At 37.7% G+C, this 72089-nt stretch overlaps 1 long non-coding RNA gene across 3 annotated transcripts; it reads left to right on the forward strand.

Moving 5' to 3' along the window:
• Positions 1 to 3360: 3360 nt before the first annotated feature.
• On the forward strand, positions 3361 to 33925 carry LOC140700214 (uncharacterized). 3 transcript variants are annotated; one of them, XR_012078539.1, is made up of 4 exons: positions 3361 to 3490; positions 12093 to 12192; positions 32906 to 32966; positions 33877 to 33925. It is a non-coding gene; the product is annotated as an uncharacterized lncRNA (long non-coding RNA). The 3 variants fall into 3 exon arrangements; XR_012078540.1 differs by lacking the exon at positions 3361 to 3490 and adding an exon at positions 3589 to 3645; XR_012078541.1 differs by lacking the exon at positions 32906 to 32966.
• Positions 33926 to 72089: the final 38164 nt, after the last annotated feature.

Here is a 72089-nt window from a genome sequence, read left to right on the forward strand (position 1 = left end):
ATTGGAAGGTTGAATGCAGGTAGACCATGAGAGCCAAGATTACAATGCCTTGAGAGAACAAACTCAGATAAACATCATCCTTTTACAGACTGGGTTTTCAGTCTGTGTGTGCTCAGGTTATAACAACCACTGTGACAGGTTCCTGTGCTGTTCCTGTGATTACACTGAATCATAACAGCTGACCTCCTCAACTCAGAACAAATTCCATTTAGAAGGAAGCATAGGAGAAATCCTGCCTTTTTTTTTAATATAGAAATTCTTAAAAGGCAAATCTTTCATTGTGCATCTTCTATTTACCAGTTGCTTTATATATATATGCATTACTCAAATTTCCCATAAGAACACAAAAGAGAGATATTATCTCCATCCTTACAGATGAGGCAACAGAGGCCAGATGAGCTGAGTTGCTGAAGTTCTCATGATCAGAGAGAGGCAGAGCCAGGATTTAAATCCAGGCATGTCTGGCTCTGAAGTTCTGTTCTTTCCCCTACACCTGGCCTTGCCACGTGCATTGTGCTAGTCTTCTTGGAAGTCAAGCATGCCCAATTCACTGCACCTCACCTTCTTATGTAATAACCTGGACGGTAGGGAGAGCCATCTGCTTCAAGAGCAACATATTTGAGTCCATAAGGCAAATAAGTTGGCAGAAAACAGAAGGATTGTGACATTGCCATTTGGCATTCCTGACTTACTCTGCATTTAAAAAACAGAAATATGTAGTCCAACATGTTGATTTCACAAGCCTATCATTATCATTCATTCCGAAATAAACCTAGTCAGGGACATCATGTACAAAATAAAGAATCCTTGTTTTGGGGGATGATGTCAGGCGGAAGGAGTTTTGTTTTTTTTTTTTTTTAAAACCTCCTACCTCCTAAAGCACTAGCTTACAAATGACTTCATAAACTGTATTTCAATACTGAGGTCAATGGAGGAGGAGAACAAGTAAGGGAGAAAACTTGGGATTAAATTTGACAAAACATGATCATAAGATTATTTAGAAGATAGTGCTTCCAAAACAAGGCTGGTCATCCAAATTCACCTGAGGAGCTTTTAATATATATGTAGAAACCTGAGCCCAACTACAGGCAGAGCTCCCAGGAGTAAGGCCCAAGCGTCTGTCTGTTAACAATCCGTGGTTATTCTGATGATCAGTTTCAGTTTAGAGCTACTGCTTAAGAATTTGTAAGCTGATATATGGGGAGCCTATTTGTATATTTTAATTTGTATGTATAATCTTGAAAAACTGAGCTCATAATTTTTCTTTAGTATGATTTCTAAGTGCTCAAAACAATCTTGATAGTCAGTAGACTTTCTAGTCAACAGCCATTTAGAAATCCCTTCACTAGTAGTAAGTCAATTAGTAGAGAAAAAGTAAAACAGATGTCAATCAGTTTATCTCAATATGATTATATTTTAGAGGGAAACAAAAGATTATCCTAAAGAAGTAGTAAGTGGCCAAAGAATGAGCCAGATAGTTGTAATAAAAGAAAAAAAATTAAAGACAAATATAAGAGGACTTCCAGTTGGTTCTCAGGTGCTTTCCCAGAAGCCCCAAAGAATCCAAAAAACCTCCAGGAAGCGCCTGCTGATTATCTCAGCTGCCTGGAGCACTGAAGCGGGAGCTCACCTAGAAGCTCCTGTGACTTTTATATCAGGTATATGCCCATGCTTCTAGTAAGAGTCTCTCTTTTCCTTAGAGAAGGAAACCATAATTCACACAGAAATACAGAACATATGGAGATTATTCTGGGAGATGTAGTCCCCAGATTCTCCTCTGTTATATAGATATGGCAAGGAAGGAGCAGCAACAGAGAATCTAGCATAATCTTTAAATGTTTAGAATAAGGAAAGGTCTGAAAATAAATAAGCTGAACATTTGTATTGGTTGGGGTTCATTCAGGGAAACAAATCACTCTAGGTATTTCAACAGAAAGAATTTAATATAGGGAATTTGTTAATCAACTGCTAGAGGACTGAAAAAGGAAAAAAAAAGAGAACATTGGAAGGAATCATTACAAAGAGCTGCTACCACCCTTAGGGGTGGAGAGATCAAAAGATGAGGTTGAGATTATTAGACTCTAGAAGCTTCCTGGAAAGAGCTTATAACATGAGGATTCAATTCCAAGGGAGGGTGCCGTCCTGTTGGTATCTCAGGGGCTTGGAGAAAGGACTCACAGAATGGGGCACTAATCGCTGAGTAGAAGAGGCTGCCCATCTGGCACTGGTACTTCAGAAGATTGAGAGAAGTCGTGTTGTGACTCAGGCGCATCAGGAGTAGGCACTGTCTAGCTGGCGCTGTGAAGGGGCATAATGAGGCTGGTGGTGGGAGCGCCCCAGTCTGCTGCAAGCTGTAAGCTTTCATTTTTCTCCTTTCAGGATAATAGACAAATAGGGTGCCCTGACAGGATAAATCAACAAGCATGAATAAACAAGTCCATCTCCTCTTCTCCTCCATTCAGTCTCCCAGCTAGTTCCTCCTATTAAGGGAAACTAACAGTAGACTCTCTAACAGAGAGAATTGTCTGTTGTTTGCAGAACTGTCATCACAAAGCAGAGGATAGAATTTGGAACCTAATACCTGCACAGTGGGAAAAATTTGGAAAACAGCAACAAAATAAGCTAAAAAAAGTATAGGGTAGAATAATAGAGGGAATTGAAGAAATATATAAAATAGAACATGAACATTTGCTGGAGACAGCCAACAAAAACAAATTTTGATTCTTTGGGAAAACTCATAAAATTTTGACAAATTTGAGTCAGAAAAAAGGAGGAAAATAGAAACAATATTAGAAATGAAAAATGTAAGTCAGTACAGATAGTAAAGATGCAGCAAAAGTAACATATTTAATGAAAATTTGAACAACTTTATATTAATATGTTTGGAAACCTCTAACAGGCACATCACAGAAAAACTATAATTACTAAAGTTGATGCATAAAGATACAGAAACTTGAATTCTCCTTAAGGATCAATGAAATGGAAACAGTAGTTAAAAATATTCTCACACACAAAAAGGATTAAAAACTCTAGGTTCAGATCCTTAAAAAAAAAAAAAGGTAATTCCTGTTGTTTGCTTGTTTAGTTTTTGCACCCTTGACTTTAAACATTTCATACATACCTGTTTTATATTCTGTACCTAATAATTCCAGTATCTATAGTTCTTAAAGGAGGAGGAGTCAATAACTTTTTTTCTTTTTTCTTTTTCTTGTTGATGTTTTCTCTTTGTAGCTTGCCTTCTTGTGTACTTGGTGTTCTGTGATTTTGAACTTTCTTTGTTTTTAGTATGTGTGACATCCATATGAGGGTACCTTTCTTCCAGAGAGGGTTTGCTTTTATTTTTACAAACAGACAGGAGACACCCCTGACTTGGGATCATTTTAGCCTTAAGAGTTTAGGCTCAGCAGTAGAGTACCAGACTTCACCACCTGTGTGCTAGCCTGCGGCTCAGTATCCCAGTAGCCATGGTGCTAGGGGATCCGTGCTTCAGGTAAGTGCCCCACCCACATCCACCTCCCAGCTGTTCCAATGTGAGCTCCCCTCTAGTTCTGCCCTAGCTAACCCTTTTTTTTGGGGGGGGGAGCGGGAGGAGTCACAAAACTCTCCCTTCAATTTGAAAATCAACAATCCTTGACAGTGTCTTAGGTAAAGTTTAATTGTGAACATGGGAGCAGAGGAAGGGCTTTTGGGATGTAAGGGAAGCTTCAAAGCTACAGGAAAGTTTTATTTCTGAAGCTGAATTGTGGGTACAAGAGGCTTATTTTATTTATATAATGTATTAATATTCTTTTAAATTTTTAATATTTAAATTTAAATTTTTTTATTGTAGTACAGTCAGTTTACAATCTTGTATCAATTTCTGGTGAAGAGCATAATGTTTCAGTTATACATACATGTATTTGTTTTCATATTTTTTATTATAAGCTACTACAAAATATTGAATATAGTTCCCTGTGCTATATAGAAGAAATTTATTTATGTATTTTTATATATAGTAGTTAGTAGTTAGAATCTGTAAACTTCAAACTCTCAATTTATTCCTTCCCACCTCCCTTCTCCTCTGGTAACCAGAAGTGTGTTTTCTATGTCTGTAATTCTGTTTCTGTTTTGTAAATAAGTTCATTTCTGTCTTTCCACATATGAGTGATATCATATGGTATTTTTCTTTCTTTTTCTGGCTTACTTCACTTAGAATGACGATCTCCAGGTCCATCCATGTTGCTGTAAATGACATTATTTTATTCTTTTTAATGTATTTTACATATTTATTGTATAAATATACCACAACTTCTTTATCCAGTCATCTGTTGATGAATGTTTAAGTTGTTTCCATGTCTTGGCTGTTGTAAATAGTGCTGCTATGAACATTGGGGTGCATGTATCTTTTCGAATTAAGAGTTCTCTCCAGATAAATGCCTAGGCATGGGATTGCTGGATCATATGGTAAGTCTGTCGTTAGTTTTCTGAGGAATCTCTATACTGTTTCCATTTGGCTGCACCAAACTACATTCCCGCCAACAGTGTAGGAGGGCTCCCTTTTCTCCACACCATCTCCAGCATTTTATCATTTGTGGACTTTTTAATGATGGCCATTGTTAGTATTATTACTTAAAAATAATTATAGATGATACTCTTTTGTATGTATCATGTATTTTATGAGAAGCTAAAAAAACCCAAAAAGCCTAACAGTGGTTTCACTAAAATCTGTCTACGACATTGAGAGAACACTAACACATCAGCAGCAACATTGTGCACGACACTGCACCGACTAAAGATGGTGTCCCTGGCACAGAGCTAAGTGCTGTAGAAAACAGTACTGGCCCAACAGGAGACATGCTGGATTGAGCTGGGTAGAAAGGAGGAAAATGTGAAGGACGTATGGTAGACTTGCAGGTCTGTTCATTCGGTACCTATAAGATGACTCCTGGGAACTTCAGTATGAATTTGAGAGGAACTTGCAGTGAAGTTCTCACAGATATAGTGGGAACAGATCAGAGAAATACGGTACACAGTGAGTCTACACACTATTGTGGCCCTGTGTTCATGGATTATGCAAATTGTACATAATAATAGCCTTGATTCTCCTTCTGGTCTTGGGAGCAACCTTAAAATTTTTGCTTCTGTCTACTACCAGCCTCCACTGGTCTTTTCTTTTGTGTTTCAATTCTCTATACTCCTCTTTGGTTGCCCAGTAACATACCATGGAGAAGCAATTTGCAAAGTGGAGCCATGGTGCTTAGAAACATTCATTCCACTCTTAGGGAGAACACTTTGCTCTCAGGGTGTGGTTTTCTTTTTTCATCATAGGCTTAGGAACATTAAAATAGCAGCATAGCAAAGATATCTGTTAAAATTCTTATCTATGGGTCAGGATATTAAAATGCCATGTAATTGGAGCTTCTGTTTAGAAATATTAATAACTATTGCATTGAAAACCAACCTAGTAATAAATGAGAAAACAGCAAGCCAGGAGGGTTTGTATAATTTCACTCAATTCTATGTTCTACTCAATTTCCCAGGCAAAAAATAAATTATGTTTGAAAATCAGTCACGCAATATTTCTGGCCACTTTTCATGAAAGAGGATTATCTGTTACAATTCTCTGAGGCTTTAACCCCATGTGACATAGTAACAATTTAGGACAGAGCTGTAAGCCAGGCTTACATAGGCAAGAGGCAGCCAGGCATGATTTGAGGGGTTCCGAGGGCTGCCCACCACAAAGTATTAACTCTCCCTGCTGTCTTCCTGTTGTTTCTGAAAGGTGGATTCATGCTCTCGTCTTCTGAAGTTGAAAGCTTTTTTGTCTTTGTCGTTTGCTTATCAATAATGTGTCTTTTTTATTATCCATGAGGAATATCCAGTTTACAAACCAGAAAGAGTATTTTCTGATGTCTATCACTTGCTGCTCTCACCTGGCAGACAAACTAATTATGAATGACTTGGCTACACGGGAGGGTAGTGATGGCAGCAGTGGTGGTTGTTACTGTTGCTTCAATTGAAGTAAAACTTGCACAAAGTGAAGCAGTGTTCAGTGTTCAACTCAATAAATTTTTATACAGGTGTATGGTCAAGTAGCCAGCACCCTGAAGCTCATTCCTTTCCCTTTCCAGTCAATACACAGCTCTGTCTCCCCTCCCACACACACCAAAGGTAAACACTATTCTGACTTTTAATCACCACAGCCTGGTTTTTGCCTATTTTAGGACTTTTTATAAGTAGAATCGTTCAGTATGGACTCTTTGGTGTCTGTTTTTTTCAGCTTCACATTATACGTGTGAGATTCATTCATACTGTTGCACATATCAGTGGTTTGTTCTTTTTCATTGCCGTATACTCTTCTACAGATATACTACAATTTAACCATTCTACTGATGGTAGACATTTGGGTTGTTTCTAGTTTTTGATTATTTTAAATATGAACATTTTTGTACATATTATCTTGGTGGACATGTGTATGTCCTAACAGCTTACACCAGCACTTAGCTGAGGTAGGAAGGACCATGTCCATAAATATATTTCTGTATCTTAACACTGCTGTGAAGGTAATACTGAGAGTGGGCATATCGAGGGCAGGGAGCTAGGTGCATGGGAAGATAAGATACCAAAGCTGAATAGACATGAAGTCTAGAAACGGTGGTACTGAGGACTGACATGTGTGTATCTTGGATTATATCCCGATTCTGGGGTAGAAAATTAGAATCTGCTATGCCTAAGCAGATGAAATCTGAGAGACAGACCATTAAAGTGTGTAACCTACACAGGATTTGTCTGCAAGGATTTTTTTGGGTTTTGTTTTTTTGAACAGTGCTCATTTGAATAAATTCCCCTTTTGCACGTCTAGCATTCTATTCTTACCATCTTCCTTTTGTTCATTTTAGAGACACAAAGTCGAGGTTAATCTGTGTGTGTGTGTGTGTGTGTATGTCTGCCTTTCACACACACACACACACACACTCACACACTGACATATTTCAAAGCAAGGGCTGACTTAATTAGCCAGAATAGAAGCAAGGATAAATAAAGGGATTTCTGAGAAAACAAATTTCAGTTTGTTTGTGGGCATGCATGCCAAAGCAAAAAAGTTTTGAAGGCAGCTAAGGCTTTGGGCAAATTCTAATAACACTGAAGGGTGAGGAAATAGGCAAGGAAGCAAACAATGTGATTCTGGCATCCTGCTGGTGATTCAGAAAATTCTGATTCAAAAACAAGGATTATTTTCAAAGGCCTTTTGACAGAGCTGCCAGCTCCTCAGCTGTCAGCCACTCTCCAGAGACCCTAATGAGCTCTTCCTTGTCAGGGCTTTCTGTCTAAACAAGAAATCGCTAGTCTCTCTATCTGCCACCCTGCAGCGAAGGCACCTACCTTTGCTTTGCATAGTATAAATTATTATTTAATGTAAACACTTGTTCAGGTTGATCAGTAGGTTGTTTCTGTCAACCTACATCAATGTGGTCTTTAATGCGTCAGCGACTCAACAGCAGAGTGTATGTGTAAACAGGTGGTCAGAAAGAGCTTTTCTGTTGAGACACTAATAGGTATTTCTTCTAAAGAAGTTGCTATAACTATCTTCAGGATTTAAGATTCCTGAAGCTCTTTTAGATGGTCAGAATACTTTACCTTATTTTCCTCAGTAACAGCAAATCATAATAAGGGGCAATAAAGCTGACATCCCAGAGAAAGAATGCTTTAAATATATTTAATCAGTCTCATTGCTTCTTCTCTGCACTATCCAAGAAAGATCCTGGCCAAATTCTATATATAGAGCTTTAAATATAAAATTTCAGTTTTGGAATCAGAAACTCTTTTTTAAATGGACCTTTGTTATTAGATAACACAAAGAGCATCATTTTCTAAAATAAGCTTTTTGGCTAATTTCTTCATATTCTTTGAGGAAAAAAAAAATTCACTGTCTTTTCTTCTCTCCTCCACATTAAATGGTGTTTTCCCATCTTCAGTTTTCACATTCTTCCTCAGTAGAGCCTGGGGGTCAAGAGCATGCACCTTGGATTAATTCATACCTGGGTTTCAGTTCTGGCCGAATTCTTCTTGGTTCTCTTTTCTGACATTCATTCCTTGTCTGTCATCTGATGTGTCATCAGTGTGTTTGGAATTAACTCCTACTCTACTCTGTTGTGACGTTTCCTTTTCTTTGATTAAAGTCTCTTCAGACATCCCAATTTTCTTAGTAAATTTGCCTCACATTTGAGAAAAAGAGAAACTACCCATTTCATTAAAAAAGATGAAAAAACTATTTCAACCTCCTCCAAAATGCTCAAACTATATTTTTTAAAGTTTGTTTCTACAGTCAAATGAAACAATTAAAAAGAAAAACAGAAAACAAAAGAGAAGGAGAAAGAAAGAAAGAATAAAAGCATTCAGTGTCTACATTTTACAACCTTGAGTCTGACCTCTGGTATGCTCTTACTAATCCAACCTTCCTATAGATAATAATTATAACTCTGGACAAAACTTGTAAAATAATTTTTACTGCACTGGAGAATGAAGAAAGTTGAGTAAATTCTGGGCAGAAATTGATCCTTGAATAAAAGGAATGGCATGTGTGAGTGTCCCATTTTTACAAGTGGAACCAGTCTTTCTGGCCTGAAAGTTGAGAGGACAGAGAATAAGGAAATCACAGCTGCTGGGAAAGTGAAGGGAGGGCGAATCCAGGAGAGAAGAGAACCAGAGATGAGAGATTCTAAATTCTGTGTATAAATGCTGCCCAAACCTTAGACTGACTCCTGAACTATACATTTGTGGGACAGCCTTAAAACCGTCCAATTGAGGATAAAAGAATAAAACTGATACTTCGCCAACTCAAAAGACAGAATTTTCAGGGGGAGGGTATAACTCAGTGGTAGAGTGCCTGCCTAGCATGAATGAGGTTCAATCCCTAGTACCTCCATTAAAAAAAAAGAAGAAGAAAATAAACCCAATTACTGCCCCATTAAAAAAAAAAAAGACAGAATTTTCAGTTTGAGAGTAGCAAAATCAATTGCTTAGTAAAATAACAACAACAAAAATCTTATTTTATCTAATCAAATCTTATTAAATCTGTAAAAAACTTACTAAATCTGATTTTTGCTAAAATAAGAATAACAAAAATCATTGTTGGATTATTTGCTACATTCAGGACATAATTAAACATTATTTGATGTACACAGATTTGGGAAATATGGGTCAGTAGCAAGAGAAAAGATAATCAATCAAGACTAACCTAAAGAATAACCAGATGTTGGAATTAGCAGACTAAGGAATTTAAAGCATCTATTACAATTCAATGCAATAAAATAGAGGCAAATATACACATAAGAAATGAAAAATAGTAAACTCTGAGAAGAAATTAAAACTGTATCCAAGAACCGTATGTAAATTATATAACTAAAAACTTCAAATCTAAAATTAAAATGTACTGCATATGCTAGCAGAAGAATAGAAATGATAGAGAAATAAATTAGTCAACTTTAATATTGAGCAATATAAGGTATTCAATCTGAGGAACAAAACAAAACAAAACAGAGTTCCAGGGACCTGAGGAACAATGTAAAAAGATGTAGTATATATATATATATATAGAGCTGGAGTTCTAAAGGGAGAAGAAGAAATGGGGTGATAAATATCTTTTAAGAAATAATGGCCAAATATTTTTACCAATTTGGCGAAAGACAAAGTTTCTGATGTAAGAAACTCAGTAAATCTAAAAAGGTCAAATGGAAAGAAAACCACACTTATGTGACATCACAGTCAATCCACTACAAAAATCAAAGTTGAGAAGAATGTCTTGAGAGCAGCTAAAGAAAAATGACACATTATATACAGTGGAATAATGATCAATGTTAACTAATTTCTCAACAAAAACTATGAAGGCCAGAAGACAGTGTAATAGCACACTGACAGTGCTGAAAGAGGGAAACATCAACCCAGAATTCTGTCTTCAGGAAAAAAAAAAAAATCTAAATATCCTTCATGAAATAGAACAAAATAAAAACCTTTTCACCTAAAAGAAAAATAAAAAGTAAAGGGAATCAAATTACCAAGTGGGCCTGTGCTACAAAAAAAGGCTAAAGGAAATGCTTCAGAATTAGGGGAAATGATAGCAGATAGAAACTTGGATCTTCAGGAAGCAATTAAAAGCATTAGAAAAAGTCTGGATAAACATAAAGACTATGCCATTCTTAATTTCTTTGAAATATATAACTGTTAAAGGGAAAAGTTACAATATTGTTTATGAGGTATTTACTGTATGAGGAGGCAATGAATATGACAATCGTAATGTAAGGGACAGGAAAAAGGGGTGAATGGCCCTATATAGTCTGCATTTTATGTGGAGTAGCACAATATTAACTCTAAGAAGACTGTGGAAAGTTAGAGGTGTATATTGTAATTCCAAAGAAGTCACTAAAAAATCACTGAAAAATAACACCAAGAAGCATAGGTGAAAGCCAATAAACACATCCAAATTCTCATCAAATTTGGATTGTAAAATACTTGAAAAATACTTGATACAATATAATTTAACTATGTTTTCCCATTCTGAATCTGCACATTAGCTTAGGGGGAAAAAAAAATGCATTTGAAGAAGGCTTAAGATGAGTGCTGTTTATTTTGATTTAAGACCAAACAGAGTATTCTTGATGAAGACTTCTGTGATCGAGTCAAAAAAAGCATTTGTGGTTCAAAATTTCGGTTTTAACTTCTAAAACTAAAACCATCTGCTCTGTCCCATGAAAATCTTTTTGACCTTGTTTCCCTTGTCCCATATTTAGTGCGCCCCTGGGAGAGGGTTTCCATCTCCCTTTATTCCCATTCACACACTAGGAGCAAATCTAGAAGCTCGTGGGAAGGAAGTGTATGGATATCACTGGGAAAATAAACAAACAGGCCTGAAATTCCTGGAACACCCATGTATTTTTTCTAAGAATAGATGAAATAATAAATTATGACCATTATTTTAAACCAGATATGACAATCAAGGTCACAGAGATCACATCTGTAAGGTATCTACCTATCTCATTTAGAAATGGTGAAAATATGCAAATTCCTTTTTTGTTCAGAATATTTTTGATATACCTGTACTTTGTATACTCATATTCATATTTACAGTTGGTCCTCTGTATCCATGAGTTCTGCATCTGCATATTCAACCAAACTCAGATCAAAAATATTATTTAAAAAATTCCAGATGATTCCAAAAAGGAAAACTTGAATTTTGTGCACTGGCAACTATTTACATAACATTACATTGTATTTACAACTATTTCATAGCATTTACATTAGATGTTATAAGTAGTCTAGAGTCATCTTCTGTTATCTGTGGGGAATTGGTTCCAGGAGCCCCTGTGGATATCAAAATCCACAGATGTTAAAGTCCCTTTTATAAAATGGTGTAGTACATACCTGTGGATGGGAAACCTGTAGATATGGAGGACTGACTGTGTGTGGGAGGATGTACCTAGATTATATATGCAAATACTACACTGTTTTATAAAAGGGACTTGAGCATCCTTGAATTTTGCTATCTTCAGGGGGTCCTGGAACCAATCCCTTGTGGATATCAAGGGATAACTCTATATACATAAAGGAGAAATATGCCCATTCCTGTCCAAAATAAAGCAAAAGAATGTTACAATATGATTTCACCATGGGTGACTGTCAGAGTTGGATTTTGTTATGAAGGGTTGGAGGTTGTAAGTAAATTTGCATCTGGATTTACAATCTACCCAGAACATTTTTCCACTCTTATGGACTAAGAGGGGAAGAAAGATCAGAAATGCCTTCCCTCTTACGGAGTACTTCCTTGATGTTTCCTGGGGAGAATTAATTACAGTCTTGGCATAACCCCTCTATCAGCTTCTCCCTGCTCCTTCTCTTCCTATCCGTAAATGAGAAATTCCAGCTTGAGGGCTCAGAAAAATTGAAACAGCTACAGTGCAAATAATATCTAAAAGCTATTTGTGTATTATATTAACCAGGGAATAAGTGCACATGAAACCTTTTTAACTGTTTTGTTTTGGAGATTCTTAAAAGTGGTTTTAGTTCTAACTGTATTCAGCATTGTTTTTCTTGTATTCTTCTCCTCTCATGCTTAAAAGAATCAAGGACCATTTCAACTCAGAGAGAGAAATTTCATCCCCAACACTTTCATGACTTGTTGTCTCTGCCAGAAACTTAATTCTCAACATGAAAGATACAGTAAGTAAAGCTGTAAGTTAAGATCTATAGGAGAATGACGGTTCTCAAGTTTTATTACACGAGATGAAATTGCCATTTGACCCTGTCCCTACCTGCTGTAATCTTGACTAGTTACTCTGCTTCTTCAAGCCTTGGTTTTCCAACCTTTAAAATAGAGTACTGATGGTATCCATGCCGTAGTTACCTGCACATATTACATCAAATGAATAATTAAAAGTACTCAACACAATGTCTACCACATCGTAAGCAGTCTATAAATGTTCAATATTATCATCATATTTCTGTACATTTGACTTTTTTCATCTCAGGTAATTTCCTTTCAGGATTTTTTGCAAAAACAAAACAACAACAACAACAACAAAAACCCAAAGTCACTGTTAGCTCATCCCACCAAGCATCCATTAATAATGCAGATAGACAGGTTCACATTTTGCAGCCAGAGGCCCAAATTACCCATAGCCTTGTCCAAAAGACAGGATAAAAGTCAGCAGGTTGAATTTTTTCCAAACTTCAGCTTGTAGCCTAGAGCATCTTGGATCCTCAGCTGCTTCATCAGAAATCCAAGTTTAGCTGATTTAAAAGAAAAATTATAAGCTACTCTCATTCAACAGTAACGTCAAAAATGTATTCTGAAGTGGATTTTTGTGCTACTCTTGATTTATGAATGTATAAGAAATAACAGAAAATGTAAAAATATTCATAGTATGATTTCACATTTCTTAATCCTCACAAAGGTGTACACTATGTGTATATATTTCTTGACAACAAATCACTTATATATCATAGTGAGATGAATATGATAGAATTTCCAAAATACGATTAATTTGAAACATGTATATTTGTAAAACTTAAAGTCCATTTGCCACCATGAACAGAGAGATGACCCACTAAATTCCAAATGATTCCTCTGTGATACTGCCTCCAAATGTCTCTTTCTTCCACTTTGATTGAAAGTCATCATTTTATCATTTTTCTTCTGCATCCTGTCCTGATATCCTTTCATCTTGCAGTAAAATTTCACTTCCTTCCCCACCATCAATCATCAGAAGACATTTTTGGTTATCTGCTCAGCTTATAACAATCCCTTCTTTCTCTGGGAATTGACTTTCCATTTACTTAGATAATTTACTCAGGAGTCTAATTTGCATGTGTAAACCTGTTCTCCTGATGAAGGTCAATTGGAACTTGAGTGGACACTTGATTTAAGCTGAACCAATGAGATCATCCCAGAGATTCAGAACTGGGAACAAGAATCAGTCTCTGAGGGGTGGATAAATAATAATATATTGACATGTTAAAACATTTAAACTCAGGGGCAGGAGGAAACCCAAGAGAGCAGAGCTGCAGAGAAAGCCAGTTAGTGGAGAAGAACAGTGAAGCTGAAATAGCAGCAGAGAAAGGGTACTGGCTTGAGTTCCTCACAACCTTTTAGGACATAGTTCCAGTTTCCTTGATAACCAGTTGTACCTCTGCTTTAACCATGATATATTCATTTACTCATTCAATAACTCGGTCACTACACGTTTTTTGAGTGTCCACCAGACACTGTGCTAAAAACATTTTTGCATACTTTATCTCACTGACTTTTAATTAGAAGTCCAAACCACAAACAGCCAACCAAATAACAAAACAACAGCCGACATTTAATATACTTTGACAACATCTCAGGAAAAATTGGAGACTTGATTGTGGCTATCATGCAGACTTCCAAGTGAAATCCCAATTGTTTTATGACAACTTTCAGCTAGGTAAGCTGAAAAAAAGTTTCTATTTATAAAACTTAGTGCGACCTTCCAAGATTGCAATGGCAAGCAGATGATAATCTCTGGTCATTACTATGACCTACTTAAAGTTTCAAATAATCACCTGAGAATTTTGATGTGAGGAAGAAAAGTCACAAGGTAGCAGAAATATGATTTTTCATTTCCACTTGTGAAATGCAGCGACTAAGGATGTAAGGCTATTGGCACCTAATGCCTGACGGCGAAAGAAAAATGGATCTCCTGATCTACTGTTTCTAACTTACTATGTCTGTAGAGCATAATGCTGCAAGTCTATGGATATCAGTCTCTAGGGAAAACATATTTTTAGATTATTCTAAATGTAAGATGTGGAGAAATTATAATTTGTTCTATGAGTAGCCAACTTTACAAGAGAAAAGAATGTACTTATTTAGCTAGTAGGTGTAAGTCATTTGTCAGGGTAATGCTGATTCTTTTTCCACTGAGGAAGCAGAATTGTTTGTGTTCAATCAAGGCATTAAACTCATTGAATTCCTATAGTAAATACCAGCTAGCATGATGTGGCTTTTTGCTGGAGGGAAGGCATAGGTAGTTTTGAGACAGGAGGGAAGGGGGCAGGGCACAGCCTTTCAAGGAATGACAGCAATTAACACCAAAATGGCAGAAGATTCAACTCCCAGTTGCCCTTGAGGATTAAGATGGCGGGAGGTTTGACTTCTAGTAGACCTTGTTCTTCATTATATGCTCATTGTTAACATATTAGCATGATAAATAACATTTCCACAGGCCCCATGACAGTCCCAAGGCTAACCACAAAAGGTCAAAGAGTGGGTGGTGGCCCAATTCCTGGGAATCCCAGCCCCTTCTCCAGGGTAGCTGGAATAGTCCCCCCACTTGTAGGCGTGAAGCTACTGAGCCCACAAAAACTGGCAACACCACGCCTCCTGGCCACCTCTCTCGCTCCCTCCTCTTTGGAGGCGGCCCACACTCTGTCTGTGGAGTGTGTACCTACTTTTACTTTAACCTGAGCACTCAACCCCCACACCTCAGGGCCTTTCTCTTGCTTTTGAAACAGCCTACACTCTATATAGTATGTATCTCTCTAAATAAATCTACCTTTACTCAACTGTGGCTCACTCTTGAATTCTTTCCGGGGTGAAGCCAAGGACCCACACCTGGCGGGGCATGTCCCAGGGGCTCCACCGAGACCTTGGACATGGCCGTCCTCATGCCCCACATCACCTACACTTCCTGAGTCCATGTTATTACCACCCATTTAGAGTTTTTTAATCCATTACATGTCTAGTTGAGTCAAAACTGCTCAAATCTGACTTTCTCAAAGGGGTTTGTCCACACTGTTGAATTTCATATCCCCTCTCCATCCCATCTAGAATAAAATTCTAATTCCTTCCCGTACCTGAAAGACTATATCTGACTTTGGTCTAGGGCTTCTCTCTGGTCTTACTTTTCCCCACACTTCCCCTTGGCCTCAAATAGGTGCTCAAACTGAATTAGAGAAAAATAGTTGTATTAGTTTGTTAGAGCTGCCATAACAAAGTACCACAGACTAAGAGGCTTAAACAACAGAAAATTTCTCACAGTTCTGGAGGCTAAAAATCTGAGATGGAGGTTTTGGCAGGGTTTTCTCTGAGGCCTCTCCTTGGCTTATAGACAGCCATCTCCTCTGTCTTCACATGGTCTTCCCTCTGTGCATGTCTGTATCCTACCTAATCTTCTCTTCTTACAAGGACACCAGTCTTGTTGGACTCAGCCCACCCATATGACTTCATCTTACCTAATTACCTCTTTACAGACCTTATCTCCAAATACAGTCACATTCTGAGCTCCTGGGGAATTGGACTTTAACATACAAATTTGGGGAGTATATAATTCAGCCCATAACAGTAATGTTCTTTAGCCATTGAGGAATCTGCTGTGGGAAGTTTGGACAGGCCATATTAGTCATGAGGAACTTGGGAAGAGGTGTCAAGTGCAGTGACTCAGAGAAGCTTTGGGTGTGACAGAATCTTGAGCACTTGTGCTCTTGGCTGCAGAGACGTGAATGGGAGGTTTCATGATTATTTTTTCCAGAAGATGGTCTTTAGGGAGTCAACGTGGGAGGGGAACCTAGCAGAGGAGAACAGTGTGTAAGATCAGCAGGCTGCCAGGGCAGCCCCACATCTCTTTAGAAAGTTGGAACGAACTGAAGGGGTCTCAGAAGGGAGCTGCTTCTAATGTTCTAAGAGGAAAGTGAGTCTTATGAAAAATGGCAGTGTAGTAAAATCCTTTCACTTCCATTTATCATAAACTATCCAATGAAACGGTTATGCAAATAGCAAGCAACATGATGGATTAGGATAATATTATTAAGGAATTTAGAAACTTTTTTAGGTGGTTCTTGGGAAATGTTTTTGAATAAATAAATGCTGCATTGTCTAGCTCAGGCAAAGACTCACAGGATTTATCATACTATTGAAAGGAAAATAAAAGATGGAGAATTTAACGTTCTGAGAGATTTAATGAGGCTGCCCAAGTGCACCAATAGAAACTCATTTTTAAGTTAACTATTTCCTCATATGACAAAACAATAAACAAAGATTAACAAAAACAATGAATTTTTAAAACAAAACAACAGCAAGATAATGAATTCTCCCAGGGCAGTGACTAAAGTGTCCTTTCTCAAAGAGAAGAAAACTGTAAGTACTTACTGCTTAAAGCTGGAATCATGCTTTATTTACATTGCTATTGGAGAATTTTTAAAAGTTCATTAGGATTGATGGCAGCAGCAGATCGAAGACACTTCCTGTATTTTTCGAATGGCTGATCCAAACATGTGAAGGCAAGCGCTAGAAATGGACTTTCAGATTTCTGTGGACACCTAAGTGTGTTATGATTCCACTGTGGAGCTGTCTTCCTTTGGTGGGTTATTACTCTTTGTCCTAGAACAAACATGTTTAGATGAAGACATATTTGATGAAAGACATCCCAAATATCCAACCCATTTTAAAGGGGTTAGACGCTTTCTTCTTAGCAGTTCTCTCTTAGTCAGCTGGGAGTGTAGCTTATGACACGGGCTTCATGAAGCAGGTGTCTGAGATTGTGAAGCTGGGACTATTACAGGAGAACTTTTAGAATTTTCCCTGAAAACAGTCAATAGCAAACTCTGGCTCCCAGGCTCCTTTAAGGAGAAAGCTGAACGACTATGATCTCTCAGCTGTGCAACAGTGACGTGTGTTATGTTTGGCTGGGAGCGGTGCCTTTACTTTTAGTATGAGAACTTGAAGTAAATTCAAATTCTCCATTGTCTAAAATGTTGAGATACAAATATTTCTGAGAGGAAAATGGCTTCTTAAAAATATTCATAATAATTAGGCATGCCCTGGGATTCGTTTGCAGAACAATTCAGAAACTTAAGACTTGTGCATTCATTCCTGTGGGAATTTGATTACTTTTAGATGGTTTTTTAGATTTAAACATAGGGAGATGATTTTAAAAATTACTTTTCTGACTAACTTATGCTGAGCTATAACCAGAGATAACACAGGTTATTATAATATTCTTTTATTAAGGCATTTATTCAAATCTACTGTTGAACCCTCCTACTGATGCATTTGATGGGCTGATGAGTTATGATGCAAGCCATTAGGGAAATTAAAGTCTTCTAGACACAATGTTCTGAGAAATTATTTACTTACAATCAAGGCAACATGAGATCTATTTTTCTAATATTGGACAAATGTCATCAATAATGGTACTTTTCAAGCAATATATGTCTTGGAATAGAAAAATACACCTTCTGATTTTTAATTTTAATAACAAGTTTATGCTTAATTCCAGTCTCTGGGTTATTCATTACCATGCATCCTAGGCAAGCAATTGAAAACTGATCAATAACACATTTTCCAACCGGCCCATGAATGACCTTTGGCAAGTCATTCATCTTCTCTGCTACTCAGTGTCCTTATCTTTCTGATAAGAGATTAGATAAGGTTCCAAAATAGACTTTGTTTTGGTTGGTCTGGGAATAGCCCAAGTGTCCCTAGGCTTTCAAAACCCCTCAGGTGATTCCATCAGCAGTGAAGACTGAGAACCACCCTACTAGATAATGTTAAACTTCTAACTCTACTAGTTTATGATTCAACAATGTATGTTTGTTGTAATGGTGGATCATCAACTTTTTATTACTGGAGATAAAATTTGCACTTTTGCCATGGTGAGAGTATGGAAGTGAGGGTTGGCATTTCTCCCTGCTTTCAGTCTGAGAATCCCTGAAGGCTGGCATATGATGTTGGTAGAGGTACTGAAGGAATGGAGCAGGGCTAGGAGAGCTGAACTCAGAGGATGCTATGAATTCCAGGGACTTTGGGGAGCCTGAAGTGAAAATCACTGAAAGAGAGTTGCAGGATCAGTAGTGAATGGTAAACGTTGGACTTTTCAGATATGATGACACTTACCTGAGAGACTCTGCAAATCCTAGGATCTTCCAGAAAAGAAGTAAACTAAAATATCTGAATATATATCTTGACATTCTTGAATTACAAAATCACACAAACCTCTAAAAATAAAAGAAAAATACAAGGGAGTAAGAAAAGAAAGTAAAAGTGCCCTGTCTCTGCCAAACTCAACCTGCTGCTTCCAGAAGGAGCCACTGCTTACACTGTGAAGTGAATCCTAGCAGATGTTTCCTCTGCATAACAATTCTATAAAATATTCATGAAATCTATCCACTGATTTGTTTTTACAAGTAAGATTAGAATCATCTTTCCCTTTGCCCCACCTGTCCCCCTCATCGGATATACTGAAAGGGTATATAATATCTGTCAAACCATGTTGTAGTTCATTCCTTTAAAGGCTGTTTAGGATTTTTGTTGAAAGGATGTACCATAACTTAATGAACCAGTTCTCTCATGGTGGACATTTAAATCATATCTGGTTCTTTGCACCTATGAAAGAGTAGTGAATATTCTTATTCATATATATATGATCAACTGGGCAACTATTTTTGTAGAGTAAATCCAGGGATCTAAAATTCTTGGGAGAAATGGATTTAGAGTGTAGATAAATGTCCAAATTGTCATTCCAAAGTGTGGTATTACTGAATAAGGCCATCAGGACTGTATGGGGTTTCTGTTTTGTCACAACTATACCAACCTGGAGAGTTATTAATATTTTGGATCTTCACCATTTTGATAGGAGAATTGTTATTTTGCAGCTTTAATTTGCATTTCTTTAATTATCAGTATAATGTTTTCTAAATAAGGAAATTTATAAAGAGACTCCCACTCACCTACCAACAAAAAAATATTACATAAGTTTTCTAGTTAGATGGTAATAAAAGAAAACAACTCAAAGGATATATTGGAAGAATTTTAGTCAAAATGCAGGCATTAATTTGCATTTTCTAATCAGAAATGCATTTATTTCTCTCTTTGTCCTCTGTGGCTCTCCAGTTTGAATATTCAGCAGGAGAAGAAGGCTGACTGAATGCTTAGATTTAACAACAATAGTTAAACATACTCCTTTTCTTATGATTCTGCTCCAGCTTTCTAAGGTGAAACATTTCAAACAAAGTAAATCTTAATTTTGGATTCAGATGGCTCACTGCCGAAATCATTATGAACACAGTGGAAATGGGAAACTTTTCAGAATATCTTACCTCTGTAGACAAATTGGCACTTTCAAAGAACATTAGCACAATGTGGGGCCCAGGCATCATTTCCATCACCTCTTTCCCAGCCTTGTCAAAGCCAAGGTGAATGGCTGCCCCATACTGACCATGGCCCTCAACATGAACTTCCTGGGCTGGCTGGCAGGCAGGCACCATATTTTCCAAAATGATCTGTCCTGGAACATTTGCTCTCTCACCAGGCTCTCCTTTTCCCTGTCCTCCCTTCTTTTATCCTTCCAGCCTCTCACTATTCTTCTAGCACAAGTGCCCCTTGCTGCAGGAAGCAACCGTCTTCAACCAGTGCAGTCACACATCTGTCCCATGGGACGTCCATAAAGGAGAACACCCCACCCCCTACTGCAGCCTCACTCCCTCTCTTTCTCCCTCCTCCATCTCAGCCGCAGGCCCTGTGCTAGCAGGCTCTTTCCCTTTGTCCTACATTAGTTTATCAAAAATCTGGTCCCTTTAGTCAGCCGTAAATGTCCAAGAGCATACACTTGGAACAGGCCGCTGCTCTTGATGCCAAGCAGAGCGGTATGCATGATGAATTATGAAACCCTTTTCCGGATAAGTTTAGCATCTCTGGTTCTGCCAGGGCACTGGACCAATGAATGGGAACATGTGTGACAAATCAGAAAATCCTTCTTGGGAAATGCTTGGGAGGAGAAATCTGCAATCTGCTACTGTGACAAACTAAAGGCCTGATGAAGGTCCTTCGGGGATGACCTGAAAACAATCCACTTCTTATTTATGTCTTAAATTTATAGATTGCTTAAGATTTAGCTAATACAGTCAGGTTTGGTTTTTAAAACACCCACAACAGACTCTGTCTCCATGTTTGGTTTTATGTATTACCTCTGTGCGTGAGTTAAATATTCACTGATGCCTGTAAGCACAAATACTAGTTTGATGAGAAGGATTGATGCTTTCATCTGTTTTAGACAGCACATACCATGTGACCTTTTGCATGCTCTCCACCTCTAGGGACAGGCTATGCAGGACTCAGTGTTAAGCTGTTAGAAGGGTTTCCATTCTGCCCACGTGCACACACACTCTGGGTCTTGGTTTTGTACAGACGTGACAAGCTCAGCCACCACCAGATTTTCTTTCCTCTGTTCTTTTTTCTTGTGATCACAAGACGGAGAACCCGGGTTTGCTGAGCCAGGTGTTTTGAGCATGAAACATATACTTGTACACAGGAGCACTCCTCAATGTCTCAACACTCATTATTCAACTTGGGTTTTCCCTTCATGCACCAGAGCCAGGTTTCTCTTTTCTCCCTTCTACCAGAAAGGAGGGAAGAGCTTTCTTTCTCTCTCTTTCTCTCTCTCTTTTTTTTTTTTAAATAAATTCCCTTTTTATTGCAACTATGTTTTTTAATGGAATGTTTGTTGGCATCATCTGTAGATTACTTGACACACACATCTCACACAGAGATGGTTGAAGTCCATCAGTCACCCCTCTCCATGACTACCCTCTATCACCTTGATAATGGGATAAAAACCCTAAATAGATTGAAAACTTTTTCTTGGCACTGTCTTGATGCACCATTCAGTGAGAGAATAATTTTACAGCATTTGGTTTCATTCATGGTAGCTATTTCAATTTAGTACATACTGGGTGGATTTAACCTGGCATCCTGTATTTAATTTGGTGACTCTAGCTGATACCCCCTTCCTTGCCTATTACCATGTTATGATACTTGTTTGTGTCCTTTAACATAGAAGAAGACGAAAAGTTGAACAGGGAGCATTACAAAGCCTGAGAAAACTGTAAACTTTGTGAAGCAAACAACTCTGTTGATTCTGTTCCCTGTTGTATCCTCAGAGCCTCCCACCCTGGAGGTGCTTCACAACTGTTTCCCAGATGAACCAAAACATGGTAAATACTGAGCAGACTCTTTCCCATGTATGTCTCCATTTTACCTTGGATCAAGTCAAACTTTTTTTTGGTAAAGGGCCAGATAGTAAATAGGAAATGTTTTAGGCTTTGTGGGCTGTTTGGTCTCTTGTTATGGTTGTTCAACTTTACCAGCGTGATAGCAGCTATAGACAGTACGCAAACAAATGAGCATGGCTGTGTTGTAACAGAACTTTACATTGTCCCTCTATATCCATGTGTTCCACATCTGTGGATTCAACCAACCTCGGCTCAACAATATTAAAAAAAATCCAGAAAATTCTAAAAGCAAACTTCGAATTTGACACACACCAGCAACTACTTACATAGCATTTACATTGTGTTTACAATTATTTACATAGAAATTACATTGTATTAAGTATTGTAAGTAATCTAGAGATGACTTAACCTATTTGGGAGGATGTGCATAGATTATGTGCAAATATCTCAATGAGAGCACTTCTGTTCATTCCTTGATTCCAGAAATAATATTTCCTCAGAGGAAAGGGTCAGTGAATGAGATGTAGTCTCTCTGTTCTCTGAACATTACTCAGGGTCCCTGGGGTTCCAAATAATTCATGTCTAGACACCAATAACTGGAGCCTCCTGAGATATTTGGAATCAGAAGGAGGTGAACAGTGAGCCTGTAGGTTCTGATTAGTATTTAAATCCGAGGGAATCAAATGGAAGCTTCTCTCTGCATAATTTGCCCTGGGCATACCCATTGGTCAAACAATATTCAGCCTTAATTTTGAGAGCAGTGGGGAGGGAGTCTCGGTGCCTGTGGAAGGGGATCCCACAGGCAAGGGTGTGAGAAGCCCCGTATGTTGTGGGGTGGGGTGGGGGGCAAGGCTGGCTGCTACTGGGATCTCAGGGATTCATGGGTACAACCTGTCCCACCAGAAAGGAGACAGAATTTCTATGAGCACGGCTGCTAAACAATCTTGTACAGATAAAATAAACCACAAAGGCAGAGGCAGAATATAAAGAAAATACTTTTCATGGTGAGAAAGGAATTTATTTGAGATCTCCAGTCATTCCTGCTTTTTTGTTATTATTTTTCCTTTTCAAGCAATAATTTTCCTCTACTTTCTTTAATTCTTTACCTGTTTAGGCATGGAGTATTTTCCTGTTTTATAAATGTCTTTCTTTTTTCACACTGGGGAAGGATGTGGTTTTTCATATATAAACGTTTTTCATAGCCATGTGTTTTTCTCCAGTCTGTATTCATGCTCCTCTCTCTATGAACTACCTCTTTCTTCCTCAACTGCTGTTCCCCTAATGATTTAGCCCAGGTCCTGCTTCCTCCACCACATCTTTCAGGACTGTGACTGTGTCTGTCACCACATCCATGGAATTATAGGGTAATTATCTCTTTGTGTGAGTTCTTTGTATTCCTCTCCTTTTGTTACACCATGCTTTCCACGTGGGTAGCCTTCACACGAATAAGATTTGAAACAAGGCTCATAGAGGTTAAATGTGGCCAAAGCTAGAGAGGTAGAATGTGGCAGATGGAGGATTCTGGCCTGAATGCTCTCCTGTTCCCCAAACCACTGCCTCTTCAGATTAACCTACTTTAAAAGTCCAGGAATGCTGGCCATCTGTGGCAGACAGTTGAGTAAGAACAATATTCCGTCCTTTCTACTGAGTTTTTCATCTTTCTCGCTATTTTCACTCTTCTAGCCAAGGCAACCATCTGGTTCCTTAAAGAGAATCCCCAGGTGGAGCTGATGGAACATATTCCCAGGATGCTTCTTGTTCCCTGCTGGCTTCTTTGCATGGGCCCCTTTCATGGGAAGGATCTCTTCTGCTTGTGCCTGCCCCAACTACCCCATCTCCCAAAGCTAACCCCCCTCATTGGATCTCCCTGTCCACAAACCCCCAGAAACTGGAGATTCTCTCTTCAGCATCCCTGTGTTGTATTGCACAGAGATGTTACTGTAACACGGCAATGTAATATTAACTGAACTGCTTAAATATATATTATATAAACGAACACACACACAGATCCAGTGATAATATAACAGTGTATCACTGAAATGGTCTTAAGGTTTGACTGATATTAACAAAGAGAGTTGGGTCTCTTCCTATATTCAAGGGCAGTCACATAAATAGCCCATGTTGATTTGTGATTTGCTGGTTTTCCTAACATCCTAACATTGTTTGGGAGAATAGAATCATGGTTTATTTTACACACACACACACACACACACTGATGCCATTCAGCCTAGGGGACAGCTTCACTGAGTTCGAAGTGCTTGAGAAAGAAGCAGGCTGACACTGATAACAGCTAGAATCTAGACCAACACTGTCCAATAGAACTTTTTGCAGTGATGGAAATGTGGCTATAAGGTTCTTGAAATGTAGTTAGTGTGATGGAAGAACTGCTATTTTTTAATGTCTTTTAACTTATTAAAATTAATTTAAACGTGAATAGGCACATATGGTTAGTGGATGCTGTGTTGGACAAAGGAGATTTACAGCCTCTGCTCTCATTATTTTAACATAGGGGTTTATACCACTCTTACTCTTGGATGTTTGAATGATAACAGACAGAAGACATAAACTTAATTTTATGTTGTTAGAATACCTCTCCGTAAGTTTCCCACTTGAGAACAACCTTGGCAACAATTCTCGGGGGACCTTAAAAGCTGGATAAGCTTTATGAGAGGGGAAAATGGCTAAGTTGTTGGAAAAAAATTAAAGAAACCTTTAAGTATAATCCATATAGCCCAAATATTTTTTCACAAACTCTCCAGAGTTGTGCTGTGTGTGTGAGGAGAAAGAATTTATCTTTATGTGGAAGCTCACCGGAGGCTCAGAGGAGGGTGGATCCAGGAACAGAGTCCTGAGTCCCAGCGGGGGCTGTAGCACCTGACGCTGGGTAACTCACTTAATCTCGTCAGACTCTGGTACCTCATCTGTACCTTAGGAATGACAGCAACACCTATCCACATTACCCTCAATTTCTGGGATTATGAGCTAAAATAGAAGCAATGACTTTGTGAAATACTATGTGGATGATAGTTGTTGAAATTTTAATTAAGACTATCACCATTCTGCAATCCTTCCAAAGTAATTCAGTGTGGGCATTAGCACCTGAATTGTAAAGTCATTCTGGAAAAGGGAGAAATTATACTACTAAGCATGGTAGGGTTTGCTTTCACATTACCCCACAGACATGTCTGTGTGTGTGTTAGTGGACTCCATAGTTACACAAGGCAATCTTGTTCTGGAAACGAAATCTTAACATATATGCCTCTCTTTTCTGTCCAAGTTTCTTCAATTGTAAGATTTCCCTCCTCTGTTTTCATAGTAAAAGGGCACTTCAGAAAAAGCATGATAAGCTCTTTACTTCATTTCTCATGACTCACCCACTACCCTGTTTTATAATCTTCTGTCCCTGGGGCAAAGTCTCCAACACAAGTGGCATCTCTGATCTGGGAGACTTAAAGATTGAGGAAGATGGAGAATATTACCACATTTAGTCAAAATGTCTTATCCCCTGTAAGCTTTACTGTTCTCACTTATGGGGACAGTAATAATTTCAGATACTTAACTATTGCTTTTTATTATTTTTTTCTGCTGCTGTGTAAATGCGTCTGTCAAGTCATCCCCAAATGACAACAAATTATTCCAAAGGTAGGGGATATGCACCCTCTTTCTTATTTTACATACTTGGGGAATGTCTAAGTGAATTTTCAGTTTCTTTCATTCCACTTCAAAACACTTTTATTAAAAAAACAATTTTTTTATTATGGTCACCTATTAAAGTTTTTAAAATGTGAATTTTTCACTCATAGCTACTATATTTGATTAATATTTTCAAATTTCTAGGCTGATATCTAAATACTCTTTTGACAAATAAATGGAATAGTTTTCAAAACAGTCTATTTTGGTGTATATACTTTAAGGCCTATGGAACAACTGACATACGGCTTAGTATGTTTGTAAGCATTTAATAATGAAAGTGCTGCTTCGTTCTACACAGTGAATCAGAGAAAGCCTTGGCAACTCGATTTCTGCCATTTTGAGATTATATATTTCATAGTTTACATTCTAGCCAAGCCCGGAATCTAAGTATTTTATGAGCTTATCTATAAATATATTTTAAAAATATTATGCCATTCTGTAACATGTGCCATAAATACTTGTAACTTAAAGCCTTTCACTGTAAGTTCTCTGAAATTTAACACCATAGATGAATATTCCAATAGGAGTTAATACAGATGAAGCCATCTTTGCAATATGTGAATCATGAGGACATGTTTTACTCTTTTAGGATGCATGTCGGTTGATCTAAGTTATAACATGCATGTAAGACTCTGAGAACACAAAATTGAATGGGATTTCTCCTTTGCTTTCCTGCATATCAGATATTATGCAGCTATGACAATATGCATATTTGTAAAAATTTGTTGAAAACTCCTGAAGCCAGTAAGCAAAACTATATAGCCCATTCTCTGGATTGATCAAAGGCAACATGTAAGGATACCAGTACCATACAACGAGGTTTTAATGCTTAGCTACTTTATGACGAGAGAAGAGTGAAAAGTAGCAAATTTTCTTTGGCAAATCTAGTTCCTTCTATATATATACTTAGCTATGTATATACACAGCATCATACACTTGCTCCTTGGAATTGTGTAAAATCAGGGAATAGCATATTGATTCCACTGAGTAATAAGAGTTAAAGTTAGGTAATAGAAACCTTTGGAAAATCTTGAGTTCCAACTCCAGACAAGACTGAGTACCGACTTTTTCTTAATTGTAAAGTGCATGTGTTACCCCTCCTTCAATTCAGAGAAATCAAAGATGGGAACTGGGGATGTTTGCTTGGCTAAGCACAGACCCAGGTGGCATTTAGTAGATTATGGTTGCAATGTCCTAAATGGTACTTTAGTGCTTGAATGAGTCAGTGTGACTGAAAATATCTCACACCCAGGGACTGGATGGGTCAGGCTAAGTAAACATTAGCAATATCAGATGATTACCAAAAAATATCCAAACTCTCAAGAAACTCATCAACAATCTGGGCCAAGAAATCTCAGTGGGACTGGCTCACAGGTTGTGTGGTTGGTGAGGAAGTGAGTGAGCATCAGTCCTAAACACTGAGGGAAATACTCCTCTTACTTTCTTCAGGGCACACAGTAGACATGTACCCTTCTGTAACACCAGTGCCTTTCCTGGGGTCATCTAGAGTTTAACTCAGGAAAGGTCATCCATTTGTGTCTCTTGCTTATTTGGAGGCTGGGGTGATAGTCATTTACAGGTTTTTGTTTTATGATGGATTTTGATTGACATATTTCTTCATTTGCCTATTATCTGAGATGATAGCTCAAAAAAATGTTAACTCTTATATCCAGTCTTGATGACTCAACATTCTAAATGTTAGGAATGTAACTTGAGAACACTGGAATATACAATTAAGTTAAAGAAACTTGACTTTTTTTTTTTAAAATCAAGATGAGATTGCCAGATGAGATAAGTGCAAAAATGCAAATATTGTCCTGCTGAGTGAGAGGTTTTAGTACAGGCATGCCCAGTTTGACCAAAGCCCTCATTCTAGAAATCTTTCATAAAACAAGCCTGTCTGTCATTACGTGAATTCCATAACATCTGTTCCGTGGAACAGCAGAGTGGTGCCTGAGGTCTAGCTATACCAGGGTAAATTTCACTTTGATTAAAATGCAAATAGCATGGAAAGCTCAGGGTTTAGAGAGGTCCCATCAGACAATTAAAACTACCTTTCTTTTCAAATAGATTGCTAAATGAAATGTCTTGTCAGGAATGGGTATAATTTACCTGGCACTTCTAGGACTTAGTGTATTTCTGGATAATTTCTTAACTATCGGTGAAAATTTGAATATTACATTTTCTTTCAGAAATTGAGCTATTAGGACATATATTCAAGTATAAGACACTAGATAGAATATTCTTAAACTATTTTAAAATATATTCTGCAAGCAGGATTTAAATGCTTCTATAGTTTTTCCTTTTGAACAGATTTGTGTGTTTAAATTATATTTTTCCAAAACAAGTTGAATTGCTCATTTTTAAGAATTAGATAAGTACAGATTTTTTAAAATCGTCTTTAAAAAAAGCGCTAGGTAAAATTAAAAAACAGTCTTTTGGCAGACAATCTAAAACTTCACTGCAAACAGCATGGTTTGATTAAACTCTTTTTCATCGGCTCTGTGTTTGTGTGTGTGTGTGTGTGTGTGTGTGTGTGTGTGTGTGTACTTGAATATCAATGATCTTAGTTTTTTTAAAAAACAGGTTTTCCCTTCTTAATGCTTTATTTCAATGGCAACCCCCCCCCAAAAAAAAAACCAATGACTTTAGAGAGATTAGCACTGCAGAGTGAAAGGTTTGACACAAGGAGATAAAAGCCAGGAAAGAAAAGGAAGAGAGGAGCGGACCCAGGTGCGCGTTGGAGAGTTGCACTTGTCACTAGGGAAGAGGCACACGTGACGTGTTCTGTATTTCATGTGCAACTGGCCAAAGACGTTATTTTTAAATGGTATGTAGTTCCTTGGGAATGATTTGCTTTCCATTCTTATGTTCAAATTAGGTTTTTGTTTTTTGTTTTTTGTTTTTCTCAAAGCAGGGAATATCTCATCCCTTTCAGGGAAGGCATGGAGGTTGGAGGCATGAGGACACTAAACAGCCAAATTATGTCGTAGGCACAGATTCCATTCTTCAGCGGTAACCTAGCTAGCTTCCTGTGGAAAGTATGTCCCTAGCATCGGGACCTGGCCTGTCATTCTGTTCTGACTGAAAAGCATGTCCAATTAAGAGAGGTTTAGACACAGGGAGTGATGGCAGCTTATGAATGCAGAAGTTCTGACTTGAGGGCAATCATTTATTTACATCATGGATGGACTTTTCTCTTTAAAGCACAGTTTTGAGGTTCTCTTCCCAGGAAACTTATCCAAGTGTATACTTGAAAGGCTAACTGTCAGGATTCCTGGCTTGGTTTCCCAGAACTGTTTTTCACCTTATGCAAAATCACAGATGGGTGTCAACGTTTCTGTGAATGAGACAGTCTATTGTGTGAAATAATGAGCTTCTAGCTTTCATGCTCCAACACAATTCCAGGATCAAGTCATTTCGTTTTTCAATAACAAAGGCGATAGGCATGATCACTTGCAAGAGTTACGGGATAGAACCACTGTTAAGCAAGGTATATAAGTTCTTGAGGTCTCTGTTTCTCCATCTGTACCATGAAGGTAATAACGCCCTCCTAAAACGTCGTTTTGAGGGTTAAGGAGAAAATATATGTGATTCCATAGAAGTACTTAATAAACAATAATTACTCTCATTAGTATTAAGCCTTCACATTGTGTAGGACTTCTGTCATTTTGAGAGAGATACAGATGTGATGGAGTGGAACTCCTTCCCCAGGGAGTCAGCCTGCAAAGAAATAAACAATACTGCTCACAGAACGACTCTCCATTAGGATGGTAATAAATACAGCTCCCAGCTCTTGGTGAAATAGTCCCAATGATTATCAAGTTCTTATTTTTCTCTGTCAAAAGAAGTAAGATTATAGCCCTGGGTCAGTTTGACTTAAATCTAGTTTCTGGTCATCAGGGCCCAATGCAAAGTACCTTTTAAAAATCAGAATTCTCCGAAAGAAGGGAACTTTTTAATGTGGTAGTATTTTAATAAGTTATTTTCATGTACTATTTTTAAGCAGTAAAATTGTAACAGTACTGACAATTATGCAACTTAATTAATATTTTCTTTTGGTTTTCTGCTTATGCCTGGGGATAGTACTGAGAAAGAAAGTACTTTAAAATTATTTTAAAGATCGAATGAATAAATAACGCAACACAATTGATTTATCCTTCCCTGGATTGTAAGATTTGGAACAAAATTAAAAAGGTAATTTTTAATAGTAGATTTTTTTCTCTGTAGTTAATACATTATGTCAGTTAAATTCCCATCTTCTCAAGTTTAAAAATAAAACCGGTATTTGTTTCTCTAAATTTTTGAGAGTTATGTTTTATTGACCCACGTGTAAAATACAGAAACTTCCAAAATGAATTAGCCAAAATATAAAACAGATTTTTTGGGATAAAGGCTAATACTTGCTGTCACCATATGACTTCCTTGGAAGTCATCAGTTGTTGGATGACTATAGCTGTTGTTCGCAAAGTTCAACCAGTCACTCTCCAGGGTTCAATAGTTCATCCCTGATAAGCATCTACAGTTACATCTGGTTTTCAAACTTCCCAGGAAAATCTTTAAAGCATCGTCTTATTAATTTTCTCATTATTTCTTATTGTATCTACACTGGCATTAAAAGGTATTAATAGGGCTTAAAACAGTATATCCAGAAAGGAAAAAAAATGCCCTTTTATTAATCTAAGCGTGAAGTGGAAATTCTCCAAGTTGATTATGTCTTGCTTCATGATCCATGTACGCCAGGGACTTGGGCTCAGGCCTGACTCCAAAGCTCACACTGACCTTCTCAGCTTTCAGCTATTCCTTCTATAATAACAAAGAGAAAAAGCAAACTAAGAAACCAAGAAAGTCTTCACCTGTCTAAGGTTCTATATCCTTCATGTTGTTTTCCCCACTAGCTCCACGATTTGTCTTTGTAACAGTCCCATTTTGAAGCTTTTAGTCTTCCTATTTGGTTCTGACATCCTATTCAGGTGAACAATTTCCTATTACTCTCCTGGCTACTGTCTCCCTTCAGAGGAGAAAACATTGATGGTAGGAGAAACATCTTGTATGTCTAGTATTTCAAAGTGTGAACTTTGCTTTCATTTTGCCCCAGTGTCATCTTCTGCAAAATGATCCAGGGTGGGTTCTCCAATGTCAAAACCCTTCAAGTCCTAATCTTGAAGATGGGAGAAATTAGTGCCTGGATTCCTGCAGCCTGAGTGCCTGGATTTGAAGCCTGTTTTTAGCACCTGCTATTGCTTTGATTGTCCCCAGTGGCTTTCTTTTTATAAGCCTCAGTTTTCTTATCTGTGGTGTGGGCCTAATAATAATTCCTTCGCCAGAGTATTGTTATGAAAATTACATGAGACACACACACACTACTAAAAAAGTAAAAAAAGTATCCAGCATATACTAAGTGCTCAGTATATATTAGCTACTATCACTAGCCATTTCTACTGGTTTACCAGTTAAGTTTATAAGGTACTTTCAGGTACAGCGTTTCAATTAACCTTCATAAGAATCCTGATAGCAGGATAAGTGCTGAGGCCCAGAAAGCTTCATTGACTTATTTAAGATTAAGTGTTGATGTTAGATCAAGAACTGAAACCCACATCTCAGTCTCCTGGTCCAGGGTTCTTTCAGCTACACAAACATAATAATACATTTGCAACACAATTAGTCTTTGGCGGCTCATACTCTAGATTTTATCATCTTTATAAGATTTTCTGAGTCTTTGTTGATGATGCAGTAGCTGTTGTTATTTTAAGCGACATGGTCACTAAGGATCATGGAGATTTCTTACCTGAACTACCTAGTCTAGGAGCAATGTCCACCTTCATGTGTAATTATAGTAAACTTGGGTAAAGTCTAAAGGCAAACATTCTTTTCTCCATCACTCACACTTTCCTGAGGATGTAGGTTGGGATAGAGAATGGATTATGGTGAAGTTAATTTGAGGATGACCATGCAGATGAAAACTGCTGCTTCATTTGGGTAAAAGTGTGTCACTCCTGGGACATTCTGTAACAGTAGTGCGAACTGTGAGTGTGTGTGTATGTGTGTATCGGTGGGTCTAACTGTACAGAAATGGAGAGAGTAGTCCTTTTTCAGAAGCCACACTGACATGTTTCTGTTCAAATACGTTAATCAACATTCCCATTTCAACTATTTATTTGAAGAGCACAAGTTCAAGTGAAGGGCTGACTTACTTGGCCCCTTTACTGAGAAAGAAAGTGTGATTAATTTCTGTGCTTACAAGGATAGAAGTACAGAAAGCTTTTCTTTCCCTTTGTTATCCCTGTGACATCTACTGACCGACACCTGGCAATTCTCTGGGACAAAATGTGCAGAAGAGAATAGCAGTGAGCAGACAGACAAGGTGTGAAAGGTATAGGGAGACAAACTGGGTGGGAAGTGCATTTTACAAAGTATGAAATAGAGTGTTTTATTTATTTTATTTTAGAAACCCAAAAAGGCATTACTTAGAGGAAATATAATCTGAGATGGGTTAAGGAGCCAAGCAAGACAGAGCCACCAACCGATCTTAGACTTGGCTCCTTTTAACCAGACTCCTTGTTTTGATCTCACCAGGAAAAGAGGTTATTTGTTATTGAATGTATAGTGCATGACAGGTACAATTATAAACATGTCAACTGCATCATGATTTAATTTTCTTACAACAATCCTAACAATCCTTTGCTGTGGGTATTTGGTTCCTGTTTTACACATAAGGTTTAGAAAATTTACACAGTCTTCAAAGAGATGATAAGTCGAAGTTTGAACACATTTCTTCCTGGCTCTGAAACTTGCCATCTTTGCCACGGCACTCAGCATCTGCTGAGGACGATGTCCATGGGATGTGTGATGGTTAATTTCATAGGTCATAGTACCCAGATATTTGGTCAGACATTTTTCTAGATGTTTCTGTGATGATGTTTCTGCATTTTTAGAATAGATTAACATTTAAATCAGTAGATATTGAGCGAAGCAGATTACCTTCCATAATGTAAGTGGGCCTCATCCAATCAGTTAAAGGCCTTAACAGAACAAGAACTGAAGTCCTGATAGAAGAAGGAGTTCTGTCAGCAGACAGCCCCTGACTTGAACAGCAACATTGTTGCTGGGTCTCCAGCTTGCTGGCCCACTGCAGATTTCAGATTTGCAGCCTCCATAATCACGTGAGCCAGTTCCTTCAAATGAATCTCTCCTTCCACCCATACACATCCTACTGGTTCTGTTTCTCTGGGGAATCCTGACTAATGCAGGATACTTCCCCTCTTCATTCAGGTGAGCTGGCTGAGAGATGAGCCCAGAGCATGTTTGCCTCGGGTGGCTTTGTAGGTCATGCGATCCAGGCGGGTGTGAGGAGCCACCATGAGCTTTCTCAGGGTGTTAGCATGGTGGCTCAGAGCAGATGAATCTCCTTTTCTCCGATGCATGACAATCCTTCTTACTCCCTGGTTTACTAGCATAAGATGGGCCACATTATTTAGTATTTAGTAAATACATTCCAGTTTATCTTGGGAATATACTCAGAAGTTAGTCCACAGTTAGTACATATGTAAAATAAATATAAATATATAGATATTCTTATATAAAAATAACATTTTATGAAAGCCTATTACATGCCACATACCATGATAGATCTATATCCAAAAAGATATGGCATCTTTTTTCCCTTCAAAAACAACTCTAAGAAACAAATTTGGTGATCCTAATTTTTCAGATGAGGAAACTAAGACTCAACTATACAGACAAAAACGAGTGTTTGCAAGCCTAAACTATTGGTGAGTGAAAAAATATGCCCCCACTGGAGAATTCAAAATGTTTCTTCATTTATAAGTTGATGCACCTACTTCCAAAAGTGAATGAAAGTATGCTGACATTTTTTGGAAGGGGAGGGGATTAACTTGTAAAAGTTAAGAATTGTCTACTTTGCATAATATCTCTTTTATTTATCTTGCTTCTTATCACAAATGATCTTTCAGACTTTGGAATTTGGTCATTACAAAAGCTCACTAACAAGTTACAACCAGTTAGTGAACAGAAGCAAAATGTAGAACATTTTCTTAAGTGCTCCTTGACTCCTTCCAAATCAGGAGTTTATTTTAATAAGCTGTGTTTCATATGACATTTTGTGGGAAAACCAATGGGAGCCACATAAGCATCTACCAATGTAAATGAGGCCACCATGTTTGGAAATTTATGGCTTAACACAATATAGTCTCTAATATTTAGCTCCAACTCTAAAGGCAATATTATCTCTTTATCCTATGAAATTAGCATGGCTGACCAAACTACATCTGAAAAAATTAGATGAGGTTTAAAGAAGTCAGACTGTGGTGGGCAGATAACTTTAGTACAAGTCTAAAATAGAATCAAGAACATTGGAGCTGTTCTACTTCTGAACACGGAGACATTTTGCCAAGACGTGTCATCATCACCATAATGAGTGCATTAGAGATGGGGAAAAATGTTGGAAAGTCCCACAGTGAGGTGGCTGCCAAGGCAGGTGCTTCTCTGTGACCCTTACCCCAGGTAACCAGGGTGTTATCAAATTTAGCTCATAAATGATTCAAAGAAGTATGAACAGAGGAAATATTCTAAACTAGAAAAAAAAATAGCTAAGTTTCTCTACAGTCTTGGTTTATTTCCAATAAGTCTTAACCTCTTTTTCCATCTTCCTCTCCCCTCCAGAGCTAAAAATGTTCAGTTCAAAATAAAGAGCCTGTGATGAGCATCTACACTGATAGAATAATCTGATGATTATTTCAGCCTGGTTAATTAAGTGAGTAAGGTTCAAAAACATGGAATTGAGTTAAAGATAATTGCTACTTTATATCCACAACCCTTTGTAAGCTCAGAGAAACAACTGGGTCAAAATATTTAATTGATTTAAAGTTGAAGTGGATTTTAATATTACAGATGCTCTTTGTGATTCTCTTCAAGTTTATTTGAATGGGATCAATAAGGGGATGAAAGTTTCTGAAAGAAGACAATGCTTCATTGATACCAAGTGATTATGTGTGCTGAGTTACCACTGGGTGTGTGGCACAAGCTTCAGAGCATAATGGGGGAAAGAAGCCTGGCCCACTTTCGGTGGACTTCGTCAGAACTCATACACATCTCTCTTCTGCTGAAAAGTAATAGATGTCTACTGGAAAAAGAAAAGAGACCTCTCCTCTTTGATATGTCACTTACAGGGAGAATCAGTGTGTTGTGAGGCAACAGGATGTGGGTGTCTGACTCACAACACAAGGAGGCCACATGATGCGGATGTTGACATCAGCAGCTGCAGGGACATTTCCTTGGGTTTCACACCAACAGCAGTTGAACCCGCTCCTCTGAGTAGCAACACACACAGCACCAGGCAAGACTTTGCGGCTCAGCATCTCACTCATGGTCCTGATGTCCACAGTGTCTTAGGGGAAAGCTGACATTGCTCAACAGCCCTCCTCCCTCCGTGGCCTGCCTTTTCCTGTGACCGTTTTCACAGCTGTCATGCTCCAATCTGCCCGGGAAGAGGAGGGCTGCCAGCGGAGGGCTGGGAGGGGCGTGCTCACCATTCAGCTACCCAAGAGAGGACAACAGTCATTTTTCCCGTTCCTGGTCCCACCTACTTTATAACAATGGAAAGATGTTGCTCCCTAAAATACCGATGAGGCTGGAAGGCACAGGTGTGCTCTCCTCCATCCTGTGGACCCTGAGCTCTCTCTCCCTGAGACCTCTACAGACCAGACAGTTTCTTATGTGACACAGATCATTTTCTGCCTCTCCTAATTAGTGTGTGTATGCAAGTCTTATCCCTTCTCTTTGAAACTGGGAACATGACCCACTAACCTTTTTATTGTCCATGGCAGCTATAAGAGACCCTGAAAATAAATATTTGTTAAACTGAATAAACTTCAGAAGCATTTGAGTGGAAAACAATAGTTGTATTAATCCATTAACTATTTACTGAGTGATTGCTGTGTTCTAAGCATTGTCCTAGTTCTAAGTGACATGAACATACACTCATACACTGGAGCAGGAGAGAGAGAGATCACAGGGTGTGCTGGAAGTACAGAACATAAAGGAATGAGGTCTGCCTGGGACAATCAGTCAAGGCTTCCAGGAGAGGACGAGGTGATCTGGATCCTGAAGGATGGGTGATATTGAACAGGCAGAAAAGAGGAAAAGGATATTCCAGGCAAAGTGAATACTCCATGCAAAACCACAGTCATGGAAGCAATGTTTTAATCAGGAAACTAAGGAAAGTTCAGGGTGACTGAGGCACTGAGAGGAATAGAGAAGGAAGGGAGAAAGGAGAGGGCATTTATTTTCTTTTACTGCATCACAAATGACCACAAACTTAGTGGCTTAAAACAACACATATTTATCTCAAGGTTTCTGTGGGATAACTGGGTCCTTTGCTTGGGGTCTCACCAGGTTGAAATCATGGAGTTTCCTGGGCCTATGATCTCTTCTGAGGCTCAGGGGCCTCTTCCAAGCTCACAGAGTTGTTGGCAGAGTTCAGTTCTTTGAAGCTATGCAATCCAGAATTTTTTTTTTTTTTTTTTTTTTTTTTAGTTGTTGACTGGAGACTACTCTAAGCTCCTGGAGGTCACCCTCAGGTCTTTGTCACATGGCTGCTCCATAGGCTCTGTCACCACAGACCAGTTTGCTTCATTTCTGAGGCCAACAGGAGGGCATACTCCTGATACTTCCCCATCGCTTAAAGCACTCACCTGATTAGGCCTGGCCCACCCAGGCTATTCTCCCTTTAAATTAGCTCATCAAGTGATAAGTAAGATACACCATAATAGTCACTAGCCCTGCCCAAACTCAGAGGGAGGGTATTATGGCAGAGTGTATGTGCAGGAGGTTGAAATCTTGCTGCTGTCTTAGAATTCTTCCTACCACAGAGGAAGCGGAGTGAATGGTGGAGAAAAAAACTGGACTCCAAAACTTGAATTTTCTCTAAGCCATGCCATTTATGATCCATCTAGTGTTGGGTCCCTTCATTAATATAAATTATTTTACCTATGAAATGGCAGGATAACCTTTGTAGAGATGGTCTAAGTAGTAAATACAGTAACTTATCATAAAAATACTCTGCACACTGCTTTGGGTATGTATGGTTTGGCATAAAGATCTTGTGAGCCACACTGAGGAGCTCACACTTTCCTCTCTAGGGCAGAGAGTGGAAAACTCATCAAAGTCTCTCAGAAGGGAAAAAGCATGATGAGATTTACTTTCTTGCAGTGGGCCCTGAGTTTCAGCAGTCTGGCCTCAAACCAACTACTCATTTGGATTTTAGTTCTAACAGATACGAGGAATTTGGTAGTCATCTTTTTAGGAGGTTTTTAAAAAATTTTTAAATTGAAATGTGGTTGATTTGCAATGTTCACTTCAGGTGTACGGCAAAGTGATTCATTTATACGTATACATGCATTTTTTTTCAGATTATTTTCCATTATATGTTTTTACAAGAAATTGAATACAGTTCCCTGTGCTATACAGTAGGTCCTTGCTGTTTATCTATTTTATATATAGCTTGTGTATCTGTTAATCCCTAATCCCTAATTTATGTCTCCCCGCTCTTCCCTCTTTGGTAACCAAAGTTTGTTTTCTATGTAGGAGTTTTTTTATTATGAAGAATTTCAAACATATCCAAAGTAAACAGAATAGTGTAATGATTCCCCATGTACTTTTCACCAAGGCTCAATAGCATCAGCATTCTGCCACGTGTGTTTCATCTGTGTCTCTCTCCTCTTCCAATTTCCCCCAACTTTACTATTATTTCTTTATATCGTTCTTTTTAGGTTCAGGTCAATATACATGTATTAGGACCTACTAATCTTAACTGTATAATTTTGACTAATTGATACACCCATGTACCCCATACCCTTATCAAGATATAAAATATTTTTATCTCAGGAAGTTCCCCCTTACTTCTTCCCAGTCTGCCCCTCGCACCTTGCTCAGAGATGGCCACTGCTCCCAATTTTTACCCATAATTTAGTTTTATCAGTTTCATAACTTCATGCAAATGGAATTATACGGCATGGACTCTTCTGTGTCTTTTTTTCCCCCGCATAACGTCTGTGAGATGCATTTGTGTCGTCGAGTGGATTAGCGGATTGTTTCTTTGTATTGCTGAGTAGTGTTCCATTAAAAGCATTTTTTTTTCATTCTTTACATACCTGGGCTATTTCCATTTGGGGCTATTACAAATAAAGCTGCTATGTATATACTTATAGTGTCCATCTTTATGTGGACATTTATTTTCACTCTTCTTGGGTAAATATATAGAAGTGGGATTGCTGAGTCAAAGGGCAAGTGTATGTTTAAATTTGTTAGAAGCTGCCACACTTGCTTCCAAAGTGTCTGGAGCTTTTTATAGTCTCACCACCAATGTATGAGTTACAGTTACTCTGCATCCTTTCCAACACCTGGTGTTGCCAGTCTTAATTTCAGCCCTTCTGCTGGGTGTATACTGGTCTTACTGTGGTTTTAATTTGCATTTCTCTGACGACTAATGATTTTGGGTAATCAGATTTTAGATGTGGAATAACATTGCTCAAGAGCATCAGTTGAATTGACCCTGGTTCAAATCCTGGCTCTGCTCTTGCCAGGCAAGATTTTTGACTTCTTTGCAAAATAAATACATCCTAGTATCTTCTTCATGGAGTTGTTATAACAAGTGAGGCAATACGTATAAAGTTCTTAGCAAAGTACATGCCTGATAAAAGAGTACTTTTACTATTCATGGGGACTATTTAATAAACTATGCTTATTGACACATACATAGTCAAGTAGGTGATTTTACACTATTTCTAAATACAGGGAATTAAAGACGGGAGTCTCTTGTACGAACAAAGGCTGAAATCCCAAACATCCCTTTCTCACCTAATAGATCGTGTAACCAAGCCTCTCTCCACCCAGAACATCCTGGACTGCTCGGACTTGGCTACAGTCTCAGTCCGCTTCCCCCATAGTGAACAGACATGGATTCCAAGCCTGCAGCTGCCTGTATATCTTCCCCCAGCGTTGTTCTGCAGAAACAGACACTGCCTGGATCCCCCATTTCTCTCTTTTCTCCACCTCTACTTCCCTCTTTTCATTATTTTCAACATACACCATTTAAAATATATTTTAAATTGAAGAAAAGGAAGGCAAAAATGATTCTCGGGAGTAGTATCCATTCTGGAGGTGGGAGTGAGGGAGATACAGCCTTTGGAAAATAAAGGAAGGATAAGCTCTTTCTTCTCAAATATCTATTTGGTTAAAATCACCAGGCATTCAGGTAGGGGTGACATACTTCCTCCTGCCTCTTCTCCCCCACAGGGTATGGGATGTAAGAACACCCAGGATCTCAGAGGAGGGCATGAATAGTTTAAAAAAATCTTCCAGGTGATTCTGATGCCCTCCTGCCCCCATCTCCTATATCTTATGGAAACTGACTTGTTAGAACTGGAAGACAAGAGGGTGAAGGACAGAGCCTGGGACTCTCCAGAAATGCAAGAAGTGGTTGAAACAACTAAGAGGGCTGAAGGCAAGCAGCTAGCAAAACAGGAGCAAAGCCAGGTGTAAGAGGCTCCTGTACACTCAAAAGGAAAGGGAGTGTCAAAATTATGAAATGCTTCATAGAAGTGAAAGAGGGTGAGGACTAAACATAGCTCACTGGAGCTGGACGTTAGGAAGTCTGAAAAGTCTGTGCGTATTGTTAAGGGTGAGTGGAGAGGGTGGAAGCCAGCTCTTACTGGGTTCAAGGGTAAGTAGGAGATAAGTAAAGTCAGATTTCTTCTCTAAGGAATGGTTAGAAAAATGGAGGAGAGAGGAGAAGAAAGGGGAAAAAAGATAGGTTATGTAACTGTGGGCAAGTTATTTCTCTGGGCCTCAGTTTCTTCCTCTATAAAATGGGGTAATAGTACATATCTCCCAGGATTTTGTCAGAATTAAATAAATTAACAGATAGCAAATGCTTAAAACAGTTTTGGGAACCCAGGAAGTACTCAGAAAAGGCCAACTATTATTATACTATTGAAGGAGAAATAGAGCAACTCTTTTCTTCTTATCCCCCAAATCTCAGGGATCCTTAAATCTGCCCCTTTCCACTGCCTCCACCTGCTATTCCATTTAGGTAGGTGCCTCCTCCACATGTCAGACACACTGTACCCCTAATTCAGTTTCCAGTTGCTCCTCAGCTCAGCAGAGCCATAGTAAAAATTTTTTGAAAAGATTTTTTCCCTCTTCAAGTGGCTGTAAGACTAGAATAGCAAAAAACACAACCCATGGGGCAGTTATAACAACTCTGAAAAGAAACAGTATTACTTCTCATTGACTTTCGTTTCAATGTCAATGGAACGAGCCCTCAGCATCTCAAAGGTTCCTGTATCCCCTCCTCTTCATCCCTCCTCTCTTCTACAATCTCTCTTCTTGTCTTGCAAGGTTTCCCAATAACTATACTTTATTATCATTTTTTTGATCTTGGGGCTTTGCTTATTCAGCTCTCCTTGCGCTTCTAAAACACTGCCTCCATCGTCTAGTTGACCCTGTCTTTGGTATGGGGTACTGGGGAGTGAGAGAACAAATCAACATAAGTGTTATAATGGAAGGGAACAGCGTGGGATCATGAAAAGATCATTGGTTTTCATGTCAGGAGGGCTTAAACCCTAGGTACAACACTTATGAGGTGGCAACATGACTTTGTTTCTCTGTGCTTTAGTTTCTTCATTATTTAATGTTATTAAAGTGGGGCTAATAGCATGACCTATCTCATGGGGTTTAGTGAGAAATAAACAAAATCCCATGAAAGAGCCCCTGGTCGTGTAAGACCTGTACGTACACTTTCCTCCCCAGGCTTTCAAAAAGAACTAAAGTGTAATTTATATATTAGGGAATAACTTGGCTGCAGCCACACCAAAGTGGCTCCTGCCTCATGAAGGATAAAAAAAACAGTATTAGTTTTTGCTTTTTTTTTTTTCCTGACAGGAGTCGTTGAAGGGGAATAAATCCATTTCAAATAATGGTGAATGGAACCTCTGGGACTACTATAATATCCTGTTGTAAAGTGTGCATTCATAGAAATGAAAATAGAGTTTGCCATTGCTGTAACGTAAATGAGACATAAAGGAAGTGCATACTCACCTAGGAATGGGAGGCCAGGGGTAGGGTGTTAAATCCAAAATGGTAGTCCCCTTGGGCTCATATATTGTAAGTTCTATATAATATATAGATGGAGTGGGGATTTTTCTGTACTTCTTAGAGGGCCATACCATGGAATAGTTAACTGGTTTTATTTTGTTTTACCTTGAGTGTACAAAAGCCGTAATATGTATAATAAACATTGTTTTTGTTGTACCAGTATTGTTGTATCAACATTCGTTCTCTGATACCTGCTGTTGGCCTGCCTCGGAGGCGGGCATCCAGCCCTCCTTTGGAACAGGAGAAGGATGAGCTTTCTCAACAGAGCTAAGAGGATTTACCTTGTACATCTGCTCTGGTTGGTCTTCTTACCATGACATCACTCTGCTTGAAGAATTGCTTGCTTACTGTGCCTCCAGAACAATGGGATTTTCAAGATGGGGAGTGACAGGATGGGACATGAAGGCTGACATCAGTTCCCTCAGGCCTTTGTAGCCACTAATTCTAAAAAGTCACGATCACAGCCACTGTGGACAAACATCAATGGCAGATTTCATCAGGGGAGCTTTTGTTCCAAAGGCACATTCCTGCCACTAGTTGGTCATGCCTTCCTATTCAAGGACATAGGATTCATAGATGATATAGGATTCATGAGTTAATGCCAGTTAACTAATGCCTATTTTTGTCATTGTGTTTGGCTGTGTTTGCTTGTTTCTTAAATACTTTCATGGAGTTTTAAGATGCGAGAAAAGCATATACACATTCTTGCTTCTGGAGTCTCTGATGTGGAAACAAGAAATGTCAGCTTGAATCCACTCAGGGCAGTTTTCCCGTATCTCCTGAGTCATTTCTTTCAGTGAAGCAAAAATCATATTGTAAACCATTCAGTCCAGAATCCTAGAGGTGTGTTTCAGTGATAAACTGATTAGGCTTGAGCCTAGGTGACCAAAGGCAGGTAGTTCCTAAGAGGATGAATTTTCACTGTGACGGAATCCTGAGCTCAAGACGGCAGCTCTGAATAATTCCATTGGTTACTTGAAATGGGTATCTAAATAAACTACAGTCAGGTAACTTATACCCATGTGAGAATTTGCATTTAAAAATTTCCTTCTGTGATGTTATTAGAGTGAGGAATACACAGCCATGGAGCCAATGGGAGGCTGGGTCTGGGCCAGCACCCCAACCTCCCTAAGAAATCAGCTTCCTATCAAGGGTAACCATAGAGGGCAGTGGCAGCAGTTTCTCCTTGGGTCAGTGAACTGGTGGAGTAACCCATTCCAGCCCTCGGATTCATGCAGAGAGCAGTTAGATGGGCCCCCAAACCAAAGGAGATTCAAGAACATAACAGGAATAGGAAAAAACCCCACCTGCAGCCAGAGCCTATCTGCCATTCCTGTCCTCACTCGATGAATCATGAGATTTCCTGTTTTCTACTGCTCAGCTTTTCCCTCCTTTGTGGCTAAGATCAGTCATGTGTGACATGATTCTAATTCTACCTAAGAGCAGGGGGAGAGAATTCCCTATGGCTTCTCTCAAGTAGCTGTTCTGTATAAGGGAGGTTGGGCACAGCCAAGTCAGTATGTCATATAAGCAGTATGTGTGTAGTGCTAAGATCCTGGGAAAAATGAGTTCAAATCCAGGCTTTATTGCTTTCTTGCTATGGGATCTTGGGCAAGTTTTTTCAGCTCTCAGAACCCATAACATCCTATACTTCCTCCACCGGAGCACTTAGCACCCTGCATTCTAACTCTGTGGATTCTTCATCTGGTTTCTCTGTTGGGCTAAACACATCTTGAGAGAAGATGCCGTGTCTGTAGCAGTGACACAGTTCCAGGACATGACAGGCATGTGAGAAATAATTCCATGGAGAAATAATTCCAAGGAGAAATTAGATGAGATCAAATTCCTATGACTTTTATGTAAGTTTTACCTCTGATAAAGTGACAATTACGGTGTGGTAGCAAATGACGATGTGGACTGCTCTTCATTAGGAAGGATGTATAAAGGTGACGCAGAGGAATCTGACACATACACTAAGTACTTCATGGAGACAGGGGAAGAAGATGAGAGCAATGTGCCCCAAATTGTATCATTAGAAATGGGAGGGATCTAGGGAATTAATTGGAGGTCTTCAGGGATTCATCATACTTTAGAGAGTCTCTTCTACTTATTTATGGACATTTTGGGAACATTTCCTCATGGAAGGTTTAATTTTCATAATGCAATCCAAGGCAAAATTAACTTTGTTTTAATATCTAAACTGTATTTTAAATATTGGAACCATATCATTTATAGAGCAGTATGATGTCATCCTAGCCAAGTACAGCTACTATTCATGATATTTCTAGAACTTTGGCATAGCCGGTAAAGTGCCTCCTTCTCACTGGTTATTATTTGCAATCTCAGACTCACAACACAAAGAGCTAAAATCTTTCCGTATTGCCTAGTATGTTACAGCTTGGATCCTGATGCAATATATTGTGTAAACTACTGAGAGGGAATTGGGAATAATTTAACTGCAAACGAAAATTCAGATACAACCAGGTACCTTATAAAAATGTGTAGGAGGGAATGGTATAAAATCATATTTTCAGTTAATCATAATGGTCTTAAAAGTCCATCTCTTAGAGTGGATCAACAGTAAGTGCCAAGACAGAGAAAGGGGAAAGCTGGCGTTTCTGACAGGGTCAGAATTATTTTCTTGTGACCCTATAATAAAGGAGGGCTGAGAGCTGACCACAAAGAACTGAGATGGGGAGCTAGGAGACGCTGTCTGCAAAGGTGACAAGCTCCTTTGCCTGCAAGATACAATTTAAATAATTTCATTTTATTATTATGATTATGACTTTTTTTTTTAGCAGGCTTTGTTCAGTGCCCTAAAACCTTATAATGACTCCATATTCTTGTTCAACAAAAGGCACATTTCCTCACTTGATTCTATTCTTGCCTCCCTCTTGGAGAAATTAATGGAGCAAACAACACTTTTTTTAATGAAACAATGTGACAGTCTTCAAAAGCTCATGCCATCCACTAAACCTTGCTGAATAACAAAAGACTTTTGTCGAATAGTTTGCACTGTCCTTCTTTTGCTTCCATGCTGCACGGAATGCTCTGACTGAGGGCTCAGCAACTGGACATGATGATCACCTGAGAATGCTATTCAGTGTATGCAAATTCCCCTTCCAGTGTCCTCAGGAAAGCCCATCGGGAGGACAGTACTGTGACAAAGCATATTTGAAAGATGGTCAACCATGGATATTGCTGTGCACGTATGGCCACACACGGCTTGACTATAAAATGATTTTTCCTGAAAAACAAGTTGGCAGCCATATAGAACTTGCCGTTAATATCTGATGCAGGGAGGGGCTGCTATCCAATCTGGAATGAGTGCGGAGAGATTCTGGGCACATTTTTGTGTTTTTTTCCACGGCTCTCGTCCTGTCTGCAACCACTGCAGAACTGACACTGGGGAGCTGTAGTGGTACAGACCCCGCAACAGCAGGCAGGGGAAGCGCGGTCCATTCTTCACGGACTGCACGGCGAGCACTATTAAAGGCAGGGAAGCCATTTGTTCATGAATATACATTTGATACATATAAATGCTCTGTGCCATGAATATTTATCTCTTTCATGGATTGCAGCTGTTGTGTATTGAAAACTATTAACAGGTTGGAAACCGTCCTTTCGAAACCTATGTCTGCCATTTGGGTGCAACAACATGAGTGGAAATTTATCTTTTCCCTTTTGTGGGAAAGATAGACTACTACTGGGCTTATAATGAGGTTGGTGCCTTAGGAGATAGAGAATTTGGTAAAAATGGAGGGTAGCTTCTTTGCTTTCTAACTTAAATTGTTTATGTAATATTACAACCAAGGCAGTGTTTTGTTTACCAAGTGGTATTCAGGTTTTGATGAATGTTCCGTTGTTAACAGAGGCGAAAATATCTGGTATTAAGTACTGGACTGTTGTGGGGGTGAGGAGTGCCACGTGATTTCTATCACCAAAGATGGGATTTTAGGATTTTTAGGCCTGTGGATACTCAGGGTCTTTGGGGTGGAATGTATAGTTTTTCAGCCTCTGATCTTACATTCCCTCATGCTCTGTAATCTAGCCACCCTTAAATAGTCTGTGTTCCTCTAACAAACCAAGCTCCCTCATGCCTCGGGGCATTTGTTAATTCCATTCCCATTGTCTGAAATAGTTTTCTTTCCAACAGTTCTGGGCACCCCTCCAGGTTCTCCTCTTAGCTCCTTTCTCTTCAGGAATCAGCTCAAAGATTTGTATCTTGTGATCTCTTCTGTGACCTACAATCATCCTTACCAGTCACTGCTGTCCTCTGAACAATCCTTAAATAGACCCTGCCTTAAACAAACAACACAGCACCTTACTTAAATGAACAGACAGATGTATCACACATTAGGTATGGAGCTTTTTTAGTTATCTGGTATATTACTCAGGTACCACTAGGTTGTATCTCAGGAATGTGATCTGTTTCAATGTTTAGTTTTGCTTAAAATGTTTTCAGTGTTATCATACTGCTTGGGAAAGCTCTTACTAACCAGTGGCTCAGATCTCTCCATGTTCTGGGCTAACAGTTCCCATTATTGAGGCTACAAATAAATCCCTCTTGAAGAATTCTTTTGTAGTAGGTTAACTAATTCCATACTACTTTGGGGCTTACAAATTAAACTAAATCTAGGCTTACATCTTTCCTTAGCTATTTGTATTCAGCCTTGAAATTTCTTCACCTAGTTTCTCAGTCAAGGTTACTGCTCTTGTTTGGATTTTGTCCAAGATTGTTGACCTCTTTCTAACCATACAGCTCACATTTGATTTAGGAATTTCAAGTGAAGTTTGAAGAAAATCCTTAATGCCAGTCAATCAGATTTAATCAGGAAAATCCAAAGTATTATCTACTTCTAATATTAAATATATAAAGAGCTTTTAATAAAATTGTTTAGACACTTCTCTCTATCTATCTATATCGGTCTAGATACAGACCCATGAGCATAGATGTGTCATGAATATATCTCTGTCTAGACTGTAGATCTTTTTGTACATTTGCCTGTTGTTTACATCTATCTCTATCATCAGCATCATCAGCATCATCACCATCAACATAATCTGTCTTAGTCCTTTCAGGCTGCTACAACTAAAGTGCCACAAACTGGGTGGCTTATAAGCAGCATTTATATCTCACAATTCTAGAAGCTGGGAAGTCCAGGACCATGGTGCCAGCAGATTTGACGTCTGTTGAGGATCCAATTTTTGATGTATAGACAGTGCTTTCTTGCTCTGTTCTTACAAGGGATCTCTCTGGGGCCTCTTTTACAAGGGCACTAGTCCCATTCATAAAGGCAGATCTCTCATGCCTTAATTATTTCCCCAAGGTCCCATTTCCTAATATTGTCACCTTGGGCATTAAGGTTTTAACATATGAATTTGGGGCAGGGGACACAAACATTCAGATTATAGCATCATCTCTTTCTATATTCAATTTGTGTGTATAAATAGATCTCTTTATATATTTGAATAACTTATGACTAGTGACATTAAGAAGGAATGAAGAAGAGGGTGGGGATAGCTCAGTGATCCAATCTCCAGTATCTCCATTAAAAAAAAAAATGAGTCCAGACAGCTCTTTACTTAGGAACCAGTTATTAATTCCTTTTATTTCTCTAGCCTTTCCTCTTTCATATCTAGTTTTTAGCTATTTCATTGTTCATTAAAATGTTCTCCCGGGGAAAGGAGATGAGCTCTTAGCACAAGTGCTGCGTGCAGTGCTCTAGGGATACTCATTAAGTGTCTGTTGACAATGCTGATGACGATGATAAACTTCCAATCAGTTAATTGGTTCTGCACCTGTTAGCAATCTTAGTGAAACTTCACATTAGACATAGGTTAAAATAACTGGAAGATTTTCTGTGCATAGTGATTCTCTTCTTTTGGACAGGAATACCCATGTAGATGGATTTTGTCTCAGTTTCTCTTCTCAGTTTGGAGTGGGATAACGGAGCAAGGCTAGCCCTGGTGGAGGCAGAGCAGACAAGCGCGTCTGTGGTGAGTGTGGGGCTGCGAAAGGCACTATGTGTTCACACTTTTCCTTCCTCTGCAAAGGTTAAGCCCACAGTTTATCCTTTGGTCTAAGACATACCTTCTATTCTTCCACGTTTGGGTCTGCACAGGATGTTGCTGGAACAGAGAGCAGGTTCTCTGCCTCAAAGAGGGCAACCTTTCATCTAATTTTTGAAGGACATGTAGAAGGAAGCAACATGCACTGAAGTGTTTGGGGAAGAGCTTTCTTCCTCTTGTCTCAGCCAAGATGGGCCAAGTTCAAAGTCCTAAAAGGGTGGCATGATTATAAAACACTTAAGGAGAGGGACCCAAAGGAAGAGAAAGCTGAGAGACAAACTTCACCCACTTTACAATTTCCTCTGGGGTCACTGGGTATAGCCAGAACAGCTCTCCTCATTTTTATATTTCAGAGCTTCTGCCTTTGTTTCTCAAAGATTTTATATTGTTTTCTGTATTTAACTGCACTAACAACTTTATATGTTTGTCGATGCTAATAGAAAATACAAGTATAAGTGGAAATTTCGTCCCTGGGGTACACACACTTCCCTTGTAGAGTATTTTCCATTACATTATTGAACAATTCCAATGTAGTCTGGGGATACAGGAAAACCTACCAACTTGTTTGCCAAGTAATAATACTATAAATAATGCCCATTTTATTTAAAAGTTAAGTTTCAAAACAATTTTCCAGATCTGAGATCAATTTCACACACACACGCACACAAATACACGGGTGTACTATGAAATTTTAAGAGGGAATTTATTCAAGAGAGTGTTGTTTATTTTACATCACCCGCAGATTACATGTTAAAATATGTCTTATTTATTTCAAATGTCTTTCCTACATGAAAGAAGCCTGTTCCTGGTAAACACATGTCTCCTGCCCCACCTACTTCAGCTTCTTGTCATTTTCCGTGTCCCTCTTTTTCTCCTTAGAATTTAGTATCCTCAAAATTTAAAGAAGCCTGTGGCTTTTCATTTTTGCAAGACTTCCAAAATGCTAACAGCATCCCAAATTCCTACTTTTAGTTCCTTTGCCTAAAAATAAAGAGAGAAACAAACAAAACACACATGCGCCATAAACAAATTCACAGGTGTCCACAGAAGGAGATAGCTAAAGAAGGAAAAGTAGGGTGTATTTTGGAACTTAAGCAGTCAATAAATAACATTCCATTCCTCTCTTCCCTGCCCGAGTTTGAAGCCATCTAACAAAACAGAGTCAGGATGATCATCAGAACATTAGATTTATTTCAGATAAAGATCTGGCTTGGAGAATAATTTACATATGTGACAAATAGACTTACTAATTCTGTACACCAAAATGGGACAGATTTATCAATCTGTTCACCAGGCAGAGGCAGAAAAATCTCAGTGTTCCTGACATGGAAATATAGGAGGGGTGTGTGCCCCTGGGAACTTTATAGTGACAAGAAGCACCACGAGTGTCTTCCTTGAGGGAAAACTGGCTTCCAAAGAGGCTTAGAGTGGGGAGCTAAGAAGGCTACTTCCAGCTCCTTCTTTCAATTTCTCCATCACATAAAGGAGAGTAAGAAAGGGCACTGGCAGGAGATGGGACTACTCCTCCAGCGGTGGTCTCACCACAGCAAAACCTAAGACAAGGAAGAGGAAGAGTTCTCATCTTAACATCCACGGGCTTCTGTTTGCCCCACTGTCTGAATTTAATTAGGCTACTTCGATTTTCTTTATGCCCTGGCAAGCTTCATGGCCACTCTGAACTATTCTTGGTTTGCTTATGCATTTCAAAACTATCCTTAGGATAGTTCTGAGGGCCTGGCTCTTGGGAAAGAGTACATTTTGTTCCAAATTTGTTCTTAGCTAAACCAGAATGGAGCCAGATCTGGGTGCTTTCAAAACAGAACCTCTATATTAGTCACAAAAATTAGAGGCAATAAAGCCTATCAGATCATCTGCTCCCTTCTCATGCCAAGCCCAGGGAATATGGGCTGCTTACTCTCTTGAATTACACTTATTCAAGAGAATAAGCTCCCTCAGAAATAGATACTAAGGGGCTCATTTGGTGTCAGCATCCACACACGCAGAAATGTACCCAGAGCACATGGAGAAGAATGTACTTGGACAAAAGAAATCTGTACTGAGAATACACTTTTTTTTTCCTGTTAAGCCATTTTAATTCTTTAATCAACTTCCTACCTAGCACTCAAATCATACCTAATTTTTTAATGTGCACTTTTATTTTGTTGAAATTATTCTTGTCAGAATCATTATTTTCCATGTAAGATTTTCATTGAAAATGAGTCCTTGCTGATCAAGTTTTTAATTCATATCAACAATTATATCACCTACAGTTTGGAATTTTGTTTAATAGACACTATATCTACCACGTCTATTCTAAATAAAATTCTGCAGATAGACATTTTATCAAAGAGTTTGCTTTTGTCAGTATATACAATGGAGAAGAGACAATGTCTTCAATAAGTGGTGCTGGGAAAACTGGACAGATACGTGTAAAAGAATGAAATTAGAATATTCTCTAACAGCATATGCAAAAATAAACTCAAAATGGATTAAAGAGCTAAATATAAGATTGGATACCGTTATACTCCTAGAGGAAAAAATAGGCAGAACACTCTGACATAAATCATAGCAATATTTTTTTTTTGGATCCATCTCCTAAAACAAAGGCAATAAAAACAAAAATAAATAAATGGGACCTAATTAAACTCAAAAGTTTTTGCACAGAAAAGGAAACAATAGACAAAAACAAAAAGACAACCTACTGAATGGGAGAAAATATTTGTCAATGATATGACTGATGAGTTAATATCCAAAATATATGAACAGCTCATACAACTCAACATCATGAAAACAAACAACCTGATTAAAAATGGGCAGAAAATCTGAGTAGACATGCTTCCAAAGAGGACATCCAGATGGCCAATAGGCACATGAAAAGATGCTCAACATCAATCATCAGATAAATGCAAATTAAAACCATGAGATATCACCTCACACCTGTCAGAATGGCTATCACCAAAAAGAACACAAATAATCATTGTTAGTGAGGATGTGGAGAAAAGGGAACCCTCATATGGCTGTTGGTGGGAATGTAAATTGATACAGCCAGTGTGGGAAATAGTACGGAGGTTCCTCAAAAAAACAAAAAATAGAACTACCGTATGACTCAGTAATCCCACTGCTAGGTATATATCCCCTCCCACCTCAAAAATGAAAACACTAATTCAAAATATACTTGCACCATAATGTTCATAACAGCATTATTTATAATTGCTAATATATGGAAGCAACCTAAGTATCCATTAACAGATGAATAGATAAAGAAGATGTGGTATCAGTATATACAATGAAGTACTACTCAGACACAAAACAGAATGAAATTTTGCCATCTGCAACAATGTTGGACGGACTTGAATGATATGCTAAGTGAAATAAGTCAGACAGAGAAAGACAAATACTGTATGATTATCACTTATATGCGGAATCTAAAAAATAAAACAAACTAGTGAATATAACAAAAAAGAAACAGACTTACAGATATAGAGAAAAAATTATTGGTTACCAGTCGGGAGAAGGAAGAGGGGAGGGGCAAGACAGGGGTAGGGGATTAAGAGGTACGAGCTATTAATGTGTAAATAAGCTACAAGGGTATATTGTACAACATGGGGAATATAGCCAATATTCTATAATAACTATAAATGGAGTATAACCTTTAAAAATTGTGTATCACTATATTATACACCTGTAACTTATATAATACTGTACATCAACCATACTTCAATAAAAAAATAAATAAAAGTAAATAAAAGCAAAAATGTTTTGCTTTTATCAATTTTTAGTCAATAACAAATGTTACCATGTGCAATTTTTGTTTTATTTTGTATAATTATTTTTACCATTAATATTCATTATAAATTGGATAGAAGAAAATAGTTTGTATTTATTTCTTAGCCAGCTTGTGAGAAAATAGTAAGCAATTCACCTGTTATTCCAGGGTTGCTGTGTGATAAGAGGACTGGACTGCTCTATTGCTAATCCAACTCTTCTGTGCATTTTCCAATCACTTTGACTACTGCATTTTAATGTGCCCCTTCTCCTGGTGGAGCAAAGAGCATGTGGCAGTGTCAAATGTCTTGTTTTGCTCCATATTTATCAACATTTGGGAGAAAAGTAGGAGTCTTAACAGAAAAAAAGAACCTCTTTGTTCTTTTTTTCCTTTAAGTTTTTCCTATTTTTCCTCTCTCTTTTCCATCTTATCAAAGTTTCTGATTCATCTTTTTGATCCTCTGACACTATTCTGTCAACATTGTCTCTTGTCAGTACTCTGTCTGCCTGCTATTGGCTTTATTCTCTTTCTCATCCTTTCTAAGTCTCGTTCACTGTCTTGGACACACTCCTCTGAAGCATTTAGCTGCATGTCTACCGTCTTACCACCATCTCTTTCCAAGCGCTGCTTATCACAGTGCTCAGTGTCACGACTATAAAGGCTCAGAGATGACTCTCATTCCCTTGCCACTTAGCATCCTACTTAGATCCGGTAACCATACGGAAAGAGGTTGTGAAACTGTTTCTTCTACGGCTTTAAAAGCAGTGCTGAAAATGACCCACTTATCTGGGCTTGATTTTATGGGGCAGAGGGATGAATGCTACGATCTCGGGGGGACCTTGCCAGATCAAGGAACTTGGAATCATCAATTTAGATTTATTGGACACCTTGTGGGTGCTTGGACCTGTATTACATGATTTCACCCTTCATGCCCTGAAATACAGTTTCTGCCTTTTTTCAGCTGTTTAAAGTATTGTGGTATTGAGTTGAGTTTTTGCAAGCATTTGTTATTGTTTCCGTTATTTACAACTAACTGGGTTTGCTTGTTTGCTTGTCTTATAGTTAAGAGGTTTTTAGGATGTTCAGAGTTGTATACCTATCACTGCTGTCTAATTTTAGACTATTTACAAAACCCCCCAAAGAAACCTCAACCCATATTCATTAGCAATCTTTCCTCATTCCTCAACTGGGGAGTACTACTACTCAGTTTTCCGCCTCCATGGATTTGACTATTCAGGACGTTTCAAATAAATGGAATTATACAATGTGCGGTCTTTTGTGACTAGCTTCTTTCATTTATATAATGTGTTCAACATTCATTCATGTTATAGCATGTATCAGTGCTTCATTTTTTATTGCTAAGAAGTATTCTGTTGCACGAATAGGCCACATTTTGATTACTTATCAGTTGAAGGACATTTAGATTGTATCCACCTTTTAGTCATTATAAATAATGCTGCTTGCTGCTGTGAACGTTCATGAATAGTTTTTGTGTGGACATACATTTTAATTTCTCTCAGGTATCTATCTAGCACTAGTATAGGTAGGTCTTACGGTAACTCCATGGCTACCATTTTGAGGAACTTTCAAACTGTTTTCCAAATGTCTGCTTGGTTTTACATCTTCTCCAGCAATGTATAATGGTTCCAATTTCTCCCCCTCCTCATCATCCCTTATTGTTTGTCTTTTTAGCTATTCTAATATGTGTGAAATGGTATCTCACCGTGGTTTTGATTTGCATTTCCTGGTGATTAATGATGACGAGCATCCTTCCATGTGATTATTTACTGTCTATAGCTTATTTGGAGAAATGTCTGTTCAAATCCTTTGCCCATTTTAAAAAATTGGATTATATCTCATCAGTTCATATTGCTATAACAAAAATACCATAGGCTGGGTGGCTTATAAAAGATGAAAATTTATTTTTCCCTGTTCTGGAGGCTGGAATTCCTAGATCAAGGTATTGGCAGCTTTGATGTCTGGTAGGGACTTGTTCCTTGTTCTTGAGGGCTGTCTTCTTGTTGCGCATCACGTGGAGGATGGGATGAGGGAGCCCTCTGGGGTACCTTTTATGAAGGCACTGATTCTTCACCTTGCAAAGGCCCCATCTCCAAATAGCATCATGCTGAGCATTAGGATTTAACATATGAATGTAGTGGGGGGCGGCACAAATATTCAGTCTACATCAGATTGTCTTTTCATTATTGGGTTATTAAAATTCTTTATACATTCTGAATATAAGGACTTTGTCATATGTGCTTCACAAACACTTCCTCTCATTCTAGGTGTTTTCATATTCTGGATGGCACTCTTCTTAAGTCTGATGAAGTCCAGTTTATCTATATACTTTTGGTGCCTGTGCTTTTCATGTCATATCTAAGAAACCAATGCCTGACCTAAGATCACAGAGATTTACTCCTATGTTTTCTTCTAATTTAATATTTTAAACTCTGCTATTTAGACCTACGATCCATTTTGAGTTAACTTTTTTATATGGTGGAAGGTAAGAATCCAACTTTATTCTTTTGACTGTGAGCATCGTTTTCTCAGCACTATTTGTTGAAAAATCTGTCCCTTGCCCATTGAATTGTCTTGGCACCCTTGCTGCAAATTAATTGGCCATAAACATTAAGGCTTGTATTCAGGTACAAAGGCGAACTCACTTATTAGTACTAATAGTTTTTAATGGATTTATTTGGATTTTCTACGTACAAGAGCATGTCACTTGCAAATAGAAATAGTTTCACTTCTTCCGTAAGGTCAGTTGGAGGTGAGTGACTGGTACTTTCTTCTTTCCTTTGTATTTCTTGGCTATGCACACAGATTTGTGCCTGCACATGGCCTTTTAGATCCTCAGAAATGTGTCAGAGCTTTTCAAACTTCTCTATGGTCACCTAATTCTGTAGTAATGCCTTTAAAATTCCTGGTGAGGTCCTTGTTTTCTATACCTGAAATCACAACCATAAGCAGTTGCTTCTAGAAGTATAGAAGTGCCCCAAAAGTAGGCCTCAGCTAAGCTGACCTCCGAGTCAAATCAAAGGGCCAACGTATTCGGGGAATAGAGATTTTCTAGGGGACTGCAATTTTGAACAGAATATTGACCCCCCCCCTTTTTTTTGGATGATGGTTTTATTGGATTCCACAAGAAGTCAGATTTCTCCATTATCAACAATGTTGTCAACTTTTGCCTAGACTACTGCTGAGCCAGCGAGTGAACAGGGATGGCAATAGCCCTAAGTTAGAATGTCAGATAACCCATTGTCTTACTGAGGTTTAATAATATTTTTTTTGTATAGATTTTTAGTTTCCTCTTCAGTTAACCCTTTTTCAGGGTTATAAAATAGTTGATGTTAGATGTTTTGCCTATATTTTCATTGTTTTAGAAAGAGAGCAAGTTCACTAAGGTCTTCACCATTCCAGAAGTCCATCTCCCTGAGAAGAATTTAAATAAATGAAAACCAGGTACTGTATATAAAAATCAACACATTAAAGATTTTGTTTGATTCATAATGAGAGAAACAGGCAGATGTTATAACTGATCCAAAAGAGAATCCATGAATAGATAAATCTGTAGATTACAGATATTGAAATGAATTTATAAATGGAGATGAAACTGATTTTTCTGAAGAGTGAGAATGGCTGCCCCTCCACTGGTAAGAATTCATTTGCATATGCATAGACAAAAATTATTTTGTGTTGCTATCAGCTACCTATAACTCACAAAGTTGTAATATTGTGCCCATTTAATTAAAATCTGATAAGGACGAAGAAATGTATAGAAAGATTACACATTATAGAAATGTATAGTTTCTGATTGAAACACAAATTCTTCCCTACAGAATTGGTAAGAAGACTTTGGAAAAAAATAAACCTTATTTTGTTGAAAAACAGAAAATGGTAGAAAAGAAAGTCTTCAAAGATTTTTTTTTTATTTGACCAAGACTGAACTCCACCATAGATCAGAGTAGCATGAAACTCTAGATATAAGAAAAGAATCATAGCACTTCATATCTTCATATTTTATCTCTCCAATCACCATGTTGTAATTACCAAGGCCATTCCTTCTGGGGGACTCTCTCTGTTCTAAATTCGTCAAAGTTAAGGTGCTAGATGACTTTACATTTAGGGGTTGGAAAACCATTGCCGACTTGACTTTGTGAAGTGAGTATACCTATAAAAGCAACGTCAGGTGTAGAGAGAATGCTAATGTTAAGATGGCTTCTATGTTGCCTAAAATGGCTTCCTAAGTAATCAATCAGCATTCCAAGCCTTGTTTGACACAACACTTCATGTCTTTAATTACAAAACAGAAATCTCGTTTTTACTTTAACTTCTTAAATCCTGGTGGAGAATATTCTGTGATTTAAAATTGTAATGATGATGTTGATAAAACAAGTATACATATGGGCATAACTGTCATTCAAATTTAATACTGTCCTGCCAGACTTTAGTTTATCCTGGTTGTAGACATTCAAGACACATTTGTTGTTTGAGGCATTATTCCACACACACACAAAATTCTTAGCAACCTCAATTCCTATTGTCAAATATGAAATGACATGTTGAATAATGAGAAAAAAACCTTGTCAAATGTATTTCCTCTAACAGTTGGAATCAGTAACCTTAATAGAGTGTATACTCTTTTTACAGCCTCACCATTTTCTGAAAATAGAAGAGCATATTGGGTAATGTTTGAGTTTTTGGTACATAATTCCAAACTGTACCTGGTGGAAACTCACATCGACTGTTAGATATGCCTCTTGAATTTTGGACAAATCAGAAAAGAGTTTCAACTTTTGTATCAGAGGATTGAGCTTGAAATATAAGCAAATCAATATTATTTAAGAAACCATTCTCAAAATTGAGAAATTTCACCCTAAAAGTGGTTGTGATAGGCTGAGTAATGGTGCCCCAAAGATATTAAATCCTAATCCCTGGAACCTGCAAGTGATCCTTCATATGGAAACAGGGTGTTTGTAAATGTGATTGGATCTTGACATGGGGAGATTATCCTGGAACATAAGGGTGGGCTCTAGATGCTATTACTTGTATCCTTATAAGAGGGCAGCAGCAGAAGCATGCACAATACACAACAAAGGAGAAGATGAAGTGAAGACAGAGAAGAGAGATTTGAAAATACTGGCCTTGACATTGGAGTGATGTAGCCACAAGCCAAGGAATGCCACCAGCCACCCAAAGCTACTAGAGGCAAGGAATGAATTCTCCTTTAGAGCTTCCAAAGGGAGTGCAGCTTCAAAGCCTAGATTTCAGCCCAGTGTTAGTGAGTTCAGACGTCTGGCCTCCAGATTTGTGAAACAAAATTTTGCTGTTTTAAGCCACAAGTTTATGGTAATTTGTTACAGCAGCCTCAGTTAACTAGTACAATGGTGATGAAATATACTTATCAAATCCTTCAAATGGCTTTGGTGTTTGCTGAGATCAGCAGTTGTGTCTTTCATTGTAAGTCTCCTGGGATTATCATACACATTTCTCCAGTTAGAGTCACCCACTGCCTTCTGTCAGAGCCCTCTGCATAAAGTTTTATACTAGCACGTATCATCTTATTCCAGTTTGTGAAAACCACCTCCATTTTTAGCATAAAACCCTACATTTTATTATGCTCATGAATTCTGTGGGACAGGAATTGGTCAGGGTGCAAAAAGATGGCTTGGTCTGTTCCACAATCCCTGGGGCCTCACTGGGAAGACTGAAATGTCTGAGGAGCTGGTATCATATGGAAATTTGTCTCAGTCACATGACTTGGGCTAAAATGACAAAAAAGTTGGGCTTACTTTGCATGGTTGACTATAGCCCTTACATGTAACCTCTTAGGTTTCTCACAGCATGGTGACTAAGTTCCAAGAGGGAGCATCTAAGCCAAATGTAAACGTTTCCATCACACCATATGGGCTTATGAACTCTGCCTCTTTACGGGCTGTAACGAGGTGCTATTGCCAAACAGCTTGCGAGGTGGCAGATACTGTGTGGTTATCTATTGAAAATATAATTGTCCATATTCATTGCAATGTAGTTACTTTTTTACCTGCCTGTCATCTGGTCTGAAACTCAAATTTCAGGATGCTGATTTAGGTCTCTTTAGAGCCCAAATTCCAAGAACCCAGTAAATGCTTGAATTGAAGCCATAAATGTTGGAAAGATGAAAAGAAGAAATGTGAGAAGAAAACGGAACTTGAAGTTGACTAATCACATCAGCTTTATAATGTGTAAGGATTTCTTCTTGACGTAAAAACAGCTTGGTGTGTAGATCCATTTTTTCATAACCTACTTTTCCTTGCTTTCACTTCCTTTTTCATTCAGCCAAGACCATAATACTCTTCATTTGAATGGCTCTGTGCCATTGCCCTCAATTACCATTTCACTTTCAGCTTTATCCTGGCACAACTCGGCCCCTGGCTGACCTAACCATTCACCTCTCAGCACTCTACTGAATTGTTGATCACTGACAGATAGAATTCACACAGGCTTCAGAATGGTGCTGCAAGTTCACAGATGATACTTGTATTAGTTTGGACAGGTCTGTAGATTGACCAGGCTTGGCTCCTGGCTATGATTCTTCTCCAGTTTCTCCTCCTAAGGCCCAAGCTGAAGGAGCATCACCACTTGAGGCATGCTCTTCTCATGATGGGGGTTAGAAACTCCCAGAGACAACATGAATAGAAATTTGTATTGCTTTTATTACTTGGGATCAAATCTGACACACTGTCCCTTCTGCCTACACTCCATTACCCAAAGCCAGTCCCCAGGCTAAGCCAAACAGTAGGAAGCAGAGAAGTACATTCCTCACATACACAGAGACAGTGATATACTACATTCCAACATTTCACTAGAGCCTTTTGCCTGTCTCTCATCCTTTCTATGTATCTCCAATTAGTGCTTTCTATAGTTTTTCCCCAAAGTCATTTATAATTTCCTTCAAGATTTCAGTCTTTCTATTAAACTACCTTATTCTGAGCAAAAGAGTAAATGTCCAACCTCCAAAAGAAGTCAGAGCTCTTTCAGCAGGGACTTTCTTAATTTGCAGTGGATCCTTTATAACAGTCACTGCTCTGCATGCTTCCCTCCCATCTTGGTGGAAATCATATCTGTTGTTCAGTTCAGTGATAGTTCTTCCGCCTCTTTTCTGGAGCCCTTCCTCTCTGATATTCTTTGGGTTTGACACCATTAATTACAGCCTTTTATCTTACAACTTTAAATAATTCTTCTCTTTTTGTTAGTAGAATAAATAAAAAACAGTATAAACTATGAAGGCTCTCCAAAATTCAGCCATATTTTTATTATATGAAAATATGGAAATATTATTTGATACAGCAAAAATATGAAAATAATTCAGAATGGAACGAAACAGTAGATTAATTGAATGAACCAACTGGTGTGGACACCCATGTGTGAGGACTTAAACAGGGGACATGAATTCTTTAAATTTTATTTTCTGTGGAAATTATAAAAGGAGACTCAAAACAGCTGTTACGATAGAGTTTTTGTGGATGCCTTCATCCCTAGCCCTCAAGGCAACTGAAATCTCTTGTTGCTAAGCCAATTCAGTGGGCTAAGATGATGAATTAGTTTCGTATTGATGAGTAACTAATCATCATTGTAAACTTGTGGGCTCAAAACAACATAGATTTATTATCTTTGTTTCTGTAAGTCAGGAATCTGAGTATGGGTTGACTGAGTCCTCGTCTCAGGATTTTAGAAAACTTGGGTTAGGACTTTGATCTCATCTGAGACTTGGGATCAGCTTCATAGCTTACAGTGATTGTTGGCAGAGTTCAATTCCTTGTAGCTGTAAGACTGAAGTCCCTGTTTTCTCTCTGGCTATGGTTTGGGGGCTGCTTTCAGTCACCAAAGGCTGCCCTCAGGCCTTTGCCACATAGGCAGCCCACAACATACTTGTTTGCTTCTTGATGGCCTTTGGAGACTCTACCTTGCTGTGAATCTCTAATTTAAGGAAAGCCTAGATTTCTCTATTTTAAATAATTCACCTGATTAGTTCAGACCCACTTAGGCAAAATTCTCTTTTGATTATCTCAGTTTGGTACCTCAATTATATCTACAAACTTCCTTTTCATTTGCCATATTATATAGAGTAATCACAAGAGTGAAATCTTATAAGTCTCATCCACACTCAAGGGGAGAAGTTATAGGTTATATACCTCAGGGAGAAATTTGGAGGGCCAACTTAAAATTATTCCCATCACAGATTGTAACCTCCAAGTTACCTTTCAAATGCAACTCGGAAATTTTAAGGCTGACATAATTGTTTATTTAATGAGTATTTATCTTTAATTCTGGTAGAGGCAAAGTAAATACAAGCTCTGCATTTGTTTTTGTTTTTTGTGCTTAATAATTTGTATTTTGTTGTTGTTGTTGTTAAAAAAAGATCTAGGTTTCCTTTTTACCTGTTATTCTGGGAAATTCCTTTGCCTCTCCTGTGCTGGATCTCTTTTTCATGGCTTATATCTTCATCCCTTTTGGGTTTTTTTCCCCCTTTATTTTGTTTTGTACATTTTCCAATAGCCTCCTAAAAGTGGGTTAAGGAAAGATAAGCGTTTTGAATCCACATTCATTTGAAAAATATGTATCCTATTTGTATACCTCACATTGTTTTGGTAGATATAAAATTCCAGGTTGAAATATTTTTTTCTTGGAATTTTGAAGGCATTGCTCCATTCTTTTAAAGATTCCAATGTGGCTATTAAGTTCCATGTTATTCTGATTTTATTTGTTAGTTTGTGACATGTTTTAATCTCTCTAGAAGTTTGTCCTTAGTTTTCTAAATTTTCACAGTGACCTGCTTCGGTGGAAGTCTTAAAAATTAATTGTTTTTAATTTAATTTAAAAATTCTGACTAGCTGGTGGATACTTTGAACTGGGATATTATGTATTTCTTTGATAATTTCTTTGCATTTTCCCCTGTTGTCTGTTTATAGAACTCTATTAAATCAATTGTTAGGCTTCCTAGATTAAGCCTGTGATTATCTTTTCCTCTTATTATTATATTTTGTCTTTTCATTTGTTTCTTGATTTTGTATCCAATTATTCTATAACAATTTTAATTTTAGCTATCTTATTTAATTTCCAAAAAATTTTCCTGTTTGCTAAATTTTCCTCTGTATAGTTTCATGTTTTGTTTTAAGGACACAGTATGTCCATTTATCACTTTGAAAATGTTAACAGTAATATTTAAAAAATATCTTCTTCTCTTTTATGTCACAGATTCTATCTTTCATGTTGTAGATTCTCTTCAAATCCTTGTTGACCGTTACATGGTGGAAATAGACATTTTTTGTATTTTGGCAGGGCTTGTTGACCATTGGACTTACTCTAGTTGAACATGTGAGAATTAGGCCATTTCATTGTATAATCCTCAAATCTCAGTACCTATAGGTCTCTTCTTGGGAGCTATATAATTTCTCAATGTATATATACATATGATAATATATGTATTATCATAATATGAAATGATATATATATATATAGTATATATAGGCTAATATACTCTGGATGTTGACCTGGTGAAGGCAGCTGATGGCCCCAAGATTAATATGTAGATGTATTAATTTCCCCTTGGTTCAGCTTGAATCCTTAAACCTGATTTCTACCATGTTTTTTTCCCTTCAACCCTTTCTCTCCTAAATGATTCCTTTCTCTCTTACTGCTTTTCTGCCACTTATATTCTGGTAACTTCCAATCTATTCTGATGTGTATCTGAATGCCAACTAGACATAGTCATATGAATCTCCCACAAGGACTTCATTCAACAGCCTCTGTCTTCACTTGGGCATCTGTGATATTTTACTATGTCTGAATACTCTAGCTCTGTTTTCGTCTTCTTCTTTTTTTTCTTTTATTATTCCTGAAATTTAGAGGCTCTCCAAAGTTATATCCTTGGCCCTCTCTTACTATACTCTGTTAATGGCCTAGTCCCCCCTCTGTCTTCCCCTGTTGCTTGTATGCCGTGTGCTTCCTTCTGTTGCCTGGATGCTGTCAGCCAGAGAAAGGGGCCATAAAAAGTTGAGAATATAGATCTGAAATTTAGGAGATAGGTGGAAGCTGTAAGCACACACAAAATAAAAAACATTAACTATCCTTTCACTTGACAAACTCCTGCACATTCATGTAGATCCAGCTCTAATAATACTAGTAAAATGATAATAATAAATAATCAGTTTCTCAACCTATAAAGCACTGTTCTGAGTATTTCACTCTTTAATTTTGTATTAAAATGTATTATTTTATTTTATTTAATTTTAACCCTGAGATATAACTGACATATAGCACTGTATAAGTTTAAGATATCGAGCATAATGACTTGATTTACATATTATGAAATGATTACCACAATAAATTTAATTAACATCCATCATCTCATATAGATACAAAGAAAAAAAAAGAAAAAAGAAAAAATGTTTTTCCTTGGAATGAGAACTCTTAGGATCTACTTTCTTAACAACTTTCCCATATTTCCTACAGTGTCAAATATAGCCATATTGTACATTATATCCCAGGGACTTATTTATTTTATAACTGGAAGTTTGTAGCTTTTTATCAGCTTCATTCAGTTCTCCCTTCTCCTGCCCTCCACTTCTGTGTCCTGAGTATTTTCAACTCATTTTATCCAACCCCAAACCTGGTGCTATCATTGTGGTTACCTGTATGCATATATTTACCTTCCCTAGTAGACTTTAGACTCTTTTAAGAAGAGAGACATTATATCATTCATATTTTTATCTCCTAGAAGATTTCCTGGTACTTCCTGCATTAAGTATTTGATAAACACATATTTGTTGAATGGCTAAATGAATAAAGAAAAGAATGCCACAGTAAAAAAAAAGAAAACTATTAATTTACTTAAAAATCGTTCTTTTTCATGTAAATTGTGAATACTCTGAAGATAGGATTTGTTTGATTATTTGTTTCTCTCAAAGTGTTAAGTACATGGCAGATACTCAATAAGTACCTCTTGGTTGATTGGTTAAAATCTGTATTTTACCTAGAGAGTGAAAGCTAAGGGATATATCCTGTAACTCAAAGTCAGAATTCACTGAGTACCTATTGTCTACCTTCACATATACTGTGTGTCAGGAATTTGATTCTTTGGATGTGGTTTAAGGAACGATTGCAGGATATATTGCTCCATTGCCAAAACTCCATTTGCCGCTATGACTAACTACTTATGCTCCAATCTGCTTCTCTTCTGTCCCAGTCGTCTACCACTCTGGCACCATTGTGCTATATTCTTTGCTTTTACTGAAGACAACTTGTTATATACATTATAGGTGCCTTGAAACAAGTTGCACATTAGTAGCTGATATCTTAAATGGAAATATATACTATACCCAATTTGTGAAAATTATTTCATTTATAAAAAGGCTAATTTCTATTTATGAAAAAATCATGAAAGTCTACATTGGTTAAAATGGAGGAATACGATATTCAACTAAATAATACAGATTGACCTATTTTTATTTGGCTGTTATAAAATCATACAATAAAAGATATAAGAAATCTAAGGATTATTTATTGTTCAAATTGACCTAAAGTAAATTTGTGAGGAGATATTTGCAACTGAAATATCTTTTTTTTTTTCTGAAAAGCAACCAAACAATTCTATGCTGATTAGCACATAGCAAAAGACATTTGGAATGAATTTCAAAAACAAATCTAACTCTAATTTTTGCCAAAATTAATACAAATTGTCATCACAAAAGGAAACGCTCTTAATTTGAGAAGATAGTAATTGAGTTTTGACTTCATTAATTTCTACAGTTTCCTCCAGTGTGGCCATATAATCACTCAGGATATGAATATGTCATCATTTTACCTGAAGAAATGCCCCAGGCCCTCAAGCAAGGTAGCATCCCTAGAATTTGGACTAGAGACAACTTGTATCAAATGATCCTGTGATTCTGGCTTTTAAATTATCTTCTCAACTTCCTGCTCTCCCCTTTCTGATACCCAGTAAAGATGAGAACGTTCTTTTGATACTGGATACCCAAAGGGAAAAAAGAAATGCAGCATGTAAGACCATCTCCTACAGCCTTTTGGACACAATGAGGAATGACTGATGTTTCCATGATGGAGTACATGAGACGAACTGTAGATGCTTCCTGACACTCCTAAGTCTGACAATGCCCGTAGAGCAGTGATTTGTAGCTTCCTTAGGAGTTTTTAGACTACTTGAATTTTTTTATAAATTATGTCTTTTAGAAATCAAATAAATCCCTGTATAACAGGAAAAAAAGAAAATTATCTTTTTGCACAGTCTCTAATGTTGATCTGTATACTTCAGTTCCTAAATAAGCATAGACATATTTGAAGACATATAAAAAATGTCTACACCCACCCAAGAACAGATATCAGCTCTAACATAATTCAATTCCATAATTCACATAAATTTCCAACAAGTTGGAACTAATTTCCATATATGAATTAGAAGATCAGTATCATTCAGAAACCACTCCTTGCCTTTTCACTTTAACTCTGGAGGTGGTAAAACTATAAGAATACAGCAGAGGCAAACACATCAGTCCTACAGGAAAATGATATGGACAGAATGCCGATAAATTTATTATTTATAAAAAGCTAATATTCCAAACACTAAATTAGAAAGTGTTTGGCTAGAAATACTTTCTTACCTAGAATCAATTACTCGTTGTTAGGCTGCTTAATAGAGTTGTCTAACCAACCCATGGGAAAGCCATTAGACAATGAGCATGTGAAGAGATAGCTAATTTAATTAGTAATCAGGTTACTATAAATCATGACTTCAAGGAACTGCCATTTTACATCCGTCTGACTGAAACGGTGAAAAGTTTGACAGTAACAGTTGTTGGAAAGATGTAGATCAATAATGTAACATACGTGGTTGGTGACAATAAAACGGTAAAACCATTTTGGAAAGCAGTTTGGCATGTCTTGTGAAATGAACATTCACATATCCTGTGACCCATCAGTCCTTTTCTAGATAAAAATTCAAGTGACACTTGTTTATGTGTATGAGGAGACATGTATAAAAATGTTCTTAGTAGCACTGTTTATAACAACAAAAAAGGAAAGTAAGTAAAAAAATCTGTGTAAAATGTAAATAACCATCAAGAATAGAATGACTAAAAAGGATCATTCAAGAATGTGATATTACATAGTAGTGAAAATGAATGAATCACAACTGTACACGACATGGAAGAAGTGTATGCATTGTTGAGTGACAAGAAAATCTCAGAAGTTATATATAGCATAATAGCTTTTTTTTAATGTACGAAAAAAAAGATCAATATAAAAAATTGCTTAAGCTTAACCAAGTGGTATTTGTAATAAAACAAAATTTTAAAAACAAAGGTATAATCACCAAAGTGAGTCTCATTAACATGTCAATTTTACCTCAAAAAAAAAAAAAAAACCTAGCAAATAAAAGTACCAAAGGCAGTATGATGGATAACTTGGGTTGGAACCATAGGCAGGAGGACAGGATGGGGAGGAGTCTAGAGTTACATGTAAACAATTGGATGTTGGGTTCACAGATACTTATTAGTTATTGAAATGAATGAATCAATAACTAAGTCAGATAGAAGAGGGCCAGGCATGGATCAGCGTTGTGTGTCATGATCTATAAATTAATTCAAATCCATAAACCACAGGTTCTTTTAAAAACCAAGAGAACAAAAGATTGATTTTTAAAGCTATTGTTGATTTTATATGTTTAACTTAAAAATTTTCCAGCTGAAGAAATAAAAGGCACAATGAATCTGATTGTATATGCTTATAATACATAAAAACAGAAATTGAATGGGTACTTATTTTTGGAAGATGTACAATTTAATATCATTATGAACAATCACAGAATGTGTGGCACACAGCAAGGCACTTGACTCTTCTAAATCCAGATTTTATTAAAATTTTCTTTGGGATGAGAGGATGGACAGGAATGCTCCCTCTGAGAGATGACATGTCATTCACATAATATATAGGTCATTCTGCCAACAGGGATTGATTCTGCTATGTGATACTATTTGGTTTTTATCTTTTAATGATGATTTTGTTTCTTATAACTTCATGTTGGTTCCATTACAATTCTTTTTTCTCCTATACATATATATTTTTTTTTCTTTCATCCTGTCAACAGTTACTGCAGTCTGTGTGAAGGTGACATTATAATTATTACCAATATTAAGCAATCAGGATTCATGGCGACTTAGACTGAATGAAATAAAAAAACTGGTCAGTCATTTACTTTATATGATTTATATCCTCTTGATCTGAATAATTTTAATGTCTAAACTCTAAGCTTAGAGCCTTATCTGAATAGGGAGCTATTGTCTTCATAAATATAATTCAGACCATCTTGTCTCCCACATTGAAGGATGGGAATGTGCAGAGCAGTCAGAATTTATGGTTGGAATGGACTTCAAATGAGGAGTCGCAAGGATTAGTGTCTGGTGTGTGTGCATGTGTGTTAGTTTTTTGGGGGAGGGCACTCTACAGATAAAGATCAGAATAAGAATATCTTTGCACATTTTGCCCAAGTAACTGTATCAATAGAACTAGAACAGAATTTTTTGGTTTCTTTCTGGCCTCTATTACAAATTGTAGGGTTGAAAAAAATCTCTTTATATTCCTTTTTTGTTAGTGTCCTATTTAAAAATATTAGAGCCCCAGGATAAGGGTGTTTGCTCACCATTTGCATTGCTTGTGTTACAGAGCCAGCTCCAAGGCCAGGCAGCTATGTATGCTGAACGACTGACTAGCCCCCATTAGGCAATGAGACTGCTTTAGCAATCAGTCTCCTTAATGGTATTATTTACTTGTTGAAAACATGCTTTCCACATTGGCTTAGCTCTTCAATTTACATAGGCCCGTGGCCACTCTGCTGTGACACAGATCACCTTCTGAACACTGCAGCTTTTCTGACCTCCTTCTTACATCCAGATACGTCGACAATTGCATTCCTTTTCATTCAGCATCACGGCCTTGCCCTGCCCTGCCTCTGAATTGCGACTCTTTGATTCTTTATTATAAATCTAACATGTCCCAGCCTGGTCTGGGATTCCACAAAGTCCTTGGCTTTAGATTATAAATAGGCTTGCAACTCAAGTGGAGTCTTGTCTGCCTGTGTACTAGACTGCTTATGAGATTGTTCAAACCCAAACAGCCAGGGGAGAGATGGAAACTTAAATTTGTTTCAGGCTTCAATGCCTGGGAGCAAGGCAGACTCTCAGTTTCCCATGAGCAGACTACTAAACGTTTTCAACCCAGGTGAGCAGCAAAGACTTTGTGTACAGGCCATATATAGATTTCCCAGCAAGTACAGCTCATACTCAGATGACAGAGTTACCTGTCACATAGTGAACGAGACCCACCTACCCAGGGAGTTGAGCAATTCTTTGCTTGTTCAATTTGTTAATCCTTGACTCAGTTGAACAGAGGCCCTAGCACATGTTGCAGAGAGTACAGCAAACACTTCCATGTGCCAAATACGATGGGGCTTTTGCCTGCTCTCCTCTGCCCTCACCTTCACTAATCCCTCCTGGAAGAACGAGTTTTAAAAGTTCCTCCTGTTGTCCTGGAAGCTGTTATTGTTGAGACAAAAAGCTACAATCAGGGCAAATTGAATTGTTAAGCAAGACTGAAGCCAGTTGTTTGGAAGAATGAATCTCAGGCAAGAATTAAGTTTGAAATTTTAATGTGTTAAGTGACATGATACGGAAGAATTACTGTTTTGTGAACCATGTCGAAAGAAAGATGGTAAACTGAGTGTGTCCCAATTTAATTTAATTCAGTTCAGAAATTATTTATGGATACCAATCATGAAGCCTTGAATTAGACTATGTTAGACACTGAACGAGGAGAGAACAGATTCTTCTTAGGAAGCCTACAGTTTGGATGTTGACTGATTCACATGGGCCAATGTAATGCCTGTGATTAACACAGAGACCAGGGTGTAACAGGCATTTAATGTATCTTGTGTTATTGTGTTATTATTGTATTGTTTGATTATTATTAATGTGAGAATTACTAATTATTACTAATGTGATTAATTACTACTATGTGTCAAGTAGTGAAAGACTGACTATTTTTATTATTCCTATGGGAGGCTTACTAGAGAAAGCAACACATGAACTGATTCTTGAATAGTGATCCTTCCAGTAGAAAGAAAGGAAGGACACTTGGACAGAAGGAATAGCATGTACAAACATCCATGGTATTAAAGGAACAGCCAGTTCAGTGGCAAGAAGTGTTCAGATTCTTCTTGGCAGTCCAAGGCACATTTGGCAAGAGAACAATCCACTGTACTCCAGTCCAGACCTAGTGGTCTTTGCCCAGGGTATACCAGACCAGGATAGCTTGAGGCAGTATAGCCAGAAGGAGGTTTTGAAACAGTGAAAGAATACATCCAAAATAAGCAGAAAGCAATACCCAGTGGTCAAGTTTGAAGAGCCAGCTGAAGCTTTGGTGGGATAATAAGTAATGTAGTGAAAAGTCAATAGTCATTGGAAATATGCCCAAATGCAGATTTAGAAATAAGTTGGAGGGGAAGGCATTTCATTTGGATTATGATTGGCACCACTGAAAATGGTTGAGCGGCAAGAAGGTAAAGGACCAGTTAGGAAGCACTGCCAAATTCAGGTAGATAAGGATTTGAAATAAAGGCGGTGGTACTGGGTAAAAGTATGAAAAAAGTTTAAAAAGCAAAATTCATCACACTTGATAAACAAGGGAATACGCGATTGAGAAGACACATGTAGAAAATGCTCCCATGGTGCTCAGGGACAACACCTTGCAGGGTGTTGGATACAGATGGACTCTGTGACTGATATATGTTGACCCAACAGCTAGAACACATGAGTCTGGGAACCAAAGGGAGGAAGTAGCACTAGCCTCTCTCATCATCATTCTTAATGATCAACCCATCTGTGGATTTGTGTTTCCCATCACTTTTGGTTCTGCCAACTTAGAGGTCCAAATTCTCAGTGGGGGAATGTTTCCATTAGTGGACATACTAAGTGGTCCATTAGTGGACTGAACTTGAAGCTGCCACATCACTTTGCAATCCTCATGCTAGTGGCCCTTCAGGTAAAAATTCAGGGGAAAATGACTCTGACAATAAATAAAGGTGGAATGCGATTAGTTCCAAAAGAGAAAAATAAAAGAATGCTATGGAAATCTAGAAGATGGAGAAATTCAGTAAGATTCAAAAATGCAAAGATGAAAGGCCAAGAGATGGGCAATGCATAAATGCTGATAAGAACAAATGTCAGAAAGCTACATATTATTTTATTGTATGAAAATATTTACAAATACTCTTTTGAAAGTGTCTCTGTTAGATAAATAAAGGTGCATCTGTATACAATCTAGTTATAGTTTATTTGACTTGGTGATACTGTCTCATCCTTATTTTTAATAACAATGAAGGAAATTCATAAATAACCCCTGAGAGCAAAATTCTAACACATTTTTTCTATTGCCTCGTGGAGAATATTTTTCCTTGAATATTTGCCCCTTATTATTTAGAGTTGTGATCCCTTAGGTATTCAAAATATTTTAATATAATTATTAAAACAATAAATAAACTTTGGAAGAGTTAAATTCAACTTTATTGTCTTGACCTTGTGCTGACATTCCCTTGCCCTGCCAAGATTCAGATTCATATTTCAGGCATAATAAAATAGTCATACAATAAACTGATACAAACATCAGCTTAACTTGAGTTGTCCTTTTTTCTAAATAGTTAGTATTTCTGTTCCCATTCTCCAGTAGAGAGAATAATTTGCTTAAGTGGTGCTAGCTGACAATCAATATAGTGTTAAGACTAAGAGCATGAGTCCTGGGATCAGATGCAACTGGGTATTAAGAGCTAGGGATGACACTAACTGTGTTACCATGTGCAAATGAATTAACCTCTCTGAACCTTAGGTTCTTTGTTTGTAAACTAGGGTTCATAATAAGACTTCCCTACTTTCAGGAATTTTGTGATTACACAAGTTAGTGCAAGTAAAATATTAGCGCGATTTGAAGACTATAGTTCACTTCCAATAACACAAAATCTCTAGTAAATTCAGTAGTATTAGTATCTCCAGTAGTAGAACTCATAATGGTAGTAGTAGTTGTTGTACTTAAAAGATAGTTTTCAAAAAATAGGTAACTCATGATTTTCACACAGACATGAAAATGAACATGTATTAAATTTTATTTCACTCATTAGTGAGAGAATCAAGCAGATTGCTATACCCAGTTCAAAGACAATCCAAAGAACAGACACCTTTATAAATGAGGAATATCAAAATGAATGTGATGCAAAGAAAAAAAGCAAAAAAGAGGCAAAACTGGCCTCTTCATAGTGGAGGAGGGAGAGCAATTGAATGCCCCCCAGATAGAACTTACACGTCTGTAGACAAGATTTATTTTGCATTACTCAGTTATCTACAGCTTACAGAGTTTTAAAAGGCCTTCCACAGAGTCAGTGTTTTTAAATGAAGAGGGATGTGCTATAGATAATGTGTACTATTCCACTGAAGTATATTTGTTCTCTACATAGTGGTGGTGGTGGTAGTATTTCATGTGTGATGAAAACATTGCTAAAAATGGGTTAAATCGTGGAAAAAACTGAAAAAGAATACAGCATTTAAATTTTTCAGAAGGTGCTGGTGGCCCCAGCATCAAAAATCCCCCTGGATTCTAGTTCTATCTTTTTACTATTTATCAGATTGACCTTGGACAAGTCATTCAACTTCTTTTAGTCTCGTTTTCCTCATCTGTGAAGTTAGGCACCGGAGCATATGCTTACTAAAGCATCCTCTCCCCCTGCCCCACCAGACTCACATCTATAGACAAGAAGCAATGACTGCTGATGTGAATTATTGTGCAATGTCTCTCCTGGATAATCTACACATGGGTAATTGAGACTTGACTGCAAATGAGCAACGTGATTAGAGTTACTGACCTAAACAATTCCAGCAAATGACAAGTCCTTAGGGCCTTTGAAATGTCACCCATTCTACTGTGTATATTTAATGAAATGCTAATGTAATTTTGCTAAACATGCAGTACTTATCATTACACATGATGGATTGGAAATATGAGTTTCCAATGGTAGTGAACTGTCACAGAAATAGTGATTAAGCATCACAATTATGGGAACACCTACCTTTTATATTAGAAAGTCATTTTTTTCCCTGCTTGTGTCAGTTAAAGTCGTAAGAGACTGTGAATGTGAGGCCAAGGGTGTGTGTTGAAAGTATGCTGTAAGAACATTCAGTCAAACTCTGCTTGCCTGGTGTCATCTGGGTGGGTGATGTCTATCTTATGGTACCAAGAGCACCGTACAAGATTTTTGTATGTCAGTCCCTCAATTCCGTGTGTGAGATGACCTGAGATATCTGAGCCAATGTTGGATAACAAGTGGTCTCCTTTTATAAAATAATTTTTTATCATAAAATGAAAATTTAATGGAATATTTACTATAAAATTAAAAAACTTATTTGATATAAAATAGAAAACACATGTAGATGAATCTAACTCAGGTTAAGAGACAGACTTTGAATAGTTACCTAAGATCCTCCAGGTGTCCTGTCTCAATCACAACAGTCTTCCCCTTTCCTGAAGGAAACCACTCTCCTGTACACCAATCACTTCCTTTCATTTCTTCACAGTTTTATAAATATGTTGCTAAACGTGGCCAAATATCCCCTGGGAAAGAGGGATCTCCCCTGGTTGGAAACCACTATTTTAAGAAGTCCTCAAGGCATAAATATACTTGGAGGAAAGGAGGAATTTGCCTGTAGTTTGCATGTAAAACATCTAGGCCACCAATAAATTCCAGCAGTGGTTTGACCTGACCACATTCTATAATAAACCAAACAGAAATGGATGTAGATACATAAACATTTATTCATCTTTATATAATTTTTAATGTTTTCAAATACAATTTTTGAACACTGTATATGTAGTGTCTTCCTGATTATGTTACTTATACATAGTTATTATGTAAGAGGCAGAAAGAAATCGAAGAAGATAACAATTATCTGTAATCTTGTCCTACAAATATAGGTATTATGTTCAGTTGAGGTTTATTGTGTGATTTTCATCTCTCTCTATCCGTCTACCTATGTCATTTAGCATAAAGCTAAATATAAATATACCACATAAATATACATATAGTACATATGATATTTTGTGTTGTTTGGATCATTATAAAATGCACGTAGCATTTTTAATCTTTTTTCTTTAATCTGTTTTCTCATATACTTCTCTCTTCTTGAAATAAATAGTTAAAATATATTTCTAAAGGCTAAGGCTTTAAGAAAGCTATCCATATTACCACTTATCTCATCAAAAATTAATAATAATTTTTTAAAATTATAAAACTAGAGAATAAAATTATTCCCTTCACCATTGAAGGGAAGTGACAATTTGAATTCAGTTAGTGAATGAAAATGTATTGGATCTAAATCTTGGGCTACACTACATTTTACTGACAAAGTGACAGTGTGATTTTATGCAGCTCAAGCACTGTCATTTGAACAAAGATTCCAGTTTCTGGAAGGCAATATTTTTCAAGTTCTAGTAATCCACACAATTGTCTTCCTTGGTGGAAAGAGGGGGTATCTTAGACAGGAATCTGTTGCAGTCTTGTCCATTCTCATGGTGGCCCCCTAGTGGTCAGATGGATTTTGCATGTGTTTCTTGGCTGAGTGTTTAAAAAAAAAAAGTGGGGGGGTGTTTGTAATTTTGAGAGGAGAGGAGGGGAAAGACTTTCAGAGGGCACAACAGAATAAATGATAATGTATTTCTTTACTCACAGATGATAGAAATATTCTGAGGTCCACTGAAAGCTGTTCTATCAGCTATAGTCTTAGCTGTAGTGAAACCAGGGATCTTGATCAAATGCAGCCAGGCTTCAGGAAAACAGAAGACCATGGCCTGAGTCCTCGACAGTCAAGCCTCTAGATCAATTTGGGCTTGAATTTCCTACTTTGTAAACCTAGTAATCATAATAAGCAAACTGTCCAGGCCCCTTATAATCCTCCTGACTGTATAGTTCTATGAAATAGAAGCTCTCTCATCAATAACTTCCTCAGAAGGCAAATGTTTATATAAATAATCCAGTCAAAGTATTCTGAATTTGAAATGCTTGGAGAAAAAAAGGAGCAAGTTCTTATTCTCTTCTGATGAAAATTCAATGTAAAAGTATTAATTCTTTTGAAAAATGTTACTGAGCCTACAATAGACAATCTACTCTGCTAGATATTGGGGTGGAGATGAGGAGAGGAGATAAGAAGAGAAAAACACACATAATCTGTCATAAACAAGTTTATATTTTGTAGATGTAAAGATTAAAGTGGCTGACTTTGAAAAAAATTTGAACTTGACAAAATAAATACTTCATGAAATAGTTATTTGCACCATAACAGAAATGTTGAGGGTCATGATCTTGCAGTGTTAACCCGTATAAAACAAGCCAATTACATGCACACACACATACACACATAATCATTTGTAACCTGCGTTCTTTACCTATTGTGAGTACAAGTTAACAGCAAGGGTTATAGTGACCAAGTTGGGTGCTTTCGATGTATTATCTCATTGAATCCTTATAATAATGCTATGAGAAGCATTATTAATATTTTCATTCTACATTTGAGTAAATGAAGCACCCAAAGCCCAGGTAATTTGCTCAAAAGCCAAAGCCAGTAAGAGATGAAATGGGGATTTGCCTCCTTAGTTTGAGTTCTTAATTATTTGACTATATATGGTTTTACTTTTGGCCCCCTCCTGCTTGAGCTGTTGTTATACTCAGGTCAAAACCCACTTTTCTAGAAGCGAGTGCTGGTCAGAGAGTACATCTGGACTTCCTTTAATTTAGTCC

Source organism: Vicugna pacos, chromosome 12 (assembly GCF_048564905.1).
Source record: "Vicugna pacos chromosome 12, VicPac4, whole genome shotgun sequence".
Taxonomy (NCBI): Eukaryota; Metazoa; Chordata; class Mammalia; order Artiodactyla; family Camelidae; genus Vicugna; species Vicugna pacos.